We start from the raw sequence: 72,089 nt of genomic DNA on the forward strand, positions 1-72,089 counted from the left end.
TTTGAGTCTTATGATATTGCTTGTGGTACTGTTATAACCAACCAGTTGAAAAGAAATCTCATCACCAAGTTTCAATTCGAAAGTGACTTGGAGTCATACAATTCGAATTGTGTAATGCATAAGAATATTGTTCATTAAAAAAAATTATGACTAAATTCATTGTTCACATGCTTATATGAGGCAAGTGAAATATTAATAGATCTAGTAAAGGATGATATGGACAATTCAGATCTACCACAAAGAACGATAACTCTATTCGTTATGATTTACTGATGCTTTAGTAAATTTGTTTTTTTATAAGATTAAACAAAATTCTAATACTTTGAAAAGATTCAAAGAGTAGTAGAACGAATAGCAGAATATGTTATGCAAAAAGATAAAAGTTTCTCTAAGAGAAAGGAAAGGAGAAACCTTTACTATCATGTTTTATGATCATCTTAGTGATTGTGGAATTATATAATAATTGATCCTTGAGAGCATCTTAGTTCCATTGTATGACTAAGAAGATTAATCGAATATTGTTGGAAATAGTTTGATCAAGAGAATATTCATACTTTATTCCAAATCAACTTTTAGAGTCATGCTCTAGTAACTATGAATCATATCTTGAAACTCATTTCAAACATAGAACGTCCAGATGTAACATCCATAAAATTCATGAAAAATTTAAACATTTAAAACAACCTATAAATCATTATTGTTCACAAATAGTTTTCAAAACAGGTTTAATATCAGAGTTTTCCCAAAATCATAAAATCAAAACTTTGAGGTGCACAATCACGACTTCACCTTCCCACGATCCTCTGAGGTACCTAAAACATAATCCAAACGTAAGCCCAAAGCTTAGTGAGTTCCCCCAAAATACCAATACACAAACAAATCACACAAATTTAATAACAGAATGCAATGGTTCCACAACTAAGTTACTGGACTACCCCTGAGCCCACAACATAAGTCTGGCTTGCCCTTGGCCCACAACTTATGTCTGGCTTGCTCCCCGACCTGATCAGTCCTGAGACTGAATACCACTAAGCCCTCGGTACGAGTTTGGCATGCCCTTCCCGAACCTCAGCTCGTATCTGGAATGCTGATGAGCCCTCAGTACGAGTCTGACATGCCCTCCCCGACCCGCTGCTTATATCTGGTTTTCTCCAAGGTTTCTTAGCTACCGCACGAAGCAGTACGACCTCAACCTAACCCTCACAATTGATGGGTTTTGGTCATAAGAACATCCTATGTGCTCATACAAACCCTAATGCTTGGATCTAGGTTTCTCTATTGTACATGCAATTTATCCAAGACTATAAACCCTAGATCTAGCATATGATAATCAATATAACATATAATTACGGTTTAGATCATACCTTGATTGTTATGTAGCAATAACAATCTCAAATCCTTCTTGTATTGACTTTAGAAAGCTTAGAGTCACAAATGTCACTCCTCTAATGGTTCACAAACACCAAGAGCAAGAGGATGAAGAAGAGAAGAGAAGGAGGCTGCCCAAAACGTGTGGAAACCCTAGAAGGAAGCTTGTCCACGTTTTTGAGGCATAAGGGCTCCTTAAATAGTGAGGCTATTAGGGTTATCTAACAAGGAAACCCTAATGTGGATGCTTAAGCCCTAAGCAACCCATGGACTCCTTTCCTTAAAGGCCTTGGACGATTTCTAATGGGTTTCCCCATAGAATTCGTCCACCTAATAATATAAGGCAATCCATAGCCCAAATTGCAATTATCTTATAATTACAATTTCAGTCCCTTAAGTTTAATTAATCTCTTTTAGTCACAAAACTAATTACCAATTAATTCTTGACTAATATTAATTAAATAATATGATTTCTCCTTTAATATATTATTCTCATAATATATTAATAAATCATATTTAATCCTTTCTCTTCATAATTCATCCTATCAAGTTGCTTTGGTGAAGGCAACCCAAAAGGACCATGCACCATCGGGTCAAGTACATACCAAAATAGTTATGGACTTAGACACTAATCCAACAGTCTCCCACTTGGATAAGTCTAATATCTATTCTGCGTATGACTTCAGATCCTGATCTACAATCGTAGCTTTCCAAAGCTGTTGTCAACTCTGATCCTATCAGGTACGCATGTCCTTTAGATAAGGGATCATATATTCCTCCATTATAAATATCGTGAGACATGATTTCTAATCATTCTCTCTGTACTATTTCTCGACTTCCGATTTATGACGACTGACTAATTGAACAAATCAAATTAGCCCTAGCCCAGCCAAGCATTTACGTTTGTCATCACTAAATCATTGAGGGGCCCAAAGATATCGCTTTTATTCTACTTTGAATAAAAGGAACGGATAAACTTTGATTAAATGCTCGCTTGCACTTACTCACCGAATCACACACAACAATATGTTTTATAACACCAAATTACTGGTGCGTTTACATATTATCAATGTGCAACCGATTTGCAAGATACAACTCACACATCTCGGTTTCAAGAATATAAGATGTTATCGTCTCACCAATCACTCGTGATACAATTCATAGAGTGATCCAAGTGAGCGTGGGTTTAATCCAATGCTCAAATCATATTCATAAGTACTCATGAACGTTGCAACAAACATTTGCTTATGTCTAATACTCTTTAGACAATCCACACACCAATTCATGACAGTCTTTATTCATACCTACTTCCAACATATGAACGATTGTGGCCCGTTCGAATAATTTGACTGTTCTTAACCAATTAAATTATTCAGGAAGTCAAAACATGCAAAGTGAAACACAAGTATAATACTAATCCCATATGGCCTCAAACCTTTGAGTATAAATAAAACACCTTTTTATTTATCACCATATCGATTACTCATTATTTGTTGTTTCGGGTAATCAACTTCTTACTTAAATTATTACACTTGTCCCATGATCTTATCATGAACATAATGTTTACTTATGGTTCTTACTTTGTGAAATAGATCATACTCATTTCACAACTCCAAATCCTTTTTCATAAGTGGAAGAATATCAAATTCTTGCCACTTATAGAATCTGCTAGATTCTAACATTTTATGCATTGATCCTTTCATAATGTCATAGCACAAAAGTCACAATGACTATTGCCAATGATATTACAAAGTCCTCTATCGGAGATTGTTACAAGACAATTCCTTAGATGTGATGTCTCTCACTCAAAGTACATTCCTTTGAACATCCTTTTGCATAAAAGTTTCTAATCTAGACATAGATTTCCAATATTCAATTCCCAATATGGAAAACTTTCCATACTTTCCATATGACAACTCATTCTTAATAGAATCTTATCTATTCATAATAATGTCGATATGGTCCATCCAATACTATACTTCCAACTACTCACAAGCGACCGATCCTCGGCGAACTTTAGATTGTCCTTTGATAGTTGTTTAATTATCTTAGTCAAAACCGATTCTCGTCCTTTTTCCCTCTAAATGCGCTATACATTTGGAAAATTTTAGAATGGTCAAATATTATAGCATTTGCAATCAATCCTATACCCGAAGCATATGGGACACGATGCATAATGTCTTACATGAAGATTCGATACTTTATCAATCTTCTGCCATAATATTTTATGTGCTACGTTCTCAAAATTCGAACTATGAAGAGGAATGCCATAATCATAATCGAAATTTGAGAACACGCTATGTATCCTTGACTAAATTATTAACATTCCACAACCTAAGCCTTTAGATTTGAAATGAAGCGTAATATTCTCTCCCTTAATTATAGCAAAACAACTTTTAAACTCTTGCAACTTTGCAAAGTATGACTATTGTTTTCTATAATTAATATTGCTAACTTGCAATACTTTCCATAATAATCATACATTCATAACATTTATGCTCCCACTATCATGATTATTATTATAAAACATAACACTTATGTTCCCACTAGCTTTGACATGTATTCAGAAACCAGCTTAACTTCTAGAAAAACAATACTTATTGAATTTCTTAATTTCATGTTTCTAATACCTAATGCTTTGATAATCCTTTATCTAAGCTTATACACTTTTCCTTTAGATAGCTCATATGTGTGTCTAAACAATTTAGACTAATTGCCAAATCTCACAATTCGAATTATGGAAAGGGATAGCGTAACCATAATCGACTTCGAGAATTCAATTTCACAATCACTATTTTCTTAAAACTTTTCTTAGTGAAAGCATTTCCTCACAGTCATTTTCATGAAGGAGGGAATCTTATGACACTTAGATTTTAATGGTGTATGTGTTCCTATTCATGTGAATTTTTCAAAACCAAAGTTTACGACAAATTCAAACTCATATGGACCGAACTTTCTTAATCTTGATTTCTTGCCTTCTGGTAACACAGCTGCCCACCATGTCTTCCAAGTAGTTAAGCAGCTCACTTTTTCCTATCAATGTACTTTTCATTGATCAAGGTCCTTGCCTTTTATGCATTCAAATGAGAACTCATAGGGCTCACATGCATAATTAACTCAATTGGAACGGCACAAAAACAATATAGTGTCAACACGATAGGTTGTAAACCTCAACTCGTGTGCTAGTGATGATCAATAAGGTCTATTTTGATTTGTTCTTGAAACCTTTCAAGACCATTAAGACTCCCACTGACTCCTTGACATATAAGATTCTTTTGCAATTAAACATTTCTTGACAAACAAATATTCAAGAGTTAGTCTAGTTTTTATTAAAACACTTCATAAATGGGTCCTAGTTGGTCTTTGTCTTATCCAAGACATCACAACTTTCCTCATTTGATGAATGTTATAAACCTTCTTAATAGTTGTCACTCATTGCCACAATCTTAACTCTAAGACTTGTTTGGAACGAAGTATGATTGACTTCTTGATTTTAACCATTTCTTCCATTCTTGATTCTTCTTCTTAGACATACAATTGTACTAAGACTCCCTTAGAGGATCAATTGAGATATGGTTCTTAATCATTAAGACCTATCATAAAGCATAAAAGGTACTCTCCCTTCTTTCTAGAATGGAGAAACTTTTATCTTTCTGTCTACTTGATTCTTCTTATTCGTTCTGCTATTGATTTAAACCTTTTCAATCAATTTAGAATTACACTTAATCTTATAAGTATAATCATATTTACTAAACCTTTAGTAAATCATGATGAATGTCTTTGTTACTCTTGTGGTGGACTTGATCAACACACAACTTTGTGTACTCGATCTCCTAGCCCTTCACTTGACACTTTGTCAACGAATTAGTCTAATTTCCAAATATGAAATTTCTCATTCATCGTTCAACCAAGTAGCATGATTCCAAGTTGATGTCCAATTGAAACTTGGCCGATGAGAAACTCTCCCTATTTGGTAAATTCTCGACATTTCCACAAACAACATAACTAAGAATCAAATCCATTATTGCTAATATTAGAAACCTTCAAACATCAATTTTCATGCATGCCATTGCAAGGATAAATAAATAATATAAAATCAAAATTTATTTTATTGCGGAAAAATTTGTCCTTACAATGCAATTCATTGAAAAACTATGCTAATACATATTTCTTAGCAATCTAATTCTTACTCTAAGTAGTAGCTCAAGAATCTAATCTTCAAGTAATGCGATCGAAATCCATTTCTTCACGGTTAGATTCTGCTTACTTCTTCCCTTAAGCTTCCTCTCTTTTCTTCGATCCTACAAAACATCAATCGTAATCTTATCACATTATGTATTAAGAATCTAGAATATGAGCTTAAAAGAGTTAGTCAATGGATTTTACCTAAAGCAGAGCCATATTTTTTGACTCTCCCATCTCTTAGATCTCTTAGGTAAATAGGGCAGCTTCGTCTCCAATGCCCCTTCTCTTGGCAATAAAAGCAAATTGACTCTTTTGGAACAGGACATGGAACTACTTCAGACATTGTCATTCTCTTATGATCAAACTTTTCGATCATAGCATGTCTTTTGTTGCCATTGTCTATATCCATAGAGGTCTTGAAGGCAGATTCACCAATCAACTTTGTTTTTCTATTGTGCCAAACCATTGCTGATTCAGCAGCAATAAGCATATAGGTGAGATCTATAAGGGTCACGTCGCGGTTCATCATATAGTACTCTCTTACGAACTCACTATATGAGTTAGGGAGTGACTGAAGAACCCAATCAACAGCCATCTCCTCACAGACAACGGATCCCAACATTCTTAACCTATCAATGTGTGACTTCATCCCTAGGACGTGTGCACACACCGACTTTCCTTCTTTATGTTTACTTGCCAAAAGGGCTTGAGTGAGCTTGAACCTTTCAAGCCTTCGAACTTGTGGGTTAGGGAGAATAATTGGAGGAGGTGGAGGAAGAGAATCATGATCTCTTGTTCCTCGATCGAATCGTGGAATATCATCTTCATGCGGAATGCTTGTTCCACGGAATTTGGGAAAACCATAGTTGTCATACTTTGACATCTACAAAACAGGAGAAAACGAAATCAAGTTAGTTGATTGATTGAGTCCTTAGTAAATCACCCAAATGAGATACTAAGGCTAGGACCCAACACAATACGCTACAACCTAGAAAAGGGATGTCGTAATCTAGTTGCAGAATATTTGAAGGTAAGTGAATGACGATTCACTAATTTCCACCACGAAAAACGAAAATGAAATTTAAGTTTTAAATCTATGAAAACTCCTAGATCCTTTGAGATTCATTGAACGTTTCAATGGAATGTTTAAATCTCGATATGCCCCTCGAGTTTGTGACTGGGATGCCGAGGATCACAAAGCGGGTGTGAATAACCATACAAACTTACATGGTTCCCTCACATGTTACAGTCACCTATTTGATGTGCCGGTAAACCACACACGCTTCACCGAACTATGACAAACATTGAGTCACCCTTTGCTACCTTTGCTTAGAACCATTTAGTGTGCCGGTAAACCACACACGCTCCACTAACGTCTTCGCAAGGGTTCAAAGTGTAATTTCATGGAATTGCATCAGTTCACTTTTGCCTAAGTAACTAAGATTGGGAATTTGTAAAACATTTAGTTACTTTTTACTTCATTATACTTATAGTGGAAGGTTTTGTCCTATCTTACCCGTTCGGCTAACGACCCTCCACTAGTCAAGAGTGTGGTGGGTAAGAGTGGATACCCATTCAATCGCCATTTTATAGGCAATTTCCTTAAACACCCCTTATAGACCAGCTTCGTGAATGAGGCCTACTAACGGTAAAACTGACTTTTACTCATACATATATATAATGTTAGACTTTTAACGTTATATATATATATATATATATATATATATATATATATATATATATATATATATATATATATATATTATAGGGGGTATTTTACATTTTTAGAATACTAGGAGGTCAAATTTAACAATTATACTTTTAATTCAATTAAATTGTAAACCTAAACTTTTATGGATTTATTAAACCTCTTTTAATTATACACCTTAATTAATTAATAAAACCATAAGGGTGTGATTTGAACTTTTCAAACAATACTAGGGTTTTAGAATTTAACATTCCTAAATTAAACTTTTAATCAACTTTTAAATTCCAAAACTTGAGGGCAAGTTTTGAAACATTTTAAAACATTAGGGTTTCAACTATTTAAATTTCAAAACTAAACTTTTAAGTTCAAATTTAAACTATAAAACCTAAAGGGGAAAATTGAAATTTTTTATAACACAAGGATCAAATAACAAATAATCTAAATTAACATTTAATCACATAATTATCCATATTTGATTTATTTAATGATTTCTTGCAAAACAATTTACCAATTTAATCAAAATAATTAATCAATTATCATATAAGGAAACAAATATTTTATTAATTGATAAATATCTTCAATTAGATCAAGAATATACTCATATATATATATATATATATATATATATATATATATATATATATATATATATATATCATAAAATCGGATTTATATTGATCTAATATGATAAAGGCAAGTATCTCAAAGATAAACAGCAAGAAATCCCGAAATCCCCTCTTTCTGACGCATGAACTCGCCGAGTACCCATATGGACTCGCCGAGTCCATCATGCAGAACCACAAAAATCGAATTTTTTCAACACACAAGGCATCAATACAATAGAAACCAACCTGGCTCTGATACCACTAATGGGTTTTGGTCATAAGAACATCCTATGTGCTCCTACAAACCCTAATGCTTGGATCTAGGTTTCTCTATGTACATGCAATTTATCCAAGACTATAAACCCTAGATCTAGCATATGATAATCAATATAACATATAATTAGGGTTTAGATCATACCTTGATTGTTATGTAGCAATAACAATCTCAAATCCTTCTTGTATTGACTTTAGAAAGCTTAGAGTCACAAATGTCACTCCTCTAATGGTTCACAAACACCAAGAGCAAGAGGATGAAGAAGAGAAGAGAAGGAGGCTGCCCAAAACGTGTGGAAACCCTAGAAGGAAGCTTGTCCACGTTTTTGAGGCATAAGGGCTCCTTAAATAGTGAGGCTATTAGGGTTATCTAACAAGGAAACCCTAATGTGGATGCTTAAGCCCTAAGCAACCCATGGACTCCTTTCCTTAAAGGCCTTGGACAATTTCTAATGGGTTTCCCCATAGAATTCGTCCACCTAATAATATAAGGCAATCCATAGCCCAAATTGCAATTATCTTATAATTATAATTCCAGTCCCTTAAGTTTAATTAATCTCTTTTAGTCACAAAACTAATTACCAGTTAATTCTTGACTAATATTAATTAAATAATATGATTTCTCCTTTAATATATTATTCTCATAATATATTAATAAATCATATTTAATCCTTTCTCTTCATAATTCATCCTATCAAGTTGCTTTGGTGAAGGCAACCCAAAAGGACCATGCACCATTGGGTCAAGTACATACCAAAATAGTTATGGACTTAGACACTAATCCAACAACAATATGTTGACATATAATAGATAACATCATAAACAAATAAACATAAAATATCACAGGTAGTCCTACAGATCTACCAAACTAGCATATCAAGACTAGCATGCATATCTATTCCATACTCAACATATCAACAATAACAGGTTATCAACCAATGGGTGTGCCTTGGTGCCTTCGACCCGAAAGTATAGTGAGGAAAACTCACCTCACAAGCTGAATAGAACTGATAAGGCCCGACTCCGAATCTCAACTCTCAACTCAAATGCCTACAACCACCAAGTGACCAATTACATCAAAATCCCAACAATACTCTAAATACCCTCAAAAGTCAAACTTGGTCAAACATGGTTAATCCTAAAGTCAACTAGTCAAAGTCCATAAACCCAATCGAGTTAACTCAATGTTGGCTGACCCAAGCGAGTGCATAGGGCATACTCGGGAGGTACGCTCAGCGTACACACATCTTCGCAGAGAACCACCATCGGGGTGGCAAGCCGGGTACACGGGGTGTACACTAGGCTACGCGGGGTGTACCCTCGCAGGCCCAACTTCTTCATTAAGTGCTTAATGGCTTTAGCACTTGAGCTTATACTTCATATCCAAGGTCTAGAGGCAGACTACGGTCATAAAGTCCCCAAATATATGACTTTTCTCATCCAAAAATCCTTAATGCAAGGTCTTAATCCGTTATGACCTTCTAAAAGAAGCATGGAGCTAAACTAGCTAAAGGGGCCTCATTTTTATGGCTTAGGACCCTTACTAGGGTCTGAAAGGACAACCCAAAACGTCCAAAACCAAACATGCATTTAAATGGGACTTTGAGACAAAAAAAACAACATAAAGCTACCAAAAATGAGATCCAAGCAAACAAAGCATCAAGGAGAAGACTTTTTACCCCTAGAGCTTCCCAAGAAGGTGATGATCCAAGATCCACAAGCTTGCTTCACCTTCTAAGCTCCTTGATGCAACTCCTTCTTCTTTATGCACACAAAGGATACACTTTTAGCTCAAAATACACTCTTATGGGGTTAGGGTTATCCAAAAACGACTCAAGGGATTAGAGGCTGAAAAGATGGAGGTAAATGATACATAAAGATGCTTAAATACCCCCACAAACCCTAAAAATTAGGGTTTCACTCGGACATTAGTACGCCCAACATACATATGTGTACGCCCAGTGTACTGGCGTATGCCCTAGTACGCTTAGCGTACTCACGTGTATGCTTAGTGTACTCCTTCCGCATCCAAATTACAAACTTGCCATTAGGGCTTCCTATGGCTACTTCCTTCCAATCTGAGGACCAAAATTACATAATTAATACCAAGGGATGAATTTGAAAATACCTGATAACCAGGGTGTTATAACTCTCCTCCACTTGAACTAGAATTAGTCCTCGAAGTCCGATGTCGCGAACAAGTTCAGATAATGCTCCCACATCTCAGCCTCTGGATCCCAGGTCTACTCGGAGCCCCCCTGATGTTGCCATCGTACCTTTACCAAAGGTACTTCCTTGCTACGCAAAACCTTTACTTTCCTCTCCAGAATAGCTAATGGCCTCTCAACATAGTTTAGATGCTCATCAACCTGAATATCGTCTAAGGAAACCACCACATCCTCATCCAACACGCACTTTCACAGCTGTGAAACATGGAATGTGTTGTGAATCTGACTAACCACCTTAGGAAGATCCAATATGTAAGCAACCTTGCCAACCATGGAAATAATCCAAAATGGCCCAATAAATCGGGGACCCAATTTCCCTTCTTCCTAAAGCGAATTACACCTTTCCAAGGTGAGACTTTCAGTAACACCATGTCGCCGACCTGAAACTCCAACTCGAATTGCATCGGTCGGTATAGATCTTCTGCCGACTCTGAGCATTTTGCAATATCTTCCTGATATGCTGAATCATCTCCATCATGTGAAGGACCACCTCGGTCAGCCTCATAACCCTGTGACTAACCTTGCCCCAGCAAACCGGGGTACGAAATCTCTACCCATATAGGAGCTTAAAAAGCAGAGCACCAATGATGGAGTGAAATCTGTTGTTGTAGGAGAACTCCGCAAGAGGTAGGCAATAGTCCCAACTCCCACCAAAATTAATGACACATGCCCGCAACATATCCTCAAGGGTCTGTATCATCCACTCACTCTGGTTGTCGATCGATGGATGATAAGTCGTACTGAAGTGCAACCTCATGCCCAGTTCTTCATGGAACGTCTACCAAAAAAACGGAGGTGAACCGAACATCATGGTCTGAAACAATGGAGACCGGAACCCCATGGCGAGCAATGATCTTGCAAATATACACATCAGCCAACTTCTCGGCCGAAGAACTCTCCCGAATCGCCAGAAAGTGGGCACTCTTGGTCAATTGATCCACGATGACCCAAATAGCATCAAAACCCTTTGCCGTCTTCGGTAACTTGGTGATGAAATCCATCAAAATCTAATCCCATTTCCACATGGGAACCTCCATAGGATGCAGCTTACAATGCGTTTTTGGTGCTCAGCCTTGACCATCCTACAAGTCATGCACCTCTCCAAGTACCAGGCGATCTCCCTCTTCATAAACGGCCACCAATAGCTTAATCTCATATACTGATACATCTTGGTGGCCCCGAATGGATAAAAAACGAGACTTATGAGCCTCCTCCAACACAATCTGTCTGATCCCACCAGACATAGGAACCTATACCCTAGCACAACAGGTCAACAATCCACGACTATCCGGAACAAATCGGGCGATCTCACCCCTGATCCTCTTTATCTTCCGGTTCTCTTCCCGAAAACCCTCTTCCTGAGCCTCCCCAAATAATCCCAAAAGCATAGAATCCATTGATATCCTTATACATGATACCCCAATTGAACACCCAGCCGACTTGTGGCTCAAAGCATCCGCCACCACATTCGCTTTACCCGGATGGTAAAGGATCTCGCAATCATAATCCATGATTACGTCCAGCCACTTGCGATGTCTCATGTTCATGTTCGGTTGATCCATAATATGTCTCAAACTCTTTTGGTCCATGTAAATAGTACATCAGACCCTATAAAGATAATGCCTCCAAATCTTGAGGGAAAAAACCACTGCCCCCAACTCTAGATCATGTGTGGGATACCTCGTCTCGTGCGGCTTCAGCTGCCGCAAAGCATATGCTATCACTTGTCCTCTCTGCATGAGGACCGCTCCTAAACCATTGATGGAAGCATCATAGAATACCACAAAATCCTCAATGCCCTCTGGGAGGGTCAAAACTGGGGCCTCACGTAATCTCTGCCAAAGGGTCTCAAATGCCGATTGTTGCTTAGGGTCCCACCCGAAATCCACCCTCTTCCTCGTCAGACTAGTGAGGGGTACTACAATCTTGGAGAAATCCTCAATGAATCTCTGATAGTACCTTACCAAACCCAAGAAACTCCAGATATCCGAAGGAGATTTAAGAATCTCCAACTGCATCACCGCCTCGATCTTGGCCGCATCGACCAATATCATATCCTGATTAACGAGGTGTCCAAGGAACTGAACCTCTCGTAACCAAAACTCACACTTCAAGAACTTAGCATAAAGTCATTCTCACTTCAAAACCCCCAGAAGCTCACGAAGATGCTCCTCATGCTACTCCCTGGTCTTGAAATATACCAAGATATCATCAATAAATACGATAACTGAACGATCGAGCATCGACCTACATACTCGATTCATCAGATCCATAAATACCACAGGCGCACTGATGAGCCCAAATGGCATCACCACGAACTCGTAATGCCCATAACAAGTACGGAACACGGTCTTCTCCACGTCTTCCTCTCCAACCCTGACCTAATTATATCCAGACCTCAGATCTATCTTGGAGAACCAAGATGCACCCTACAACTGATCAAAGAGGTCACCAATCTGTGGAAAGGGATAACGGTTCTTCATAATTAGCTTGTTCATCTTTCGGTAATCAATACACATTCGATGTGAACCATCCTTCTTCTTGACGAAAAAAATCGGCGCTCCCCACGGAGAACTACTCGGTCTAATGAACTACTTGCCCAGCAGCTCCTGCAGCTGAGATGACAACTCCTACATCTCAGGAGGTGCTAAGAGATACAACACCTTAGCAATCAGGGTCGCACTTGGCACAAGGACAATCATGAACTCAACTTGTATCTCAGGAGGCACACCGGGCAACTCCTCCGAAAACTCATCGGCAAACTCCGTGACAATCAGGACCTCTGAAATTGAAACCTGATCCCCAACATGCGTATCCACCACATAAGCCAAATAAACTGCACACTCATATTGAATATACTATTGAGCTCTAACTGTAGAACAAAACCTTGAACCCATCCTGGTGCCTTCTCCATAGATAATTAGTTCTCCCCCACTTGGGGTTCGAACTACTATGCGTTGGCCCTCACATTCAATCATAGCACCAAAATAGCTCATCCAATCAATGCCCACAATCACGCAGACAACCCCTTAGGGATAGGGATCAAATCGATCAGAAAAGGCACCCTAAAGATTTCTAGAATACAATCTTGATACACTGATGATGCATAAACCCCATGTTCGTTGGCGATAGAAACTGGCAACAAACACTCTAGCTCCCCAATGGGCATATCGAACTCTCTACTGAATGATCGAGACACAAAAGACCGACTCGCACTCGAGTCAAACAACACTAGAGCAGGCAAAGAGTTCACGAGAAACATACCTAGTAGAGGCACACAGATAAGCATAACATAAAACATAATCAATAGAATAATGGATAGAAATATACCATTCACAACATCCGGAGCTGCTCTAGCCTCCTCGGCAGTAAGCTGGAAAGCGCGACCTCAAGCCCTTGGGGGCTCCGCCCTGCTCAGACTCCCATCAATGATCATCAAAGTAGCTGGCACTAGAGCCTGCGTCGACCTAGCAGAAGCGATGGGCAGTTGGCCTTCACATGGCCAACCTAGTTGCAATGATAACACATCCTGGAACTGAGTGTTAGGTCCTGTTGGCGGAAATCCCATGCCATATGGCCCCGCTGGCCATAATTGTGGCATCTAGAAGATGATCGACAAGCACCCTCATGCACCTTGCTGCACTTCACACAAGTGTGGCCCTTCCGGCCCCTAGATCTGACATCAGCAGTCTTAAACCGCTCTGGCGTAGGTTGCGACTACGTCGGGGCCAACCTCTACTCCCTCGTCTGTAAATCAATCTCAATCTCACGCCTCCTGGCGGCCTTCTGCATCTCCAGCAAAGTACGATAGCTCTGGGTGGAAAAAAATTATCTGATCTCCGTCTTGAGCATAAGTCCCTAAAGGGCATTTTTGTAAGGAGAGTGAGGGAGTTCTTGGTTTATGTAACTTGGAGTATACTCAAGTTAAGGTGGAGATTATTAAATAGGACTTGAGAATTGAAGCCATGGAAGACTTGTATAAGCATTTTGAAAAACATTATTGCATTCTAAATGAGGTGGAACGTGATAATGAACAATGGTGCAACTGTACCCCTGGTTACACAAATGTGATCTTACAGAAAAGAAGTGTCCCTGGTTGTGCAAAGATGATATATTGAATAAAGGTGCTCCTATGAAGAGAATGTGATATTAGCAAGATAATGCTAAGTCGAAAAAGTGTTTAGTCTTTTGGGAGATGTGTTGGAGGCATCAAGATGTGCTCTTGGTCATTAGTGTGTACTCTCTCTTCAGAAAAATGTGACACCCTTGATCAATATCCGCAACCCTTGATCAGGATGCACCCTTTTGGAGCAGGATACACCCCATTGGAGTAGGATGCACCCCTTGGAACACGATGCTCCCCCTTCATAGCTAAGTGTGCCCCAATTATTATGTTGGGGCAAGTTATGTGCGGCCCCAGATGTATGGTCAGTGCCTATGCACATTTCCAAGGTGAAAGTCTCAAGAAGTGATTATGTGACATCTTTTAATTTGTTCACATTAGTTTGGCCCTAAGATTAGATGAGTCGATCCCATTAAGATTTTAGGTCCAATCCTGACATATATATATATATATATATATATATATATATATATATATGGAAAAGTTCAATAGAGAACCATAATTATGGGTTCTTTAAGGAACCAAATATTTTTTTCAATTTCTAGATCTTATTATTTATCGAAAAAAATCTAAAAATATCTAAATTTATATATTAACATTGTGAATGTGAAAAATATTTTTCGGATTCACGTTGTGAATTTTCGAAGATTCACATTGTGAATTTGACGTAAAAAAAATTAGAATTTTATATTATTGGAAAAATGATAAAAAAAAATTATGAATTTCTGTATTTTTAGTTTTTTTTTTTGATAAAAAATAAGTTCTGAAAGTTGAAAAAAAAGATTGGTTCATTGGTTAATTATGATTATCTATTGAACCTCACTATATATATATATATATATATATATATATATATATATATATATATATATATATATATATATATATATATATATATATATATATATATATATATATATATATATATAAAAGGTAATCTTTAGGTGATTTTGAAGTATTAAATTGTCATTCTTTATTTGTAACTCTATTTGAGCTTATAAATAAAATTATTTTTTAGGATCGTCATCTTTATCAACCATATTAAATATTATGTCTTTGTGTGTCTGATTTCGTACTTTTATATATATATATATATATATATATATATATATATATATATATATATATATATATATATATATATATATATATATATATATATATATATATAAAAGTTTATACATATTTCAAAAAGATCTATAATACTAGCATTTTTTATTCAAATTGTCAGCATTTATTATCATATCCTAAATAATTTTTTTTAGGCTACTCCTATGCCTATAGTCCTATATATTTGCTTTTATTTATGGAGTTGTGATAAATCAGCTTTAACTTTATGAGCAACTATAAAAAGCTGCTGTCTATTTGTCCCTGTTAGAAAACGTTAAACACCAAACGCTGCTTTAAATAAATATATTTAGTGCCCCACGACATAATAAAGTGGACATTTACATGGGTATACACATATTATCCTTATAAATATTCTATTATTATTATTATTATTATTATTATTATTATTATTATTTTGGAACCATGATTTTATTAAAAACTACAACAAACTAAAAAAATTATTATAATAAAATTGTAGCAGAAATAGAATTATAGCAAAAATAAGATTATGAAGTCAAAAAGCTAACTAAACATTTCTAACGATTCTTTGGCATACTCATTAATACATGACAATAAAACTTTAAAATTACATACGAAAGTGGGATCAAGGTAAAAATCAATAGTTACATAAGCCTTCGAACATTTCAACTAACCATCAAAAGCGACCACCCATTCAAAAAAATAATTATGAAGAACTCAATAAACCAAGCATACAAATTTAGATGATTAAATCATCAAGTAAATTAAAGATTGAACCAATTGGCATCAACGAAGCATATAAATCCATGATACATGTAAGGATAATACAAAACATAGTCAGACATAAACATTTGAACGGACCCGATTAGATCCTTATCAACCAACTTCTAAGTTACGAAAAAACTTGTGTCTTTTTGGAGAGTTTTCCATGAGAAAACTTCAATAATTCCCCACCCTTACCTGTATCTATCTATCTATCTATTTATCTATCTATCTGTCTCTCTCTCTCTCTCTCTCTCTCTCTCTCTCTCTCTCTCTCTCTATATATATATATATATATATATATATATATATATATATATATATATATATATATATATATATATATATATATATATATATCCTTTAGATATAATAAATCATCCCCTTTATTCTTTAACTTGTTGGATTAAGATGTCTAATGTCATAACTAAATTGATATAACTTTATGGAATAAAAACAAATATCTTTTTGGGTTGCCCTCAAGAACTAGAAATAGCTAGAAACAACTTTAGGCGAGTGAGGAAATAGTTTGTTAATTAATTTTTTGGTTAATAACTTAATTGGAAATGGTTTAGAATTAATTGGAAATTAGTTTTTGACTAACTAGAAGTAATTAAAAGCACAATGGTTGAACTGTAAATTTTAATAGTTAAGCAAAGAAGGTAATTCTACAACCCTCCTACCTTAGACGATTTCTATTAGGTTCCAAAAGGGTTCTGGATGCCTCTTATAGCTGATAAGGATAATCAATTTGAATAAGATAAATTTGGAATATTTAGTATTCAATTTAGGGTTTATCCTGGTGACCCACCAACTATAAATAGAGACCCTAGACATCATATTTTCGGCCAAACCTCTTGATAAGAAGAATCTGAAAAATCTACTCCAACATTCTCTCTCCTTTTTGTTTCTAGCATTCTAGGGTTTTGGGTGTGAGCTATCTGATGTATCTACACTATTGGTGCTAGCTTGCCAAGGAAGACTTTAGAATCAAGAAGTGTTATATACGATTATAACACAAGGTATGCATTCCAATCGATGTGATTTTCTAGTATACCTTGTTATTTTATATTTTTCATCGCATGTTGTTATTCTGAGAAAAGACAAATCTCTACGTTTTTCCCATATAACAGTTTTATGATTCTGTTGCATATTTCATTTGTTTTTTAACCTAGAAATCTCATCATTGTTATCATAGCATAGGGTTTTTTTTCTATAATATGCACATTGATGAAAAACTGAAAAAAAAAATCTAAAAAACTAGGTTTATACTGATTTTATCGAAAATTGCTAGCCTCGTAGGGTTTTCAATTTATTTTGTTTATCTCTTGCCTTTTTCTAAAATTATAGATAATTACTAGCCCAATAAACGTGAGAGCAATCCAGTCATAATGTGTGGGCTCAAGGGCAATCCAATCATAAGTTGTGGGATTATCTGAAGTACCTCGAAATATTTAAATCCACAACTATAAGCCAAAGGTTAGTGACTTCTCCTAAAATAACCCACACAATAATACATATACAATGCATGCATGCTAGGCCCACAACATAAGACTGGATTGCCCCTACCAAAACCCACAACTTATTACTGGATTGCCCCCGAGCCCACAACTTATGACTAGATTGCCCTCGAACCCACACATTAAGAATAGATTACTCCTGGGTTTGTTGGTCTATAACACAAAGCAGTACCCCCTCAACCCGACCGCACTATGTCGACATATGCATAAAACAATAACAAAACAGCAAACGTAATCATAGTAGATCTACCAATCTAACAGATTGCTACTGCATAACAACATCATATACATAAGAACACATATTTCAGTACAATGTATAGTGAGAAAACTCACCTTGCAGTCTACCAAATAACCTCACAACTTTCACAAATCTAAAAACCAGTACTACATGTCACCTAATCAACAGTCTGGGACCAATCCCTAAATTACAACTCAAAACCCTTAAATTCACCTAAAGTCGAACTTGGTCAAAATGTTAACGGTCAAAGTCTCCCATCCGGCCACTAAGTCATGACTGATGTTCTGTCATGTCGTGGTGGCTTCGAGACAAAACAATTGCGAACACTACCTTTTCTCACGTCGTGAAGGCCAATTCTTCATGTCGTGGGAATTGTTATGACCTACTTAATATAATAAGCTCCTAATCGCTAAGGCCACTCATCCACACTTTTCAGAAGGATTTCATACACCAAAATACACCAGAAAAATCCTTGCTTTATGACCATGCATGTATAATATATGTCCTTCCCAAACCTAGGTCAAAAAGGGATAATAAATGGGTCAAAATCCCATGCATGACATCAAAACTACTATTGTGAGTCCATATCTGAACATACAATGCTCTTGGGACCTTAGAGAGTAATACAATTGCTAACTTTTTCCCAACTCTAACTCAAAACTCATCAAAATGGACCAAAACACCAAATACACATAGATCCAAAGATGAAATGTAATAAAGTTGGGAACTTTATAACTTACAAAGGTCTAGAAGTTAGATGAAAGTTGAGATATTCAATTGCAAAGCTTCAAGGATCAATATTGCATGAAAGCGTTACTCCAAAACCACCCAAAAAAATCCAAAATGGATGAAAGAGGAGAGGGAGGCTCAAAGTGGTGAAAATGATGCTAGGGTTTCTCTCAAGAGACATTAGATATGATGGAGGATTGGAAAATACCCAAATAACACGAAACCACCCTTTAAATACTTAGAAAACCCTAAAAATTCATGAACTTGGGCTGCCCAGCACTCACCTCGTGATGACTCATCACATCGTGAGAAAATGCTCTTCGCCTCGTGACAATGGGTTTTCACCCAATTCATCTCCAACTATAAACAATCATAACTTCTCCGTTTCAACTCGACTTTCGGTGATCTTTATATGCACGAAAAGGTATTGACAAGCCCCATAACCCTATTTAATTACTTTTGATTTAATACATGTAGAACTAAAACCATAATCCATGAAAGAAGCCTGAAATATTATTTTCACATTTTACTATTTTGCTTCAAAGCACAATTCAAGGGATTAATTAATTAATCTGACATTATCAACATCCGATTGGGTCTAAACTATGTTACCTTGAAGCCCAAAATCCTTACTCGATCCATTTACGGCCCGCTATCCCAATATTAAAAACATCATAAAACTAGGTGATATAGTTCTCCACCACTTAAACTGGATTTCGTCCTCAAAGTTTGACTCAATTTAGAATATTTGGAAAGTGTACTAACATAATCTATATGTTCCCACCAACCAATTCATATAATCAATACATTTATATTAAACTCGAGAGACCATTTAGAACCCAACTGATTGCAACAAACAACCAAGTCATTTGAATTACTCAACCACAACAATGTCCTTTCTCTCCAAAGTCTAACACCCAACATATAGAAAAATCCACCCAAACAGGAACTCCCAACAGTCTAAACTCTATAGACATACATGATGGCTAACGATCATCCACTCATCATACTTATCCCATATCTCTTACTAGGAACACCACTAAACAGTGCATAACAATGCTCAAAACAGTTCGATCAAGAATTTCAATCCATCCCAAATTCAGAAATCGCCTGAAAGTTATCAAATACAAACTTTGCTTCTAGACAAATCATCATTATCCCATCATTCACAAGAGTGTAATAGTGGTCAATCCGTAAGAAAATTTTAGAAGACATCCACATTCCCATACGCTCAGGGGTTCAAGTATTTAACAAATTATCCAGGATTCCTACAACGAACTTCATCACTGGCAAGTCAACTCACTCAGAACTGTTCTCGCAACCACGGATAAAGATTCACTAAGAAAACTCCACGAGGAACTGATGATAATAATCGTGACTTTTACAACAAGTAAGACTCCTAGAAAACTCAACCCTAACCTGTCGGCTACTGACCATCATTAGTATTTCCATGATGCTCAAAATACCCAACTATATGACAGACCAACAGACCAAACACATAAATCTCTATGAAACAACTGTCGGCCCAACACATAAGTGAAATCTACGATGGTTCATGACATGTCATGACACAATCCAACTGTTGGAATGAGAAGCTTACAATTCCTCACCGTCTTCCCATCACCTAACCACAGCCATGAAGACTCCCAACCAGCACCCGGTGGGTCTATAGGGACATGACCATCGTCCCACCGACCTACATGAACTCATTCAATATCCTACTTATAGCTACCAACAACCTTAGAAGCCATACCGTTCTATAACATGCAACCCTACCACAGTCTAAATTGTTACCGACACACCATCAGACAAAACAGGCTCACATGTAACCTAGAAATAAGATAAACTGTCGAATACTTACCCCAACTCGAAAGCAATAAATCAAATAAGAACTATTTCATAAGGTCAGAAAGAGTTTTCTATAGCTATTACACTTAATCCCCTTACGTTCCATAAGACCTTATTTGTTGGACTGGCAAAATTTCACACTTCCTAAGAGAAAATACAACGCTCCTCAGGCCAACTGTCTTCCTTCTTAAACGTATCCTTACACAATGGGTGAAGCACTACTGGATCGAACAAAATGTCAAACCTGAACTATTAAAAGAAACATTCCCCAAACAGCCAAAACGAGATCCCGCGCCTTAGATGAAGCTGAATAGATCCTTCCATTGTACCATTAGACTAATAGAACTTCCAAATTCAGATAAGAATTAAAAAAATAATGCAGAAAATTTGCCGATCCCCTAGTTGAATAAATCCTAATACTAACCCATTCAATGCGACCTGCCAAAACTAGATGTTGCATAGACCACAAACACGCCTGAAAACTGAACAACATTGCTCCGACATCCGAACTCCTAATAAACAAGGACAACTGCCAACTCAAGCCTACTAAGAAGAATAGTTCTACAACTAAATAGTCACGAATACATACACTGAGACCAAGATATAAATCTCACAAAACTTGACATGGCTCATCAATTGCATCTTCAACTAGTACTGCCTAGAGGGCCTTGAATAACAACTAGATACTAATGAGAAGGGAAATGACCAATCGATCGAAAATGGATCAAAAACTAAATCTAATGATCCCCTACACTATTTACCATATCCCACGTGACAAGACACATACCAAACTCTAAAGTTGGTCAACAAATAAACAATTGTCCACCCATGACCTAAATAACAAACCCATACTGTGAGCCAACCTTTTACTTTTTATCGAATGCCCAACCTGAGCGACTGAATCACTTATTTCTCAAGATCTCTGGTATTTCTAGAAGTAAATATTGACCACAACAACTTCCTTACCCATCAGCTTTCTGTTGTGGGGACAACACATGCGTCCTAGAATACATAAACCTGGCGACAACTTGCTTTGTACTCGATCTAAGAAATCTCTGAATTCTTCCCGGCCAGTAGTGATTCCATCGGACCCTCAAGAAACTATTGAAAATACTTCCTAACCACAAGGTTTTTAATGGTAACCTACCTTCCTTATTTCCTACAACAATAACACTGCACCAAAAACCTTGCCAACTTGAATTGTAGATTCCCTTGATCCATTTTGGTGAAACCATAAAATCGCACTGCCCGATGATCCTCCAAGAAAAACACCCAGTTCTTCCCCACCTAGAGATCGAACCATCATTTTCTGCGATATTCAACATCAAAGCCACAAATCGGATCAACTAGATACATACCAACCGTGACTCTCAAAATTCATAACACGAAACAAGATGATCCATCGAATTACAATTAACCAAGCTTAAGGAAACTCTAAATCTCATATGGAGACGTGAGAAACTTCCCACATAATTGCCACCTGAATTTTAGTGAAATTGATCAGAATACCAATGGATTTACAAGGCACTTGACAAACCGAACTTCATGTAGCCAAAACTTGCTTCTAAAGTACTTAATTGCATCCTTATTCTCCTTTGAAGCTTCAAGAATTCCTTATAGATGCTAAAACTCTGACAACTCGGCATATAATAATATTCTCCTTTTCGATTCAGGAATACCTCGAACCTACTCGGATACACCCGATCTTCTCAAAACCGTGTCACATATCCGACTTGCGACATAGCCTTCACCTAGGCCACTAGACCAAAAGAACATTTGAGCGATGAATATTCTCTTTTGGTAAGACAAAAACGATTCATGTTCCTTGGTAGAAAATAAAAAACTAAAATATATAGAAATACAATCTTTTTGGGTTTTTTTATGAATGTGTAAAAATAAAAAGGAAAAATATTTTTTTGAATTTTTGGATTTTTATATGCAAATGCAATGCAGAAAATAAAATACAAAAAAGGAAAATAAAATTTGAAATTTTTTACTAAAAACTAAAAAAAAATTAACAAAAAAGGCAAGTTTTGACATTAACCCCTACCCAAGCTTAAAACGATGCATTGTCCTCAATGCTTAGAGATGAATGAACAGTTCAATGCATATAAGAGCAAAATGGTTGCAGCTAGGAAAGAATATACCATATAAGTTTGTAGAAAATTCTGATTTTGACGATGTTGTTGGCGAAAAATCTAAATTTTAGCAACTTTGAAGATCCTTTGATTTCCCCGAGCTTGCTTGGAACTACACCTGATTGGGTTGCCTCCCAAAAAGCTGCCCATTTTTAAATTAGTTGCCTTGACTTTGTCCAACCAGATTCACTAACTGATGTGGTTGGGACTTATTTGAAGCTCAGCTCTTTTCCATGTTACTCTAGATCCGTTCAGGTATGGTAGAATTTGTGAATCTTGAACTTGTGCACCAAGATAGAAAGACTTCATACGTTTATCAAATAAGTTTTTCTTTAAATTTTTAAACTTATTTATTTTTTCGGTCATTTTCTTTCCATAAATCTTCTCAATCTTCTCTTCAGATTTTCTTCTTTTCAGATTTTTCTCTAATGTTTCCTTTGTAGAAATCAACTTATTTTCTAGTACCTTCTCAAACCCAATCTTATCTCCTTCTACAACTTAATATCAGCCCTTTTAGTAGAAACAATATATTCCCTCACGTCCCTAAGCTTATTTCTGTTTAGCTCCATTAATCTATCATCATCTGATTTCCTGTCAAAAAATACGTTGCACAAAATCGTTAGAAAACTCACAACAGTCCTCAGATAAAGGATTGTTGGTACCCAGATAATTAAAAAAAATATTATCAGAAGTAAAATCAGCATCATTAATTTTAAAATTTACCACATCCCCAACAAATTCCATAGAGAGCGTACCAGCAAAAACATCAATTTTTGTTTTAGTAGTTTTTAGAAAAGGTCTTCCTAAAATAATTGAGTTTTTATCTGATATGTCTAAATCGCCCATGTCCAGACTATAAATGTAACACTCGATTCTTGGTATGAAATTCTTTTCGAATGAGTAGGATATTTTCTTTCAAAGGCCACAATGTGGTGAAGCGTCAATACGACATGGCGATAAGCTTTTGGCAGCGAGGGTTTAATGACCCCCCACGACGTTGTGATTCTTGCCACGACATGGTGGCGAATGTTGGAGAAAACTCTAAAATTCAAGGGTTGAGCCTTATTTAAACTCCTTAACCTCTCTTAGCCTCCATCCCCTCAGTCGCTATCTCTCCAAATCATCCCTTGCAAACCCAAGATCCCTTGTGTGAGCTTTTAGCCTTAAGTGTGGGTGTTTGGTGCTTGTGAAGGAAGAAGGTCGTGGAAGATCTTATTGGGAGTCCAAAGAAATGTAGATATAGGAGTTTATCTTCCTCAAGCATCTCAATGAGGTATAAAGTCTTCATCTTGATGAGTTAGTTGTTAGATCTTTCTTTATACCTTGTTGCTTTGGAAGTTTGAACTTCATAAAGATTGCAACTTCATGATTCTCTAGGCCATTCGGAGTATTTGACTCTTTAGGTCTAAATTAGATTTCATTTTTGAGGCCATGCATGGAATCTTGGCCTTTTTACCTTGTTTTGGCCTAATAAGAGTTCAAGACATGCATTGGACATGCTTTTCTGAAAAGCGCCAATTTTTATGATGTGTTTGGTTTCGGAGAATCTTTTAAAGCTTTTGATCAAGTAACCTTATGGATTGAGTGCTTATTGCTTAAGCCATGTAGTTTTTTGGCCCTTAAAGTTGAGATCTATACACTTTGGAGGGTTCTATTGGATAAAGCATCTAGACCCTATTATGGACCAAATCTGAGTTGGAGACCCTTTAGAATAGAAGAAAATGATTGAATGTGTTAAGCTGCTGAAAACCCTATTACCATGGCGTGGAAAGCCCACCAGGACGTGGTGGCAGGGTTGGTCGCGACTATCTTGTCGTTTTCGACACCACGGCATGGTAAAGGGCTACCACGATGAAGTGGCCAGCTGAGTTGCCTCTTCTTGAATTTTTGACCATTTGACCTAGTTTGACCCATGGGGATATTTTAGGTATTCTAGATTATGTTTTAGAATTGGTCTTTTTGATGGCCAGGCATCGGTTAGAGCTGAGATTCAGATTTGAGACCTCATCATTCAGATTCATTGGTGGCTTTCCTTACTATGTTTAGCGGGTTGAAGGCATCAAATGCCGGCCCATGGTTTATTATGTAGGATGCTAGATGTCTGCGTGACTCTTGCATGTAGCGGGGCTCGATGCTGGGCAAGGCCCGATGACTGTATTTTATGCTATTAACATAGTGATTATCATATGTGTTAGTATGATTACACGTTTATATGTTTATATGTGTATCGGACGGGGTCTGATGTCAGGCGGGGCCTGGTGATTGACAGATCTGTACACCAAATGGGGCTAGATGCTAGGTGGGACACGATATCGGGCGGGGCCCGATGAAGGTTGGGGGCCTAATATGTGTTTATTATGTATGGTATGTGGTATTTTGAGAAACTCAGTAAGCATTGTGTTTACGGTTTTCAGTTTATGTTTCAGGTACTTCTGGTTCGAAGGGGAAGAGCCCGGGATGATTGCAGAGAACACACCACTTTATTACGTGTTTTGAGATTTACTATGACATTTTATGATGTAATGAAACTATGATGTACTTTAGAGTGATCTGCCAACTAAATGAGTGTCCCGGTCTTTTGTAAGTTTCCAATTTTAAATTTTCAAAAACTTAAAAGGGAAGGACATTGACTGATACACCTAAGTCAAACATGGCATTTGAAAAAGTATGGTTTCCCAATTTACAAGGAATCGAGAAAATTCCTGAATCCTTGTACTTTGGAGGTAAACCTTTTTGTAAGATGACAGAAATATTTTCGCTAGCTTTGATAGTTTCATTAGTTCTCAATTTTTTCTTAGAGACACATAAATTTTTCAGAAACTTGGCATAACAAGGGATGTGTCTGATAACATCTGAAAGTGGAAGATTAACTCAACCTTACAAAAAAATTCTCATGATGTCTTCATCCTCTCGCTCTCGCTTTGTACTTCTCAATCGCGATGGAAATGGTACAGCTGGTTTGTACTCGTTCTGATTCGGCTTGGCTGGTTTTGGGGTTTCTATTCTTTCATTTTTTTTAGCATCTTTGCCAACCAAAACTTGTTCATATTCTTCTTCAGCTTCTTTTTCATTATCTTTTTCATCATCTTCTTCAACCATAACTTCTTCTTATTCTTCTTTAGCTTCTTTTTCTAGTTCAGATACGCTTGGACCTTCATATCTTTTCCTACTTATCAAGGAAATAGCACTCACATTGTGCTTTGGATTATTTTCAGTGTGTCCCGCTAACTTCCATTGAGATTCCAGACGACCCACAAAAGTGGCAACTTGAGACACCTGTTGTTCTTGATTCTTGATACTAGCTCTGGTTTCATTCTGGAAGGCTTGGGTGCGCGTGGCAAGACTCACATTCGAGCTAACGGTTTCATATTTATGGTTTCAGGTACCTTATGTTCGAAAGGTAAGGGTATGGCGCGACTGCACAGCATCCTCTAGAGTTTTTCACATTGACAATTAATGATATTACTCTAAAGTTTAAATAACATATTCACTTTGAGCGGTTTTGGATCAACTCGTTTGTATCATTTTTTTTGTTTTAAAAATGTAAAATTTATCTTGGATTTTCGGGACGGTACAATTTGACAAAGAGTGCTCACTTTCTGGCTGTTTGTGAGAGGTCTTCTATTGAGAAACTGGATGAGATCTATGTTTAGGTGGTGGTTGCTCTTCATAGTGTGCCTATTTCTATCATTTCAACCCCAGATGTTTGTTTCACATCCAGATTTTGGAAGAGGGTCAATGAGGAGTTGGGTACCCGATCGCATTTCAATATTGCTTATTATCCACAGACGAACGATCAGAGTGAGCGGACCATCAAGACACTCGAGGATATGTTGATGGCTTGCATCATAGATTTCGGTGGGAGATGGGACTCCTATTTTCCTCTGGATGATTTTTCTTACAATAACAGCTATCATGCCATCATTAGTATGCTTCCCTGGAGGCTTGGAAATTTCGAACCCCTATTTGTGGGGGAGAGGTTGGACGGAGAGTTATGGGGATCATAGATATAGTGCTCAAGATGACAGAACTTATACAACATGTTAGACATATATTATTGATGACCTAAAGTCGTCAAAAGAGTTATGCAGACCGACGTCGTTCTGATTTGGAGTTTCAGGTTGGGGATATGGTACTAAATGTGTCGCCTTGGAAATGCGTTATCCGATTCAGGAAGTGGGCAAGTTGGGCCCCAAGTTTATTGGTCCTTTTAGAGCTATAGCTTGGGTAGGTAGCGTGGCCTACCGGTTAGACTTGCCAGAGGAGCTTGGTCATATTCATGGTACCTTTCATGTTTACCAATTGAGGAAGTTTGTGACCGTTGAGACAACGATAGTAAATTTGGATGACATTCAGGTTGATAACTTCCTGAATTACATCGAGCGACCAGTATTGATTATCGACATGAAGACGAAGACCTTGCGTAACAAGGTGGTAGGCTTAGTGAAGGTGCAGCGGCAACACCAGAAGGGTTCTGAGTGGACTTAGGAACCGGAGGAGAAGATGCGTACCCACTACACTGATTTTTTTACTACAGAGAATTTTAGGATCGCAATCTATTTCAAGTAGGAGAGAATTGTGACATCCTCTTTCCAGGAGATGTGTTTCAGTGACACTCGATTGATGAGAAACACGCATCCGCAATTGGCCATAATGTAGTGTTATGTTTACGACGGCATAGTAGCCGTTTGGGCCTAAAACCCTAATTTTGGGATTGGTTTCGTATTTAAGGCACTAACTCCTAGGGTCGCCTCATTTGGCAACCTCCACCCTCTAAAAGTGTACACCATCCAACCCTTAGCCTCTTTTTGTATCTTATAAGTTCTTGAACTCCATTCATGTTAAGGTTGAATGAAGAAGGAGCTCTTGGTGTTACTTGTGAGTGTGGTTGTAGCTTAGATCCATCATCTTAATCTCATTTCTGACTCATTGGAGGTATAAAGTCTCTAGCTTGTTCATTATTTCTCTAGATCTAGTTCAAGGTCATTTTATGAGCTTTTGGTCCTAAATCTTTTTGCTCTTGGAGTTTGAGTGAACTCCAAAACCCTTGAGTGCATTTGTTAGCTTCTGGACCTTGGGATTGAGTCCATGCCTTGGTGTTGTCCTTAAGAACTTACAGTTTGTGATCTTGTCCTAATTGGATGTCCTAATGGATAAAGTTGGAAACTTTATCCATCACAACCTCCACGGGATCCTGATATGAGCTTTAGAGCTTTTGGGATTGAGGAAAAACTACTTAATCCATTAAGTTGTTAGTGCCTAGTGTCAATTACGTAGCTACCAGTTGCCACGACATGGTCACCAGTGCTTTTGCGAACATTTCATTTGGACATAGCCACGACATGGCCAATGGTGGCCACAGCATGGGAATCGACTAATTGCATGACTGTTTTTTATTGGAGTGCCCATGACGTGGCATATGGGTGGCTACAATGTGGATACTTTTCAAATTTGATTATGACCGTTAACATTGATCGTTGACTTTTGACCATGGTTAACTTTAGTCAAATTAGAGGAGGTTAAGGAGTGTACACCGAGTGGTTACTTCCTTATTATTGAACAGGTGATTCATAGTACAAGTCTTCATCGTCTAAGAGTTTTTATGTTTTAGTTTCTATCTACGAGGTGAGTCCTCTCACTATACTATAGGACACTAGGTGTCATTTGTGCATGTGACTATGTGACTATTACCGGTATGATTATATGTTGTATGCATGGAGCCGATATGGGCTAAGAGTCACTACCGACTCAGGGTTGATAGGTACCTAATGGATCCGATCTAGGATCGGAGTCATTATAGACTCAGCTTGATACGGGCCCAGGGTTGTTGCAAACCCGATACAACTATGTGTTTTTGTAATGCACTGTTTTGAATTGTTTCCCATTGCGGGCTGGTGATCAAGTAGTGGGTATTATCAGACTTAGAACCCTTGAAGAATTGATTTTGGGCTTAGTTGTATGTGGATGATGTAGTTTGGATGATCCGGGTTTTCGGTTTGTGCTTTGGATCCCATGGGTATCGGTAAAGGCGTTGGTTCGGGCCTTTTATAAAATTTGTAATTTAGTTTGGTTGATATTCAGGATAAATAAAGTTGTTAGAAGTGTAGGGCTTTTCGCCACCTTTCCTTGGATATAAAGAACGTCGAAAACAGATACGGGATTCAAAAGTTATGATCATTTTAAGTTAGAAGGGTTTGGACCGAACCAGGTACGCATGGCGTACTAGGTAGGAATGCATGGTGTTCAAAAAGGAATTTAGATGCGGGAGTATTTGGGAACGCCCTTCATTCCCTAAGGGAACGTGTTGCGTTCTTCAGGTCAGACGGAAACCCTAATTTAGGGACTTGGACCCTATTTAAACACCTTAACTCACCTTCAACCCTCATTTCCTTTAGCCTCCATCCTCTCCAACCCTAGGAACGAAACCCTAGCCCCCATTTGAGTGATTCTCGAGCTTCAAAGTGATTTATGAGTATTTTGGTGCTTGAGGAGGAAGAAGGAACTTCTTGAAGAGTCATTGCTTGACTTAGAGCTTTTGGATCCTGGCCTTGTGCACCTAGATCTATCTTATGGAGGTATAAAGTCTCAACCTTACCAACTCTTTCATGTAGATCTATCCAAGTGGTATTTTTTATGGTTTTTTTCCCTTTGAGGTGGTTCTTGTGAGTAGAAGTTACTCCAGAACCTTTGAGCTTCATATTTGGTCCTAGTTGAGGTTTTGGAGTCATAAAGTTTGGATCTTGATGGGTATAGACTTTCCATGAATGATTTGGTAGTCATTTGATGAAGTTTGGGACCTAGGGTTTTGATTTGGGTCCCATTGAGTTATGCTGAGTTATAAACTTTGAAACGTTATGACTTGAGAAGTCCCTTTGAATCAGATATGGAAATTTAGACTAAGGTCTTAAGGCACAAGCTTGCATCTTGGCCTTTTTATGGAGTTAGAATGCTTGAAATCTTGATCGGGTCCTTTTGGACCATGCAAAGGTGCCAAGTTGACAACTTTATTGATTAGGTCACTGACATGAAGCTATTTTGAGGGTTTGAATGTTGGTCGTAAGGTATTAAGACGTTTGGGTTAATTTTTGGACAATGGTCGGAAACACCGTGCGTTCATCTCACGAATGTGGCGTGTTCATGCAAAGGGTCCCGATCAGTGGTCTAGCAACGAATGCCTTGCGCTCCACAAGGGAACTCGGTGCGTTCGGTTCATCAGTGGGCTTTTTGGGCTTTTGGTCATGGACTTGTTTTGGGGTTCGAGCTTTTGATCAGACCAGCAGCTACTTCGAGGTGAGTTACCTTCCAGTAGTGGTGGGTCTACGGCCACAATGTCAGCCCACCAGTAGGAGTTGTATGTGGATGATTGTCTCCGTGATATTCATCTAGGGTTACTACTACCTGTTCCATGCTTATGTGCTAGCATGATGTGATGCTATGTGTTAGTGGTAGTAGGGGAGATAGTCCCTAAGATATCCGGTCGATAGGGTCGAAGGGGTAGTTATACCCAGCCATGCTTGATAGATTCTGATACTGTGGTACATGTCATGTGGTAGTAGTAGAGGGGAGAAGTAGTCTCCAGTACCCGGTTGAGAGGACCGAAGGGGAGGCCAGCACCCAGATATGCTAGGCAGTATTCGGTCGAGAGGACCGAAGGGGAGGCCAGCACCCAGGTATGCTAGGCAATATCCGATCGAGAGGACCGAAGGGGTAGGTCGGGCACCCAGATATGCCTGACGATAGATGTATGTTATGTGATTACTATGGTATGTGGTACAGTGGGGGAACTCACTAAGCTTTGTGCTTACGTTTTTCAGTTGTTGTTTCAGGTACCTCTTCAGCCAAGGGGAAGGAGCAGGCTCGGTAGCAGCATATCACACACACTTTTGTTTCCGTAGTTATGAGTTTATTCTGGGATTGACACTCTGATATTTTGGTTGTTTAAATGTTGTGGATTTCAATTTGGTTTTCGATGTGAAATGGTTTAATTATACAATGTTTTAATTATTAATGATTTCCAAGTAATGATTTATAAACAAAATTTTTGGACGTGAAAATTGGGTCGTTACACCACTTTTAGATGTTATTAAAAAAGTTCCTCATTACGCTAAATTTTTAAAAGACTTATGTGTTTCTAAGAAAAAATTGAAAATAAACGAAACAATAAAAGTTGGCGAAAACAATAAAAGCTTGATTCATTGTAACTTGAGAAACCTTACTTTTCCAAAATCCATGCTAGACTTAGGTGCTTCAGTCAATGTCCTCCCACTTTCTGTTTTTTTTTTAAAATTAAAATTGAGATCTTTACAAAAGACCAGGACAATCATTCAGTTGGCTGATCACTCGACAATACTCCCAAAAGGTGTATTGGAGGATGTTCTTGTCCAAGTGAATGAATTAATTTTTCCCACTTATTTTTATATTTTGGACATGGGTGATGTGATATATTTAATAAAAACTCAATCATTTTAGGAAGGTCATTCATGAAAAATGCAAAAACAAAAATTGATGTTCTTAATGACACACTTTCAATGAAGTTTGAACGGGATGTGGTTAATTTAAAAATAAATGATGTTGATATTTCTGATAATGTTTATGTTAGTTATCTGAGTACCAGCAGTCCTTTGAATGAGGACTTCTGTGAGTTTTCTAATGATTTTGTGCAAGATTTATTTTTAGACATGAAATTATCTGATGATGCATCGGAAGAGCTTAAAAGAAATAAGTTAGGGGTAAAGGATGATATAAGAGCTATAAAGAAGCTGATAGAAAAAAGACTAGCATGGGGAAAAAGAGGAGAAGGTGAATTCTGACAAAAAGCTGAAAAGGAAAAAACCTAAGGAAAAATAGAAGATTTTCGGACAGAAAATTAGAACACAAAAGAAAAACAGAAAAACTTCATATTTTTATCAGAATACTCTATTTCCATAGTATTTATGTTCCGCTACACAACTACCAGATCCACCGATTATGTCGCATATGAAGGGATCTTGAGTGAGGAAGAAAAGAGTTGAGCTATAGAGAAGTCCTAACCACACCAGTTGAAAATATGGTTGGACACAGTCGAGCCAGCGACTTTAAAAATGAGCGGATGTACGGGAGGCAACCTGATGAGATGTTTATTTTTTTGCATTCAATAAAGGTATGGCCGCAGTTCCTTGCAATCTTGCGGAAATCAAAGGATCTTTAAAGTTTCTAAAATTCGGATTTTTTGCCAACATTTTCATCAAAATCATATTTTCTACAACTTATCGGGTACATTCTTTCCTAGCTGTAACTTTTTCTTTTATATGTTTTATTAAGTTGTTCATTCCTCTCTGAACATTAATGACAATGCATCATTTTAAGCTTGGGGAATGAGTCAATGTCAAAACTTTGCATTTTTTGTTAAAAGATTTTAAATGTTTCAGTTTTTCAGTTAAAATTTTCAATTTTACTTTCTGCATTGCATGTGCATATAAAAAATTCAAAAAGACAAAAATCTTTTTATATTATGTATTTCAACATTATAAAAAAATCTGGGAAAAAAACACAAAAAATATTTTATTTTTAGTTTTTAGTTTATTTTATGCATCAAAAAATGGAAAAAGTTACATAATATGATGACATTACTTGCATTCGATAGTTCTGTAAAGATGGAAAATGAGAGTCTAAAGCGACCGGATCGATAGTGGTAAGTTCAGTAATAGTTCTCATAACTAGGGGTAACAAAACACTGTGAGCTGAGACGCTGGTTGTAGAAAATAAAAAGAATTATATACTGAAACACTACGTGAGCTGGGATAAAACAAGTTCAGAACTAATTTATTTTGAATATTTAACAAGAAACTTGTTTGACAAGTCTGGATCCATAGAACACGGACCTATTTGTTGACACGTATTACCTTCACGGTAACAAAGAGCCTTATATCAGATCCATGCAGTCAAAAAGAAAAGAAGGGTACGAAATGTCATATCCGATACCCAAGTCAAAGTTCAAACACTTAATCAAAGAAACCTCAAGAAAATCAAAAAGACAAATGAAGAATTCAAAACCGAAGGAAAAGATACAAAGAATCAAGTGCAGTCAGTTTGGAAGTCATCTCAAAGTTAAATACCCGAATGAAAAATTGTGTGACATGATATTTGTCATTCTCATAAAAGCGAAAGCATAGGAACTGGGCCCCTACGGGTGAGCACACTACTTCGGTTAAAGATGATGTGACATGATGTGTTCTTAAGGATAAGTCGAGTCTGGTTCTTAATTATTTAGTCTTAAGGACATAAAATTCTGAAACATGCTATCCATGCGAGCAAGGTTAATTAAGGTATAAAGTTTAAATAAATGTAACAATTGATTTATTGGTTTACACCATCGAGCTTTTTCCTGAATTTGGGAGTCTGTGAAAGATGGAAGCTATTGAGATGGTTACTTTGGCAGTAACTGCATTGGAGCTTTCCTCGGTGTAAAGTCTGATCATGTGAAAAAAAAAAGTGAAGTTTTTTCTGTTACAAGTTATTTAGTTTTTACTCTAAGTACTTTTTATGTCATCTACATCTTTCCATTTCAGTTATAATTTTTAATATTTTTATTACTTGAGTGAAAACAAGGTTTAAGCTTGTAGAGATTTGATAGACACAAGAGGAGGAGTTTACCCATTTGATAGAAAATATGGGTCTTGGAGGAGTCAACAGGATTTCATCGCCTATGTGGGCAATGGCGGCGTGAGGTTGCTTTATGGATTCTAAAGGACTAGGCACATCTACAGAAAAAGAGTAAGACTTCCACACTTTAGGTTATGTATGCCTTGATGTTCATAGAGCCAACCAGAGTTTGTAAGATTGACACAATGAGGTTGAATTTTAGGAATGGTCACACAGTTACCTTTCATAATGTGTTGCATGTTCCTAGGATTTTGAGTAGACAAGTTTGAAAAGATTGGATACAAATCGGTAATCGAGAATGGTCGTGTGGAGTGTTTAGGGAAAAGTGCAAACAATATCATAACAAATTCAGAATTATAAAAACCAATCATTCACATTTTAATAATCAAATATATGTTAATTTATAACACTTGTTTAGTATAAAAGCATCTATCCTAATAAATGAAGATCATTTTTCCAAATGTCATATCCTCATTAAATTTGCCACATATAATTTTGTAAATTTTTTGATTAAGTTTAAATCCACATGTCATTTTGTGTTTTTTTTTTGAATTAAATCAATTAATATGACACATAATACTAAATTTATATATGTAAAGTATTAAATATATTGTGATAATAAATGCAAAGAATCTTAAAAAAATATATATGATATATTAAAATACATTGAATATGATAACAAATTTAATGAATATGACAAAACAATCATTGATATTATGAATGATCTTTTTAATAGTAGTTCTATTATTCATTAGAATATGTCTATTTATTTTAAAAAATTCTTAATATTTAAACTTTGATATATTTTTTTAATCAACCGTGTAATACACAGGTTTCACACATAGTATCAAAATAAATAAGTTCTCGATCTCTAACAATATGATATCAACATCAAAATTAAGACAAAAAAAAAATAATATAAAAATATTCACAATTATTTAAAAATTGAGATTATTAAAATATGTAGTGAAAATCAAAATTTGTTTTTATGTTGATATTGAATTTTAATTTCTAAATATAAAAAACAGCTAATTTTAATATACTTAGTTAAATAATAAATAAAAAAATTAAAAAAATTAAAATAGATTTTTAAACTCTAAATAAACGATTTTAATTTGTTTTTTCATGGTTATTTCAATGGTTCCCAAGTCTTAAATAGACCACATATAACTAAACAAAAGGATTATAAGAAGATATTTTAAATTTTAACTTGGAAGAAAATCTTCCATATTAATAAAAGAATAGTTTTGTTTGAATAAACATATGCATTTAATTTTTGCCATGTGTCAATATATCAAAATTCATTAAAAGTTTGTCATATGTCAATATATTTAATGCAATAGTTTAATATAAAATCATTTAATTTAATAAGGTATTGAATTAGCATTATATCTTTCGTTCATACCATAATTACCTACAACTGTATTTTACTATTTAGTTTACGATTTACACAATCCTTGAATATTAGGCATATTATTAGTTCAAATATAATATTAAATTTAAAAAATTAAACATATTTACGTCACAAATGTATGTTTATCGTTCTTTTTTAAATCACCGTTCTTATTTTCTGTGCAATTATATCACGTAAATAAGGAGATTTTGATTTCAATTCCATTTTTTATCTCGTTAAATATGGAGCTTTTTATCTCTACAATAATGTAAACCATCAAAGACTGAATTTTTTTCTTTCATTTTACATCTCAAGTTTTATTCTTTCCAATCGGCGATAACTTCTGCAAGTGATTCATAAATATAGGTACATGCCTTAGTATATTCTTTTCTTCTTCTTTAATCTTTAAAATCATTAATCCACTATTTCTTATTGTATATGTAAGCAAATAAGCGTTTTTTAGTTTAAATCAACCGGATGAAAATATGTTTTAAAAAACTAGCAACACATAGCAGTCAAAACTAGTATACTCATTTGAGAATAAAATAAGGTAATTATTTTCTGTGTAACTAAATCTCATTAAATCCAAATCAGGTAATAATTTTCGAAATATGCTGAAAAGTTCATTGGTATTACTTTATCATATATTTTCCTCAATCGACGTTTTATGAACATTACAAATATTATATTTCACATATTTATTTTAATCAACGATTATAATTTTACATAAACAAAAAACATAAATCTCTTAATCAATAATTTATTGAAAGTAATTAATTAATAATTCTGAGATATTACTATAAAAATTTAATTATTTTTGTAACCGTAATTCACACGGGCTATAACCTTCTGTTATTATAAGATTAAAGCTCAATGTGCTATATAACTCATCTAATGAATAGAGACAGAATTTGAATTTATATACTTGCCATGTTTTTGGTAGGCATGTATGTGTTGATTGAGTATATGCATTGAAACTTGTGCCGAATAGCAATGGAATTATAACCAACAAGATCTTCGTAATTCATAAACATTAAAAATGAATATTCAAGATCAAGTAATATAACTTAATTGTTGATTACATAAGTTAATAAAAACAAGGAAAACTTTAGGTTAAAAATGTTTATCTTAGAATTCTTACTAACATGCAATTTGCATTGTGTTGATGCATGCATACAAATGTACAAAATAAAGCCTAAAGTAATTTCCTTGTAGATTATAATCCTTTATTTCATTCAACTTGTTGGACATGAGTTATTAAACGAATGTAGTTTTTAATTATAGTTTCTTCATCTTGTTGGATATAACCAATGTATTTTATTGGATTTAACTGTGTTGGATATAATCGATGTATAGACAGCTGTTATGCTTGTGGTTGTGGTCTAGATTATTACTCTTCCGTCTGCCACCTTAAAATCCATGTCTACTGTATAGAAACACACTTCTACAGTAATATATGGGTTAATGACCTATTTATCCAATAAATACTTATATATTTGATCAAATTTACTAATTTAGGAAAGCATGGATATTAGTATATATACATATCTATTGTACCTTAGTGTTTGGTTTATGTAAGCCCATTTATATAAACGGCCCAACCCACAGTTAGTATATTGTTGAGGAATGTGAAATTGTGAATGAATATCATTTATGAGAAAATACATTGCATGGTATCAGAACTGTAATTAATTTGTTCTATTTTCTTTTTTAATCATCGATCATGTTTCTCTCTCCTATCTTCATCTTTCTCACCTGAATTCTTCCCCCCTCATTGTACAACCTTAGCAGACCATACATCCATGACGACTTTCTAGGATTACTATGAAAAAACAATGGAATTAGTTAGCATGAAATCATACGTCCTTTATGTTAGATATGGGCTAACTATTGTGGTGCGTGGCTCAAGCTATTTTAGACCCACTGTTTTTTTTTTGATGTCTTCAACTATGGGCCTCAAAGAAGCCTACTATCAAATATAGGAAAATATGCATGGTTACTATTAGATAGATATAAAAATCATTTTGTTTCATTAATTGGTACAATAGATCAAAAAAATCCACATGGGCGCATATAGTGATTATAAAAAAAAATCCACATCGTTGTATATTAGGTATAAATTGAAACAACATATATATTTATTATTATAATAATTATACTTCAAATATACCAAAAATTCTTGGTTCTCTCTAAGATCCACAACTTTGCCTATATATGTAGATGTCAAAACATTTGTTTTGACTGTGTCTATATATAGAAACGAACTTATATTATGATGATATAATCAATGAGTTAATGATTTATTTATGGAATGAACTTACATATTTTTATAAAATTACTCATCCAAATGGATTTATTTCAACTTACATAATCCATCTTCTAATTTGTCACCAGATTTTTACAATTTTTTTAATGCACGAATTTATAAAAAATAAAAAATAAAAACATTTTGATTTACAAATTGAATTGTATCATAGCGACATAAATAAATCCATTTCATTAATTAAATGAAAACATGTACTTCATTTACATATAAATATAATAAATCTATAACTTATCCTGGATATTTTACTATAATTATATTTTTCTTACACTTCAAAAGTACCTAAACGAGATCTCGTTTTTTAGACTAACCGGTATACGTAGCACGAGCTGGACCGTGGTCTAGTTGGCCACGAACCACGGCCGTGCACACCACCCCGGTGGTTCGTGGTGGGTCGTGGTCGTGGCCTTCCGTGTCCCGGACAACGGGCGTAAACGACCAATGAGCTCCGATGCAAGAATTTGACCGTTTGTTTCGTTTCTTTTTTGTGTAGCCGTTCAACAACGGCTAGATTTATAAAAAAAAATAATAATAATAAAATAAACAATTTATTTACCTATAAATACCATATTTTTACTCCTTATTTTTTACACCATTCTTTTCTTTCTCTATACACAAACTACACACTACATCTTCACAACCAAAATTCATGGATCCCAACCAAAATACCCCTCCAAACTACCAAAATCGCAAACCCGATAACGCTTTTGCGTTAGATATAACACCTCAACAATTCCCGACTATGGAGTCACCTCAAGGTGGTTTTATCAATCTACTTCAAAGTGGTTCCCCTATCCAACAAACACCACTTTTCTAACAACAATATCAACCTTTTCCGGCTTTCCAACAACAATAAATGAACAACAATACCAACAATTTCAACAATTCCAACAACTACAACAACTCCAACAACAATCGTCACAACAACAACAACCACCAATTTCACAACCACCAAGCTCACAACCACCACTTTCGCCGGATTTTGTTCTGGAAACGCAACCTTCACCACCACCTCAACCAAAAAAGAAAAAAGGAAAAAAAAAAAACGGCCCGACCCACTACCAACCAAGAAAGGGTCCCATGGACAAAAGAAGAAGAAGAAAAGTTAGCGGAGGCATGGGTGACGGCTTCCGAAGATCCAATTGTAGGAGATAGCCAGACTTACGGAAGTTTTTGGGAAAAAGTCCGAGCCATTTTTTACGAGTTAATGGAAAGTCAAACTCGAAATGCCGATCAAATTACGTCGAAATGGCGAGATATTCGACTAAAATGCACCGATTTTGGAGGAATCTACAACAATCTCCTAAACATACGCAAAAGCTGCTCGAACGATTTTGATGTATTCAAGGCGGCCATGGACCAATATGAAAAAACAACGCCTACACGAAAAGCTTTTCCGTATATGAAACCGTGGCTAAAATTGAAAGACTCCCCAAAATGGAAAGAACAAACGGAAGGAAGTTCCCAATCTTCCGGTTCAAAGCGTTCGAGAAACTCCGATGAAACTTCTCAACAATCGGACGGCCGAACACACATCGACATCAACGACGATCCGATAGATCTTGAAACCGACCAACCTCTTCCTCGGCCCGTTGGAAGAAATAAAACAAAAAAAGCGGCGTCAACATCTTCGAATTCTAGTGTTATGGATATGTTCGGCGATAAATTTGATCGATATGTGCAGCTTCAAGAAACGAAGGCCGAGGTGATGACTCGGATGGAACAAAAAATGATCGAAGCACAAACATCATTTCAAGAGGCACAAGAGACACTCCAAACAAGAACCGATATGGAAACCTTGAAAATGAAAACAGACGACCTTGAGAGCGAAGACTTTGAACTTTTCCAAGCAATGAAAGAGTCGGTTCGAGCCCGACGTAAGCATAGGGGGTAGTTTATTTTATGTATGGTTGGAATTTTTAGTTTTTTTAATGTTTTTTTTTTTAATTTTTTTTTAAATTAACTAATGTAATTTTTATTTTGATTGTTATTTTTATTTTATTTTTTAATTTCAATTAATTTAGTTTTTATTTAATGTAATTTGGTATTTTAATTTAATGGAAAAAATAATATTAAAAAAATGTTTTTAATGTATTTTTGAATTAAATTTAAATAAAAAAATGAGGTGGAGTGGTGTGTTTAGTGGTAAGTATCCCATGTATGTGATAGTGGAATGTGGTGCTGATGTGACACCCACCACATATATAGTATGTGGTGGGTATAACAGATGGCCTTAGACTCGCCTTAACGGCTTCTATCCTGCTTTAACGTATGTATCTTCAACCCCGAATTTGTTATATATCTCCACACTCAAGGATATGTCTTAAAATAGTAAAATATGATCACAAGTTAAATCTAATTTTTAACTTATATGATATTCTAAATAGCTTAAAAAATAACTTTTATAAATTACTTTGTAAAGTACTACTAACTAACTAACCTATAAATTAGCTTTACTAGCTTATAAAGTAGCCTATGCACCCCCAATCACATTGTTACTCATTTTTCGAAATTAGAAATTTGTGAACTGATTTCAAGGATTTTTTGGAGAAACATAAAAATATAAACTTGAATTCTCATTAAAAAAAAAAAAAAAAAAAAAAAAAAAAAAAAAAAAAAAAAACTAAAATGCTAATTTATTAAGATGACATAAGTCACATAACCATTTAAATCATGGTCGAATTAAAGCAGGTTCCACAACCAACCAAAAGCCGATCCTACCACTAATCCAACAACCAAAGACGTTTCCATAGCAATCCCAACAACCTCCGACTCCTCCACCGGAACCGACTTCGGCGCAAGAATCATAAGTACACTCGTTAGATACCCATTGCTCACACCAAGCATCAATGTCAGAACGATCACCGGAACTTCACTACCCATCCATTTTGGTCCATGTATACACCCCATAAACAACGGATAAAACACCACCCTCGCCATACAACACCATATCGCCCCCTTACTCCGCCGTGGCAAATATATCGCCGTCAAACACTTCCCCAAAAAATCACCAACATTAAACGTTGTAATCAGAATTATAGGATACCAATCCTTGAAATAATCGGAACTAACGTTTTCACTCAAGTAACCTGGGAATATCGACAACGAGACTATGTAGATCACAAGCCCCGCCGTCACGAACCACCGGATCTTCTTCACCACCACACAAAAATGTGTCCCGATTGCCATGTGTCCGGTGGCTTCATTCCGGGATTTGTTCCTGTAGTATCGTATCACCGGCAGTTTGTCCAACACGTTGGTGCAGATGACGCAGATGAGTACGATGAGAGCACTGAACACGAAGTAGATCTGTGTGCTTGTTCGGAGTCCCTTTTGAGTGTGGGGAAGTGACGCTTTTGTAATAACCCTCAATATTGAAACCATAAGACCTGAAATAAAATAAAAAAAAAACAACAAAGAATTATATATATAGTGATAATGAAATCGGATAAGGGTGATTTTAGGAATGAGATAGCATACCGGCGGTGGCATTGCCGGCGAAAACAGCTTGCATGTAGCGTCCAGGGAGTTCACCGGTGGCTCCGACTAAACTTCCGCCCACCAGACCGTCGGCTAAGCCGCTGACCATTACCATTGAAACAAGGACCACAAATGCGACATTTGATCCTATTTCGGATTGATTCCCGTGATCGATCCAGTCGGTCACCGGCGCCACCATGAGAGCTGAAATAAACAAAGCCTGACCTACATTCATCCTGGTTCTCACCGACGGCAGCTGAATCCGGCATGATTTGGGCCAACAGAGAAGGGTGAGAAGCACGGTGACGGCGGCGCTCATGTAACCAACGGAGAAAACCTTGTTGATGTGTTTGGTGGGGTAAAGGTACTGGAAGTAGTCGACGGCGGTGATGAAAGCGTTCCATGGAACTAAATAGCCGGCACCAAGAAAGAAATGGATCATGTATGCGATCTGGTAGGTGTCTTTTGGCTCCACGTCGTGTATCTTGTTGGGGTTCATGTCGACCTTTAAGTTTAGACTCTCCATTCCGGCAGGCGGAGATAGGTGCGCCGACCACCGTCTGGACAGGACTGTCGGAGTACGCGAAAATAGAGAGCAGTACTATCCATGACTGGATTTCTTCTGAACTTATAGACTGATTTTGCATGATTTCATGTTCGCCAGAATATGCCACGTGGATATGCTGAAGAAAGACAAATATTCGACCGATTTTTCATTTTGAAACAAATGGCGTAAGGTTTTAAGTGTTCAAGATGTATGCAACTTCTTGTTGCTGCTCACATTTATTTGGGTGAATGATTTTCAAAATCACTTTATGATATCGCATATATAATTAGTGTGAATGTGATAGAATAAATTTTGGATTATAGTATTATTAACATTATATATAGTGATAAAATAATCACGTATTATAGTGTTTAATTATAAAATGACTGAGACATTTTTGTTAAAAAAAAAAATATGAGTCTTCGAGAATTGAAGTGTCTTTGTCATGAGTTTTTGGGAGCTTTTATTATTGTGTTTAAAATAACTAAAAGTAAAGAACAAAATTTGTTACTTAATACAAGTTTTAACTTTTTATTTTAAACAGAAATTTATAATCTAAAAATTACGTAAGTAGTTTGAGCAAAGTTGTCAAGATCGAGATCCTACCTAAAAACGTTTTTGAGTTTGCAAGATCGGGATCCAGGTCCTAAGATCCCACAAAATAAAATATAATTTTAATTTATAATATCTAATCATGAAAAATATTTCGAGCATTTAATTTTTCGTTCAAAAGTTATAAAAACTTCAAAATAGTAGTCATATGTCACAATAAAAAATGATAAATGATAGATTGGTAAAGGATAAAAGACATAAAGGGATAAAAAAAATCTCTTTTGCAAAACAAAAAAAAAACAAGGGAATGTAGGATCGGATCGGATCTCGATCCTACGATCCTACCTACGATCTTGCAATCTTACCAGCGATTCTACCCCAAATACGATCTTTTTTACGATCCGGATCGTTTTTCATACCTAGGATCGTAGGATCGTACGATCCTACGATCAGGATTGCGATTTTGACAACCATGGTTTTGAGAGTTCTTTAGCTTTTATCTTTTCTATTTTATATATTTTTTAAATGACAATTATCTGTGTAGAATACTCTACACAAATAAAAATAAGACAAAACTTCAAAAATGGTCCCTGTGGTTTTCGAAAATATCAAATTTAGTCCTTAAGTTCAAAAAACCTCACAGACGGTCCTTGTGGTTTCAAAACTTTTAACAAATGACCCTTTTCGCTAACTTCGTTAACATTTAGCTGTTAAGTGAAGGACATTTATGTCATTTCACAACCACAACGACCATTTATGAAGTTTTGTCTTAATTTTAAAAAAATAAAAAAATAAATATAATTATTTAATATTAAACACCCTCCCCCCCCCCCCCCCTTCTCTCTCTCTACAAAAAACCTACCCACCCATCGTTGTTACTGAATCCGCTTTTCAAGCCCTCCAATCATTCAAACAAGAACTCATTGACCCAAATGGGTTCTTGAAAAGCCGGAACAATAGCGGATATGGAGCTTGTTCTGGAAGATGGAAAGGAATCAAATGTGCTGAAGGTCAAGTTATCGTGATTCAACTTCCATGGAGAGGATTAGGTGGTCGAATCACACCGAAAATTTGTCAATTTCAAGCTCTCAGAAAGCTTAGCCTCCATCATAACACCATTGAAGGTTCGATTCCGAAGGAATTAGGTTTCCTTCCGAATCTCAAAGGACGTCATTTGTTTAACAACAGTCAACAGGTTCATTGGTTCAATTCCTCCTACATTGGGTTCATGTCCATTGCTTCAAACTATTGATTTGAGTAATGATTCTTTGGTGGGTGTTGATGGGTTTTAGCCATAAGAACATCTTATGTGCTCATACAAACCCTAATGCTTAGATCTAGGTTTCTCTATTGTACATGCAATTCATCCAAGACTATAAACCCTAGATCTAGCATATGATAATCAATATAACATATAAATTAGGGTTTAGATCATACCTTGATTGTTATGCAGCAATAACAATCTCAAATCCTCCTTGTAATGACTTTAGAAAGCTTAGAGTCACAAATGTCACTCCTCTAATGGTTCACAAACACCAAGAGCAAGAGGATGAAAAAGATAAGAGAAGCAGGCTGCCCAAAACGTGTGGAAACCCTAGAAGACAAGTTCACCACGTTTTTGGGGCATAAGGGTGATGGGTTTTGGTCCTAAGAACATCCTATGTGCTCATACAAACCCTAATGCTTGGATCTAGGTTTCTCTATTGTACATGCAAGTTATCCAAGACTATAAACCCTAATTCTAGCATACAAGTAATCATATTAACATGAGAATAGGTTTATAATATTACCTTGATTGTTATGTAGCAATAACAATCCCAAATCTCCTTGTATTGACTTTGGAAGGCTTAGAGTCACAAGTGTCACTCCTCTAATGGTTCACAAACACCATAAGCAAGAGGATGAAGACGAGAGCGGTTAGAGGCTGCCCAAAACCATGTGAAACCCTAGAAGGTTGCTTGTCCATGTTTTTGGTCCTTAAGGGGTCTATATATAGTGAGGCAATTAGGGTTATCTAACAAGAAAACCCTAATTTTGTTGCTTAAGCCCTAAGCAACCCATGGAGCCCTTTCCTTAAAGCCTTGGACGATTTCATATGGGCTTCCCCCATAGAATTCGTCCACCTTATAATAAAAGGCAATCCATGGCCCAAATTGCAATTATCTTATAATTACAATTCCAGTCCCTTAAGTTTAATTAATCTATTTTAGTCACAAAACTAATTACCAATTAATTATTGACTAATATTAATTAAACAATATGATTTCTCCTTTAATATATTACTCTCATAATATATTAATAAATCATATTTAATCATTTCTCTTCATAATTCATCCTATCAAGTTGCTTTGGTGAAGGCAACCCAAAAGGACCATGCACCATCGGGTCAAGTACATACCAAAATAGTTATGGACTTAGACACTAATCCAACAGTCTCCCACTTGGATAAGTCTAATAACTATGCTGCGTATGACTTCAGATCCTGATCTGCAATCGTAGCTTTCCAAAGCCGCTGTCAACTCTGATCCTATCAGATACGCGTGTCCTTTAGATAAGGGATCATATATTCCTCCATTCTAGATATCGTATGAGACATGATTTCAAATCATTCTCTTTGTACTATATCTCGATTTCCGATTTATGACGACTGACTAATTGACCAAATCAAATTAGCCCTAGCCAGGCCGAGCATTTACGTTTGTCATCACTAAATCATCGAGGGGCCCAAAGATATCGCTTTTATCCTACTTTGGATAAAAGGAACGGATAAACTTTGATACAATGCTTGCTTGCACTCACTCACCGAATCACACACAACAATATGTTTTATAATACCAAGTTACTAGTGCGTTTACATATTATCAATGTGCAACCGATTCGCAAGATACAACTCACACATCTCGGTTTCAAGAATATAAGATGTTATTGTCTCACCAATCACTCGTGATACAATTCATAGAGTGATCCAAGTGAGCGTCGGTTTAATCTAATGCTCAAATTCATATTCATAAGCACTCATGAACGTTGCAGCAAACATTTGCTTATGTCTAATACTCTTTTAGACAATCCACACACCAATTCACGACAGTCTTCATTCATATCTACTTCCAACATATGAACGACTGTGGCCCGTTCGAATAATTCGATTATTCTTAATAAATTCAATTATTCTGGAAGTCAAAACATGCAAATGTGAAACACAAGAATAATACTAATCCCATATGGCCTCAAACCTTTGAGTATAAATAAAACTCCTATTATTTATCACCATATCGATTACTCATTATTTGTCATTTTGGGTAATCAACTTCTTACTTGAATTATTACACTTGTCCCATGCTCCTAGCATGCACACGATGTTTACCTATGGTTCTTACTTTGTGAAATAGATCACATTGAACACATTTCCAATCATTCTCATTTCACAACTCCAAATCCTTTTTCATAAGTGTGAGAATATCAAATTCTTGTTACTTATAAAATATGCTAGATTCTAACATTCTATGCAATGATCCTTTTATAATGTCACTGCACCAAAGTCACAAAGACTACTGCCAATGATATTACAAAGTCGTCTATCGTACATTATTACAAGATAATTCCTTAGATATGATGTCTCTCACTCAAAGTACATTCCTTTGAACATCCTTTTGCATAAAAGTTTCTAATCTAGACATAGATTTTCAATATTCAATTCCCAATATGGACACGCTTCCATATTTTCCATATGACAACTCATTCTTAATAGAATCTTATCTATTCGTAATGATGTCGATACGGTCCATCTAATATGGAAACATTTCCATAATTCCCATATGACAACTCATTCTTAATGGAATCTTTTCTATAATAATGTTGATATGGTCCATTCAATACCATGCTTCCAACTACTCACAAGCAACCAATCTTCGTCAAACTTTGGATTGTCCTTTGATAGTTGTTTAATTATTTTAGTCAAAACCGATTCTATTCCCTTTTCCCTCTAAATGCGCTAGACATTTGGAAAATTTTAGAATGGTCAAATATTAAAGCATTTGCAATCGATCCTATACTCGAAGCGTATGGGACACGATGCATAATGTTTTATTAGCTATGTTCTCAAAATTCGAATTACGAAGAGGAATGTCGTAATCATAATCGAAATTTTAAGAACACACTATGTACCTTTGACCAAATTTATTAACATTTCTCAACCTAATCCTCTAGATTTGAAATGAAGCATAATATTCTCTCCCTTAATTATAGCAAAACAACTTTACAACCCTTACGACTTTGCAAGGTATAACTCTTGTTTTCTATAATTAATATTGCCAACTTGCAATACTTTCCATAATAATCATACAATCATAACTCTTATGCTCCCACTATCATGATGATTACTATAAAACATAACACTTATGCTCCCACTAGCTTCGACATGTATTCATAAACATCTTAACTTTCAGAAAAACAATACCTATTGAATTTCTTAAGTCCATGTTTCTAATACTTAATGCTTTGATAATCTTTTATCAAAACTTCTTGAACTTATACACCTTTTCCTTAGATAGTTCATATGTGTGTGTAAACAATTGTCAAACCTCACAATTCAAATTATGGAAAGGGATACCGTAACCATAATCGAATTCGAGAATGCAATTTTACAATCACTATCTTCTTTAAAATCTTTCTTAGTGAAAGCATTTCCTCACAATCATTTTCATGAAGGAGGAAATCTAATGACACTTAGATTTAAACGGTGTATTTGTTCCTATCCATGTGAATTTGTCAAAACCAAAGTTTACGAAAAATTCAAACTCATATGGATCGAACTTTCTTGATCTTGATTTCTTGCCTTCATGGTAGCACAGCTGCCCACCATGTCTTCCAAGTAGTTAAGCAGCTCACCTTTTCCTATCAATGTAATTTCCATTTATCAAGGTCTTTGCCTTTTATGCATTCAAATGAGAACTCATAGGAATCACATGCATAATTAACTCAAGTGGAACCGCACAGAAACAAAATAATGTCAACAAAATAGGTTGTAAACCTCAACTCGTGTGCTAGTGATGATCGATAAGGTCTATTTGATTTGTTCTTGAAGCCTTTCAAGACCAATAAGACTCCCACTGACTCCTTGACATATAAGATTCTCTTGTCAATAACCATTTCTTGACAAACAAATATTCAAGAGTTAGTGTAGCTTTTATCAAAACACTTCATAAATTGGTCCTAGTTGGTCTTTGTCTTATCCAAGACATCACAACTTTCCATATTTGATGAATATTATAAACGTTCTTAATACTTATCACTCAATGTCACAATCTTAACTCTAAGACTTGTTTTGGAACGAAGTATGATTGACTTTCTGATTTAACCATTTCTTCAATTCTTGATTCCTCTTCTTAGACATACAATTGCACTAAGACTCGCGTAGAGGATCAATTGAGATATGGTTCTTAATCATTAAGACTTATCATAAAGCATAAACGGTACTCTCCCTTCTTCTTAGAATTGAGAAACTTTTATCTTTCTGCCTACTTGATTCTTCTTATTCGTTTTGCTATTGATTTAAACTTTTTCAATCAATTCATAATTACACTTAATCTTGTAAGTATAATCATATTTACTAAACCTTTAGTAAATCATGACGAATATCATTGTTACTCTTATGGTGGACTTGATCAACACGCAACTTTGTGTGCTCGATCTCCTAGTCCTTCACTTGACACTTTGTCAATGAATTAGTCTAATTTCCAAAATATGAAAATTTTCATTCATCGTGCAACCGCGTTGCATGATTCCAAGTTTCTATCCAATTGAACCTTGGGCAATGAGAAACTCTCCCTATTTGGTAAACTCTCGACTTTCCATAAATAACATAATAAGAACCAAATCCATTATTGCTAATAATAGAAACATTCAAACATCAATTTTTCATATACGCCATTGTAAGGATAACTAAATAATATAAAATCAAAATTTATTTTATTGCAGAAAAAATTTGTCCTTACAATGCAATTCATTGAAAAACTATGCTAATACATCTTTCTTAGCAATCTAATTCTAACTCTAAGTAGTAGCTTAAGAATCTAATCTTCGAGAAATGCAATCAAAATCCATTCCTTCACGGTTAGATTTTGCTCATTTCTTCCCTTAAGCTTCCTTTCTTTTCTTCGATCCTACAAAACATCAATTGTAATCTTATCACATTATGTATTAAGAATCTAGAATAGAAGCTTAAAAGAGTTAGTCAATGGATTTTACCTAAAGCAAAGCCATACGTTTTGACTCTCCCATCTCTTAGATCTCTTAGGTAAATAGGGCAGCTTCGTCTCCAATGCCCCTTCTCTTGGCAATAAAAGCAAATTGACTCTTTTTGAACATGACATGGAACTACTTCAGACATTGCCTTTCTATTATGATCAAACTTTTCGACCATAGCATGTCTTTCGTTGCCATTGTCTATATCTGTAGAGGTCTTGAAGGCAGATTCACCAATCAACTTTGCTTTTCTATTGCGCCAAACCATTGCTGATTCAGCAGCAATAAGCATATAGGTGAGATCTATAAGGGTCACGTCGCGGTTCATCATATAGTACTCTCTTACGAACTCACTATATGAGTTAGGAAGTGACTGAAGAACCCAATCAACAGCCATTTCCTCATAGACAACTGATCCCAACATTCTTAACCTATCAATGTGTGACTTCATCCCTAGGACGTGTGCACACACCGACTTTCCGTCTTTATGTTTACTTGCCAAAAGGGCTTGAGTCATCTTGAACTTTTCAAGCCTTTGAACTTGTGGGTTAGGGAGAATAATTGGAGGAGGTGGAGGAAGTGAAGCATGATTTCTTGTTCCTTGATCGAATCGTGGAATACCATCTTCATGTGGAATGCTTGTTCCACGGGATTTGGGAAGACCATAGTTGTCGAACTTTGACATCTACAAAACAGGAGAAAACGAATTCAAGTTAGTTGATTGATTGAGTCCTTAGCAAATCACCCAAATGAGATACTAAGGCTAGGACCCAACACAATATTCTACAACTCGGGAGAGGGATGCCGTAACCCTAATAGCAGAATATTTGAAGGTAAGTGAATGACGATTCACTAATTTCCACCACGAAAAACGAAAAGAAATTTAAGTTTTAAATCTATGAAAACTCCTAGATCCTTTGAGATTCATTGAACTTTCAATGGCATGTTTAAATCTCGATATGCCCCTCTTGTTTGTGACTGGGATGCTGAGGATCACAAAGCGGGTGTGAATAACCATGCAAACTTACATGGTGCCCTCACATGTTACAGTCACCTATTCGATGTGCCGGTAAACCACACACGCTCCACCGAACTATGACAAACATTGAGTCACCCTTTGCTACCTTTGCGTAGAACCATTTAGTGTGCCGGTAAACCACACACGCTCCACTAACGTCTTTGCAAGGGCACAAAGTGTAATTTCATGGAATTGCATCAATTCACTTTTGCCTAAGTAACTAAGATTGGGAATTTTATGAAAACATTTAGTTACTTTAATAATTCATTATACTTATAATGGAAGGTTTCATCCTATCCTACCCGTTCGACTAACGACCCTCCACTAGTCAAGAGTGCGGTGGGTAAGAGTGGATACCCATTCAATCGCCATTTTATAGGCAATTTCCTTAAACACCCCTTATAGACCAGCTTCGTGAATGAGACCTACTAACGGTAAGACTGACTTTTACTCATACATATATATATATATATATATATATATATATATATATATATATATATATATATATATATATATATATATAATGTTAGACTTTTAATGTTATATATATAGTATAGGGTGTATTTTACACTTTTAAAATATTAGGTGGTCAAATTTAACAATTATACTTTTAATTCAATTAAATTTTAAACCTAAACTTTTATGGATTTATTAAACCTCTTTTAATTATACTCCTTAATTAATTAATAAAACTATAAGGGTGTAATTTGAACTTTTCAAACAATACTAGGGTTTTTAGAATTTAACATTCCTAATTAAACTTTTAATCAACTTTTAAATTCCAAAACTTGAGGGAAAGTTTTGAAACATTTCAAAACATTAGGGTTTAGAATTTAAGTGTACATCAGATTAAACAATTAATCAAAATTTAAATTCCAAAACATGAGGGCAAGTTTTGAAACCTTTTTCAAAACATTAGGGTTTTAACTATTTAAATTTCAAAACAACAAAACCTTTGGGTTCAAATTTAAACTATAAAACCTAAAGGGGAAAACATGAAACTTTTCATAACAACAAGGATCAAATAAAAAATAAGCTAAATTAACATTTAATCACATAATTATCTATATTTGATTTATTTAATGATTTCTTGCAAAACAATTTACCAATTTAATCAAAATAATTAATCAATTATCACATAAGGAAACAAATATTTTATTAATTGATAAATATCTTCAATTAGATCAAGGATATAGTCAAATATATCATAAAATCGGATTTATATTGATCTAATGTGATAATGTAACTATCCCAAAGCAAAAACAACAAGAAATCCCGAGATATGCTCCATCTGACGAGTTGAATCGTCGAGCCAGGCTTGGACTCGTCGAGTCTGCATGGACTCGGCGAGTTCAGCTATGGACTCGGCGAGTCCAGCCTCTAGAAACCAAAAAATCGAATTTTTTAAACATATCAAGCATCAATACAATAGAAACCGGTCTAGGCTCTGATACCACTGATGAGTTTTGGTCCTAAGAAAATCCTATGTGCTCATACAAACCCTAATGCTTGGATCTAGGTTTCTCTATTGTACATGCAAGTTATCCAAGAATATAAACCCTAATTCTAGCATACAAGTAATCATATTAACATGAGAATAGGTTTATAATATTACCTTGATTGTTATGTAGCAATAACAATCCTAAATCTCCTTGTATTGACTTTAGAAGGCTTAGAGTCACAAGTGTCACTCCTCTAATGGTTCACAAACACCATAAGCAAGAGGATGAAGAGGAGAGAGGTTAGAGGTTGCCCAAAACCATGTGAAACCCTAGAAGGTTGCTTGTCCACGTTTTTGGTCCTTAAGGGGTCTATATATAGTGAGGCAATTAGGGTTATCTAACAAGGAAACCCTAATTTGGTTGCTTAAGCCCTAAGCAACCCATGGAGCCCTTTCCTTAAAGCCTTGGACGATTTCATATGGGCTTCCCCCATAGAATCCGTCCACCTTATAATAAAAGGCAATCCATGGACCAAATTGCAATTATCTTATAATTACAATTCCAGTCCCTTAAGTTTAATTAATCTCTTTTACTCACAAAACTAATTACCAATTAATTATTGACTAATATTAATTAAACAATATGATTTCTCATTTAATATATTATTCTCATAATATATTAATAAATCATATTTAATCCTTTCTCTCCATAATTCATCCTATCAAGTTGCTTTGATGAAGGCAACCCAAAAGGACCATGCACCATCGGGTCAAGTACATACCAAAATAGTTATGGACTTAGACACTAATCCAACAAAGGGTTCATTAAATAGTGAGGCTATTAGGGTTATCTAACAAGGAAACCCTAATTTGGATGCTTAAGCCCTAAGCAACCCATGGGCTCCTTCCTTAAAGGCCTAGGATGATTTCTAATGGGTTTCCCCATAGAATTCATTCACTCCTTTAATATGGAGTCCATTAGCTCAATATTCAAGTATCATACAATTGACAATTTTAGTCCCTTAAGTTTAATTAATCTCTTTTAGTCACAAAACTAATTACCAATTAATTCTTGACTAATATTAATTAAACAATATGATTTCTCCTTTAATATATTATTCTCATAATATATTAATAAATCATATTTAATCCTTTCTCTCCATAATTCATCCTATCAAGTTGCTTTGGTGAAGGCAACCCAAAAGGACCATGCACCATCGGGTCACGTACATACCAAAAAATATTTATGGACTTAGACACTAATCCAACAGGTGTAATCCCAGAAAGTCTTGCTAATTGTTCTAAGCTTTATAAGGTCAATTTGACTTTGAATTCTTTAACCGGTTCAATCTCTGTCCCGATTACAAAACTAAATTCCCTCATGTTTCTTGCTCTACATTTCAATAATTTTTCTGGGGTTCTTCTAGATGATTCTTGGGGGAATGACAAAAATGGCATCAAATCCATGGTCAAATCTTTAATCTTTGACCATAATTTCTGGTAACAGCCTTTCATCTCCAATCACCACGCAATTTTCCAACATCACCACCTTAATTGTTCTTGATCTGAGCTCCAATACATTCTCCGGGGAACTACCATTACAACTCACAAGATTAAACAACTTGCAGAGATTTGTTGGATTAGTGTCTAAGTCCATAACTATTTTGGTATGTACTTGACCCGATGGTGCACGGTCCTTTTAGGTTGCCTTCACCAAAGCAACTTGATTGGATGAATTATGGAGAAAAATGATTAAATATGATTTATTAATATATTATGAGAATAATATATTAAAGGAGAAATCATATTGTTTAATTAATATTAGTCAATAATTAATTGGTAATTAATTTTGTGACTAAAAGAGATTAACTAAACATAAGGGACTGGAATTGTAATTATAAGATAATTGCAATTTGGGCTATGGATTGCCTTATATTAAGGAGTGGACGAATTCTATGGGGAAACCCATGAGAAATCGTCCAAGGCCTTAAGGAAAGGAGTCCATGGGTTGCTTAGGGCTTAAGCATCCAAATTAGGGTTTCCTTGTTAGATAACCCTAATAGCCTCACTATATATAGAACCCTTAAGGCTCAAAAACGTGAACAAGCTTCCTTCTAGGGTTTCCACACGTTTTGGGCAGCCTCCTTTTCTCCTCCTCTTCATCCTCTTGCTTTTGGTGTTTGTGAACCATTAGAGGAGTGACATTTGTGACTCTAAGCTTTCTAAAGTCATTACAAGGAGAATTGTGATTGTTATTGCTACATAACAATCAAGGTAATATCTTAAACCCATTCTTATGTTAATATGATTACTTGTATGCTAGAATTAGGGTTTATAGTCTTGGATAATTTGCATGTACAATAGAGAAACCTAGATCCAAGCATTAGGGTTTGTATGAGCACATAGGATGTTCTTATGACTAAAACCCATCAGTGGTATCAGAGCCTAGATTGGTTTCTATTGTATTGATGCCTTGTATGTTGAAAAAAATTCGATTTTTGTGGTTGTACATGATGAACTCGGCGGGTCCCACTATGGACTCGGCGAGTTGCCCCTACTCGGCGAGTCCATGGGGGTACTCGGCGAGTTCGAGCATCAGATGGAGCTATTTTCGGGATTTCTTGCAGTTTATCTTTGAGATACTTGCCTTTATCATATTAGATCAATATAAATCCGATTTTATGATATATATGACTATATTCTTGATCTAATTGAAGATATTTATCAATTAATAAAATATTTGTTTCCTTATGTGATAATTGATTAATTATTTTGATTAAATTGGTAAATTGTTTTGCAAGAAATCATTAAATAAATCAAATATGGATAATTATGTGATTAAATGTTAATTAAGATTATTTGTTATTTGATCATTGTGTTATGAAAAGTTTCATATTTTCCCCTTTAGGTTTTATAGTTTAAATTTGAACACAAAAGTTTAGTTTTGAAATTTAAATAGGTAAAACTCTAATGTTTTCAAAAAGGTTTCAAAACTTGCCCTCAAGTTTTGGAATTTAAATTTTGATTAAAAGTTTAATTTTGATGTGTATTTAAATTCTAAACCCTAATGTTTTGATATGTTTCAAAACTTGTCCTCAAGTTTTGGAATTTAAAAGTTGATTAAAGGTTTAATTTATGAATGTTAAATTCTAAAACCCTAATATTGTTTTGAAAAGTTCAAATCACACCCTTATGGTTTTATTAATTAATTAAGGTGTATAATTAAAAGAGGTTTAATAAATCCATAAAAGTTTTGGTTTACAATTTAATTGAATTAAAAGTATAATTGTTAAATTAGACCACCTAGTATTTTAAAAAGTATAAAATACACCCTATACTATATATAACATTAAAAGTCTAACATTATATATATGTATGAGTAAAAGTCAGTCTTACCGTTAGTAGGCCTCATTCACGAAGCTGGTCTATGAGGGGTGTTTAAGGAAATTGCCTATAAAATGGCGATTGAATGGGTATCCACTCTTACCCACCGCACTCTTGACTAGTGGAGGGTCGTTAGCCGAACGGGTAGGATAGGACGAAACCTTCCATTATAAGTATAATGAATTACAAAAGTAACTAAATGTTTTACAAATTCCCAATCTTAGTTACTTAGGCAAAAGTGAATTGATGCAATTCCATGAAATTACACTTTGTGCCCTTGCGAAGACGTTAGTGGAGCGTGTGTGGTTTATCGGCACACTAAATGGTTCTAAGCAAAGGTAGCAAAGGGTGACTCAATGTTTGTCATAGTTTGGTGGAGCGTGTGTGGTTTACCGGCACATCGAATAGGTGACTGTAACATGTAGGGGCACCATGTAGTTTGCATGGTTATTCACACCCGCTTTGTGATCCTCGGCATCCCAGTCACAAACAAGAGGGGCATATCGAGATTTAAAAATGCCATTAAAATGTTCAATGAATCTCAAAGGATCTAGGAGTTTTCATAGATTTAAAACTTAAATTTCTTTTTTCGTTTTTCGTGGTGGAAATTAGTGAATCGTCATTCACTTACCTTCAAATGTTCTGCAATTTGGGTTACGGCATCCCTCTCCCGAGTTGTAGAATATTGTGTTGGGTCCTAGCCTTAGTATCTCATTTGGGTGATTTACTAAGGACTCAATCAATCAACTAACTTGAATTCGTTTTCTCCCGTTTTGTAGATGTCAAAGTTCGACAACTATGGTCTTCCCAAATCCCGTGGAACAAGCATTCCACATGATGATGACATTCCGCGATTCGATCGAGGAACAAGAGATCATGCTTCTCTTCCTCCACCTCCTCCAATTATTCTCCCTAACCCACAAGTTCGAAGGCTTGAAAAGTTCAAGATCACTCAAGCCCTTTTGGCAAGTAAACATAAAGAAGGAAAGCCGGTGTGTGCACACGTCCTAGGGATGAAGTCACACATTGATAGGTTAAGAATGTTAGGATCCGTTGTCTGTGAGGAGATTGCTGTTGATTGGGTTCTTCAGTCACTTCCTAACTCATATAATGAGTTCGTAAGAGAGTATTATATGATGAACTGCGATGTGACCCTTATAGATCTCACCTATATGCTTATTGCTGCTGAATCAGCAATGGTTTGGCGCAATAGAGAGGCAAAGTTGATTGGTGAATCTGCCTTCAGGACTTCTATGGACATAGACAATGGCAACAAAAGACATGCCATGATCGAAGATTTTGATCATAAGAGAAATGCAATGTCTGAAGTAGTTCCATGTTCTGTTCCAAAAGAGTCAATTTGCTTTTATTGCCAAGAGAAGGGGCATTGGAGACGAAGCTGCCTTATTTACCTAAGAGATCTAAGAGATGGGAGAGTCAAAACGTATGGCTCTGCTTTAGGTAAAATCCATTGACTAACTCTTTTAAGCTTCTATTCTAGATTCTTAATACATAATGTGATAAGATTACAATTGATGTTTTGTAGGATCGAAGAAAAGAAAGGAAGCTTAAGGGAAGAAGTGAGCAAAATCTAACCGGGAAGGAATGGATTTCAATTGCATTACATGAAGATTAGATTCTTGAGCTGCTACTTAGAGTTAGAATTAGATTGATACGAAAGATGTATTAGCATAGCTTTTCAATGAATTGCATTGTAAGGACGAATTTTTCCACAATAAAATAAATTTTAATTTTATATTATTTATTTATCCTTGCAATGGCGTATATGAAAAATTTATGTTTGAATGTTTCTATTATTAGCAATAATGGATTTGGTTCTTATTATGTTATTTATGGAAAGTCGAGAGTTTACCAAATAGGGAGAGTTTCTCATCGCCCAAGGTTCAATTGGATAGAAACTTGGAATTATGCAACTTGGTTGCACGATGAATGAAAAAATTCATATTTTGGAAATTAGACTAATTCATTGACAAAGTGTCAAGTGAAGGACTAGGAGATCGAGCACACAAAGTTGCGTGTTGATCAAGTCCACCATAAGAGTAACAATGATATTCGTCATGATTTACTAAAGGTTTAGTAAATATGATTATACTTACAAGATTAAGTGTAATTATGAATTGATTGAAAAAGTTTAAATCAATAGCAAAAAGAATAAGAAGAATCAAGTAGGCAGAAAGATAAAAGTTTCTCCATTCTAAGAAGAAGGGAGAGTACCGTTTATGCTTTATGATAAGTCTTAATGATTAAGAACCATATCTCAATTGATCCTCTACGCGAGTCTTAGTGCAATTGTATGTCTAAGAAGAGGAATCAAGAATTGAAGAAATGGTTAAATCAGAAAGTCAATCATACTTCGTTCCAAAACAAGTCTTAGAGTTAAGATTGTGACATTGAGTGATAAGTATTAAGAACGTTTATAATATTCATCAAATATGGAAAGTTGTGATGTCTTGGATAAGACAAAGACCAACTAGGACCAATTTATGAAGTGTTTTGATAAAAGCTACACTAACTCTTGAATATTTGTTTGTCAAGAAATGGTTATTGACAAGAGAATCTTATATGTCAAGGAGTCAGTGAGAGTCTTAATGGTCTTGAAAGGTTTCAAGAACAAATCAAATAAACCTTATCGATCAACACTAGCACACGAGTTGAGGTTTGCAACCTATCGTGTTGACTCTATTTTGTTTCTGTGCCATTCCAATTGAGTTAATGATGCATGCGAGTTCCATGAGTTCTCATTTGAACGCTTAAAAGGCAAACATCTTGATTAATGAAAAGTACATTGATAGGAAAATGTGAGTTGCTTAACTACTTGGAAGACATGGTGGGAAGTTGTGCTAACATAAGGCAAGAAATCAAGATTAAGAAAGTTCGGTCCATATGAGTTTGAATTTGTCGTGAACTTTGGTTTTGACAAATTCACATGGAGAGGAACACATACACCATTAAAATCTAAGTGTCATAAGATTTTCTCCTTCATGAAAATGACTGTGAGGAAATACTTTCACTAAGAAAGATTTTTAGAAGATAGTAATTGTGAAATTGTATTCTCGAATTCGATTATGGTATCCCTCTCCATAATTTGAATTGTGAGATTTGACAATTAGTCTTAATTGTTTAGACACACATATGAGCTATCTAAGGGAAAGGTGTATAAGCTTAGATAAAGAAATATCAAAGTATTAGGTATTAGAAACAAGAACTTAAGAAATTCAATGAGTATTGTTTTTCTGGAAGTTAAGTTGGTTTCTAAATACATGTCAAAGCTAGTGGGAGCATAAGCGTTATGTTTATAATAATCATCATGATAGTGGGAGCATAAATGTGATAATTGTATGATTATTAAGAGAAGTATTGCAAGTTGGCAATATTAATTATAGAAAACAAGAGTTATACTTTGCAAAGTCGCAAGAGTTGTAAAGTTGTTTTACTATAATTAAGGGAGAGAATATTATGCTTCATTTCAAATCTAAAGGCTTAGGTTGTGGAATGTTAATAAATTTAGTCAAGGTTACATAGTGTGTTCTTAAAATTTAGATTATGATTACGACATTCCTCTTTACAATTCGAATTTTGAGAACATAACAAATAAAATATTATGGCAGAAGATTGATGAAGTATCAAATCTTTATGTAAGACATTATGCATTGTGTCCCATACGCTTTGGGTATAGGATCGATTACATAGGCTATAATATTTGACCATTCTAAAATTTTCCAAATGTCTAGCGCATTTAGAGGGAAAAGGGACAAGAATCAGTTTTGACTAAGATAATTAAACAACTATCAAAGGAAAATCCAAAGTTCGCCGATGATTGGTCGCTTGTGAGTAGTTGGAAGTATGATATTGGATGGACCATATCGACATTATTATGAATAGATAAGATTCTATTAAGAATGAGTTGTCATATGGAAAATATGGAAACGTGTCCAAACTGGGAATTGAATATTAAAAATCTATGTGTAGATTAGAAACTTTTATGCAAAAGGATGTTCAATGGAATGTTCTTTGAGTGAGAGACATCATATCTAAGAAATTGTATTGTAACAATCTCCGATAGATAACTTTGTAATATCATTGGCAATAGTCTTTGTGACTTTGGTGCAGTGATATTACGAAAGGATCATTGCATAAAATGTTAGAATCTAGCATATTCTATAAGTGGCAAGAATTTGATATTCTTTCACTTGTGAAAAAGGATTTGGAGTTGTGAAATGAGTATGATTGGAAATGTGTTCAATGTGATCTATTTCACAAAGTAAGAACCATAGGTAAACACTGTGTGCATGCTAGGAGCATGGGACAAGATTACCCGAAATGACAAATAATGAGTAATCGATATGGTGATAAATAAAAGGTGTTTTATTTATGCTCAAAGGTTTGAGGCCTTATGGGATTAGTATTATTCTTGTGTTTCAGTTTGCATGTTTTGACTTCCTGAATAATTTAATTGGTTAAGAACAGTCAAATTATTCGAACGGGCCACAGTCGTTCATATGTTGGAAGTAGGTATGAATGAAGACTGTCATGAATTGGTGTGTGGAATGTCTAAAAGAGTATTAGACATAAGCAAATGTTTGCTGCAACATTCATGAGTGCTTATGAATATGAATTTGAGCATTGGATTAAACCCACGCTCACTTGGATCACTCCATGGATTGTGTCATGAGCGATTGGTGAGACGATAACATTTTATATTCTTGAAACCGAGATGTGTGAGTTGTATCTTGAAAATCGGTTGCACATTAATAATATGTAAACGCACCAGTAACTTGGTGTTATAAAACATATTGTTGTGTGTAATTCGGTGAGTGAGTGCAAGCAAGCATTGTATCAAAGTTTATCCGTTCCTTTTATCCAAAGTAGGATAAAAGTGATATCTTTGGGCCCCTCGATGATTTAGTGATGACAAACGTAAATGCTCGGCCGGGCTAGGGCTAATTTGATTTGTTCAATTAGTCAGTGGTCATAAATCGGAAGTCGAGAAATAGTACAAAGAGAATGATTTGAAATCATGTCTTATACGATATCTAGAATGGAGGAATATATGATCCCTTATCTAAAGGACACGCGTATCTGATAGGATCAGAGTTGACAACGGCTTTGGAAAGCTATGATTGCAGATCAGGATCTGAAGTCATACGCATAATAGTTATTAGACTTATCCAAGTGGGAGACTGTTGGATTAGTGTCTAAGTCCACACTACAAGAAATTAGGGTATTTACCTACACATAAATTACCTACACATTATAAATGTAGCTAAATACCTACACATCTTATTTATATGTGTAGGTAATTCCCAAAAATATTTTTCAAAAACATCAACATTTAATATGTGTGGGTAAGACCCTTTTGTAACACATTATTTTTGGTAGGAAATTTTCGTCCAAATTTTATGATTAATAGTGCATTTATTTACCTACACATGTGACAACTTTTCTTAAAGTGTAAATATATACCTACACATATGCAAAATTTTTACTTATGTGTAGGTAATAACTCAAGTTTTTTCAACACATACTGCTAATTTAAAACGTGTAGGTAAATTTATTACAATTTTTTTAATAAAAAACTGACCTGGCAAGTTTGTTTCCACACTTATATAAAATAAAAACAAATAATATATGTATAGATAGTTTGAAGATTTTTTTAAAACACCGTAAAAAGATCACTTTTTGGCTCCTTTAGGCCAAAACTTAAAATACTTCAAAATTTTCAGAGATTTTAGATTTCCCTCCGTCTCCAAACTGCGCCCTAAATCCTTAATCTCCATCGCTCAAGACACTAGCCTCCTCAACATCAAAATCAAACACGTTTTTTTCTCTTCCCTCTCATCCAATGACGCCCACACACCGACGACACACATAGCATATGACGACGCTCACACAATGACCCCCACTGCAGACGACGACGGCGCACACAATAGACGTCGACGCACACAACTGGTAAGAAAAAAAGCCGCCTCAAGTTCTTTCTGATTCTTGGCCTCTTAGGTACGTTTTTTGATTTCTGATGTCCAGCAAGAACACAGCCCATGGTTATATTTTGAACCGTTCTGATTTCCGTGATAACTAAGCTTATTTCTGATTTTTTGTTCATATTTTCACATAGCATTCAATTTGATCCTTTTTTTTCTCTGTTCTTCAAATATAAGGGTGTGTAAAACATCCTTGTAGGAGACATAAAAGGGTGTCTGGTTTTCACTTCTTATAGAGAAAGAGATAAATACAAGTGTGTGTTTCAAAGAGAAGAAGAGAAAACAGCGATGTAGGAGCTAAGTCAATCAATGGTAACTCATCTTCTTTAACACACACTCTGAAGCTTTTGAATTATGAATATTCACAGTGGGTTTATGTTGTTTTTTAGAGGATCTTGCCTAGAAACTACCCTCTTTCCAAGTAAAATTTTCTATTTAATTACTTAATAGAAATTAACTTAAAATACCCAAATCTCACCCACAAAAACATATTAAATTATGAAATTGTGTTTTAATGTTCTTACATATTTTTTGGTAAATTATAGATGGGATACTCAAGGTGGAGCATATGACCGGTCAAGAGGGAACATAAGAAATTGGTACATTAATTTTTATTATGAAGAAATATATTTTGTTTATTAACTATCTCACTAATTTAATCCAACTTAATTAATTTCATCATATTTTTGTATAAAGTTGTGTTTAATTTCTTTTAATTGTCAATTGATTATCATTTGCAAGTTTTTTAACCGATATTCGATTTCTTAATTTGAAACAAATAAGATACTAGCATGGGATGATGGTTTTTGTAAATTCGCAGCCTAAACTCTAGTTGAGACAAACTCTGGTGAAGGGTATTTTTTGACTTTTGCAATCTACTGCTTTTTCTTCATTTTTCTTGTTCTATTCCTAATAGTTATTTAAGTATGTGTATGCTAATTATTGTAAATAGTATTAATAATCATGTATATATAATTAAGGAGGTGACATTTTATATTTTTTCAATATTTTATCAGGTTAATTGGGGAAGTAGAATCAGATTACAATCATAAGTGGATTTTTGAAGAGCCAACTGATCAAGGAATTAATTTCTTGTCTACTCGGAACAAGTCAGAGGACTCGGTAAGTAGAGATTCGTAGTTTCTTATTAATTGGTTGTTTACTCAAACACCAAAACTGTCACAAAATTATTTGGGACCAAAACTGTAATTTCTGAACAAACAGAGACCTTCTTGTCTATGCAAAATCAACGTTTTATCAAAAAATGTAGGCTCGAAAGAATATGCACACATATTCTTCATCGGGTTATATTGGGGCTCGGCTTCTTACATCACGTGGGATCTAATGATACGGATGCAAAATATATAAGTTTTGTTGCTCATTTCTAATAAACTTACTCATATGTGACACTATTTCTAACATTGAATATGAATAATTTGGTATATAATGGACTTGTTGTACTCGTCTTATTTCCTGCACTAACAGGAAGAAATGAAAAAGATGTGAAATGAGCATTATATGGAATCAATGAGTGACAAGTTTATTCAAGAGAAGGTACTTGGAGAAGCTCTGATCGTTTGTTCGGAATGGGACATGATCATGTTGTATTTGGTAACACTGCGAATGAATTAAAACATTGAAAATAAAATATGCAGCTTTGAACCAATGTTGATTGAGAAAAACATCATGCCTCCTCTAAGCACATCATCAGGATGATCTCTTGGTGATACATCCATACTCATTCGGGACAGTCATGATGAATGTGGCGAAAATGTTCATAGGTATATGATATGGAATGAACGTTAAAGAATTTTTAGTATTTTCAAGTAGCTACTTATGACTAGTTGATATTATGTTAGTTTAAGTATTTCAAGTTTTGTGATTTGTAATTTTATTGTGGTTTGAATTATTATGTTGAATAATTTTTAATTTATAATGATTTTTGCATGCATATGTTTCTATTTATACAAATGTAAATATTTGAACATTATTACTTTTATATATATATATATATATATATATATATATATATATATATATATATATATTGTTTTTAATACCAGAAATACATATATATTTTACCAACATATATCAAAGTAAATACCTACACATATACTAATATTACCTACACATAAAAACAATATCACCCACACATTTTTATGACACGTGTAGTCCATGTCATCTATGTAGGCTATGTCAGTGTTCACATCAACATCCATGTCAGCAGCCACGTCCACATCCATGTCATCGACATACCAAACAAATCAACATACCTCTACCCACACATACTTACCACTTTTAGCTACACATACATGTGTAGGTATAGATTACTCTTTATCTACATATAAACCATGTGTCGTTAATGATCTATTTCAACAGGCATGAGCCAACACATAGTGACACTTAACTTATGTGTAGGTAAAGCTGAATAACAACACATATTATGCTTTTACCAACACATAACATGTGTGGGTAAAGGCCTTTTACCAACACATAACATGTGTGGGTAAAGGCTTTGATTTCTTGTAGTGCCATAACTATTTTGGTATGTACTTGACCCGATGGTGCACGGTCCTTTTAGGTTGCCTTCACCAAAGCAACTTGATAGGATGAATTATGGAGAAAAATGATTAAATATGATTTATTAATATATTATGAGAATAATATATTAAAGGAGAAATTATATTGTTTAATTAATATTAGTCAATAATTAATTGGTGATTAATTTTGTGACTAAAAGAGATTAATTAAACATAAGGGACTGGAATTGTAATTATAAGATAATTGCAATTTGGGCTATGGATTGCCTTATATTAAGGAGTGGACGAATTCTATGGGGAAACCCATGAGAAATCGTCCAAGGCCTTAAGGAAAGGAGTCCATGGGTTGCTTAGGGCTTAAGCATCCAAATTAGGGTTTCCTTGTTAGATAACCCTAATAGCCTCACTATATATAGAACCCTTAAGGCTAAAAAACGTGAACAAGCTTCCTTCTAGGGTTTCCACACGTTTTGGGCAGCCTCCTTTTCTCCTCCTCTTCATCATCTTGCTTTTAGTGTTTGTGAACCATTAGAGGAGTGACATTTGTGACTCTAAGCTTTTTAAAGTCATTACAAGGAGAATTGTGATTGTTATTGCTACATAACAATCAAGGTAATATATTAAACCCATTCTTATGTTAATATGATTACTTGTATGCTAGAATTAGGGTTTATAGTCTTGGATAATTTGCATGTACAATAGAGAAACCTAGATCCAAGCATTATGGTTTGTATGAGCACATAAGATGTTCTTATGACTAAAACCCATCAAGATTATCACTCGGGAACAATTTGCTTCCGGGTAACTTATCAAACAATTTGCTTTCACTTCCTAGTTTGATTTTCCTCGTTGTTTCCGATAATAATTTCACAGGTGTAGAGATTGTTATTGGAAGAAATTGAGAAGAGGAGAAAATTAAGATCTTGAAGATGGAGCGACCAAGGAGCCAAAAGACAAGAAAATCCCCAAAATCCATCTGGGTATCTTCAACGACCTGCTTCCATCCATTGGCAAAGCAGTAGTTATCACCATATTTTTTTTTATCTTCAATCTCCAGGAATAACCTTCATTTACAGATTAGAGTGTTGCGTTCTCAGGGATTTTGTTCTCCAAGTGCTTGTGAGGGAAGGGAGCCGACAAGGGCGAGAGGCTATTTCATTCGATTGATGAAGCTCGAAGACAGAATAAAAATTGAAGTTGAAGAGAGAGAGAGAGAGAGAGAGAGAGAGAGAGGACACTTTAATATTAAATAATCATATATATATTTTTTTAAATAAGGAAAAACTTCATAAATGGTCCCTATGGTTGTGAAATGACATAAATTCCCTTAACTTAACGGCCAAATGTTAACGGAGTTAGCGAAAAGGATCATTTGTTAAAAATTTTGAAACCACAGGGACCATCTGTGAGGTTTTTTGAACTTAGGGACTAAACTTGATATTTTCGAAAATCACAGGGACCATTTTTGAAGTTTTGCCTAAAAATAAAGATTTTCAATAGAAAATTTTGAATTTTCTATCACCAGCTAGTTATACATTATTGTCACAAGTGATTATCACTTCGCCGAGTGCATCTCTTATACATTATTTGATTTGTAATTATCATGTTAATTGACAAAGAAACGATATTGTGGAATATGGATCTATGAATTCTACTCATGTATCTATGTTTACAATATAAATTATACATAAAAGGCAAATTCTGATAAAAACATAAAAAATACAAATATAGTAAACAACTCATACACAAAACGTGTAAAGTCTATAATTAAATAAGAAAGAATGAAACATGTGAAAGATGACTAAAAAGATAGAATTACACGTATCTAATACAACAAATTTTAGAAACACCGATAAATTTTAAATAAAATTCTATTCACTATATCCATATCTAAACTTTTGAAATATATAAATTTTATTTATTTATGCTCTGTTCTGAGAATTCTGGATTTCTTGTAATCTGTCAACCACTTAGCATTTTAAGTAATTATTATACATGATAAAGTTTGACTGCTAGAATTTAATATATTAAAAAGTTGCTATCAACCAATTAGGATTTCAAGTAATGGGATTCAAAAATTTACGAAATAAAATCAAAACATTGCATTCAATGCATTATCACCAACTCATTAACGTTAAAAAAGTTCCCAATTAGTGTGATGATATATATATAATTTTTTTAACGAACAAATAATTATCTATCTTCTCTCTTTGAAATTGAACTAGAACTTCATAGTTACTAGTTAGATAAGAACCTTCAAGTTAACCAAGTGGACTAACACTAACTTACAGTATCATGATATGCTTCATCGAAATATGTTACTAGAATAATTAATTTCCTATATGGATATATCCTTCGGATGCCACTGTGCCACATAAATTTTGATGGATAATATTTTAGCAATCCGTTGCTAATCCAATACATTTTGTTTACCAACCAAATAGCAACAAATTCATCTAGGATAGTGATAGATATTTAGCGATAGAACATAGACAATAGCTTGTATCAGTAGATTATCAACGCTCACATTTACCACAGATTAGTACTGCAAGGCTCAGGGATTATCGATGGATTAGCGACAAACTATTGTGATAGAAGGCCGTCAATAATCAAGTATTTTCAAAAATAAACTTTAGAACTACAAATAATCAAGTATTTGTAAGGAAAATCAAATTATAAAAAACACACAAATCCAAAATCCAAATATAACCAAAGAAAATAAACATAAATTTAGAATGATTCCAATAATAAATTTTAGAAACAACAAAACTACTAGTACGAGTCAGGTGGGTTGCCTCCCACGCCATCTGGATGAATTTTCAAAAAATAAATATATGTGTGCATTTAAACACGGGCTTAAGACTCCTTACGTTCTTCTTGTGTTTGTCGCTGAAGACATTCCTACATCTCATATATGGTTACGTCTTCTCCTCTTGAAGTTTGGTCTCCAAAACTTGTACCTACAAAAAAAAAATAGTATTTAAATTAGCAATGTGCAATTAAGCATACTTGTTTTATAAAAAAAAAATAGGGTTTTTCATTATTGGTCATCTAACTTTTGGTTTGTGTTCATTTGGTCATTTAACTTTTTCTAAGTTTTAAAAGGCCATTGAATTTTTGGTTTTGTGTTTATTTAGAGGGTGTTTGGATTACTTTTGAGCATCAAAAGTCCTTCTTGTAAAAAGATTTTTTTGTAAAATGTTTTTTTTTTTTGCAAAAGAAGGTCTTTAAAATGTGTTTAGATTGACAAAAAAAAACTTTTGATTTAACTTTTATAGGTAAAATAACAAAAAGTCATGGTTTTGTGACTTTTAGAAGTTCTTTATTTTCTCCTTGCCGAAAGTCATTTCCAAAAAATCTTTTGAACTATCCAACCACCTTTTGACTTTTTTTTTTTTAACTTTTTGGAAAAGTTAAAAGCTAAAAGTTTTTTTAAAAGCAACCTCAAACACCCTCTTAGGCTGTGCGAAGTGGACCGCGGTTTTGCCAGCTAGACCGCGCACACCGCCTCCTAGGTGCGGTTTCCTGCGGTTTTGGCCGCAGTGTAGCGAGTGATGGCTGCATCTTGTGATTGGCTGCTACTTCTTCCTCCTCTGCGCAGGAAATTTTCTTTTTTTTTCTTTTTTTTTTTAGTTTTTAAATTTACCATATATATACTTACCCTTAATTATAAAATTTTCACAATAATTTCCTTTCTTTTTACTATCACTTCCTCAATTTGTTTTTCAAAAATGAAATATTATCTTTTTAAAATTATGTTTTTTATTAAAAAAAGACTTTTATTAAATTAAAATAGTTTAAAAAAACAAAAAAATAAATAAATAAAAATGTGGCACCACTCCCTTGGTTTGGCAAAAAACCACACTTGTGTGTTAAAAAGTGACGTGACGCTTATGTGGCGGTGAAGGGAGTGCGGTTTCGGTGGCACGACTCCCTCCAGCCTTAGTCATCTAACTTTTGGTTTCGTCACTTAAATTTTGATTTTCTACTCATTTAATCATCTAACTTATAATTTTACTCATTTAGTCACTAAACTTTTAAAATAAAACTATAAAATTGAGCACAATTTTAAAAGTTAGATGACTAAATGAGCACAAATCCAAATATTAAGTGACCAAACCAAAAGTTAGGTGACTAAATGAGTACAAAGTCAAAAGTTCATTGACCTTTTAAAACTTAAAAAGAGTTAAGTGACCGAATGAGCACAAAATCAAAAGTTAAGTGACCAAAAATGACCTAAACCCAAAAAATAATAAAAGACACACACACACACTCTCTCTCTCCCTATATATATATATATATATATATATATATATATATATATATATATATATATATATGTGTGTGTGTGTGTGTGTGTGTGCGTGTGTTTGTATGTGTGTTTTTATATGTATGTATGTATGTATATATGTATATACGTATGTATCAAAGTTGTAAAAATCAATAGGGGATAGTCGGTCAACCAAGTTAAAGATTAATCTGTATATATGGTGAATAATTTGTGATCCTAAATTATAAACTAAATTTATTCAAAAATAAATAAATATCATCAAATAGCAAAGTATAAGTTATTGCATGCTCACTCATATACATATCAAGATTACCATAGAAGTAAAAGTTACAAAATAAAAAAGTTTTATTCATTTTTGCATAGATACAATGGAAATGACATAACATGGACAGAAAAACATAGAGTTATTGACATAGAAACACAATAATGTTTTTCATTTGGTTTTGAAATGTCATTCAATTAATTTCTGTACCTCCGACCCCACTAAAGTAACAAATTACCTGCAAAAATAAGGTTTTCTTCATTTTTTACCGGCTACCCGGTCGGTCAGCGAAAGTCAAATTTGACGTGGTCTGTGTTATCCAGTTGGTGTCCATTCGGCTACTACATTACCTCTGCAAGGGTTCAATAGAACAACATTCACTATTTCCTTACCCTCCGACGAACACCAACCCCTTTCGACCACATCTTCCTCCTCCGAATCCTATAACACCGTCGCCGACATTTCCAAAACACTATAAGAATATGTTATGGAACATGAAACTTAGGATTGACGACCTTTTGGTTAGGAATGGTCAAGTTGTTGAGCTGGAGAATAAGGTGGAGAAGCATAACCTTCTTAGGAAAGCTCGGAAGGAACTTTGTCACACCCCAAAACCAAGAACGGCGGAAACGTTCCGGGGTGGAGGACGTCATGTACAGTATCACAACAGTGTAAAATAGTAAACAAGCAACAACATCATCCATTTCATTATAAGTAAAGTTTTAATACATGTGTATTCTTTCATGGTAATAAGACACCAAAAATATACAATCAAAATAAAAGATGAGACTTGTCTGCTCCGTCTTCTCAAAACCTAGCCACCGCACCTGTCTACTGATGACCTGAGAATACAAGTTATTTTGAAAGAGAGTATCAGCTTAAAGCTGGTGAATTCATAAGTATTTAAGTGTCATTGTCTTGCTTTGAAAAGCTGTTATGAATGCCATAAAAACCTTTAAATGAAAATGTTGATATAAGTATGAAAAGCCCTAGAAAATCCCTTGTTTTCTATTATTATGAAATGTAGTCTTCAACCAAGACCCGAATGTTTTTGTAAGTAAAATGATAGTTTTTTCCTTTCTATTGACTAGTACTAAAAGTACTTAGTCTAACTCCTCGTTTATGTGAATGTATCACAAAATAAAGTAAATAGGAAAATGTACTAATGTAAGTGTTATCCTTGGGTACCAGGACTAACACGACATCGCAGTAAGCGAAATGTGTATCCTATCAGAAAATAAAGTAAATAGGAAAAGTACTAATGTAAGTGTTATCCTTGGGTACCAGGACTAACACGACATCACAGTAAGCAAAATGTGTATCCTATCACAAAATAAAGTAAATAGGAAAAGTACTAATGTAAGTGTTATCCTTGGGTACTAGGATTAACACAACATCACAATAAGCGAAAAGTATAACCTAATGAACATCCGAAGATTGTCCACTTATCCTCTGTAGCAGCAGCAGGTGGCAGGAAGGGTTAGTCTCGTAATCGATCTACCTAGTATAAGTATTAACCGTAGACCTTCGTAGATGGTCATCAACCACTGGTGCTAATCAGCTGGGATTCGGAATGGTTAGTCCTGCCTAGTTATCCCGGGTACTGGGATAGGCCGGACAATTTACACAGAAGGTACTAATAAATCATCCTCGCAAACCGAGATACAAGTATTCATGTAAGCGTGTTCATGTATCATGTAAGCATATGTAAACGTACTCATGTATCAGGTAAGTATATGTATATGTACTCATGTATCAGGTAATGTACTGGTATAGACTCATGAATGAATTGACTCTTGTGTGATTGCTTGTAATAGGAATAATGTTTGATATCTTCTAACTATCCCTATGATAGTTAACTGAGAGGTAATTGGTTGTTCAAGTGGGTTTATACACCCTTGCTACACAAGAGTGTGGGAAACTGAATGAAGGATGAAAACTATAATCTCAAAACATTTATATGAACATAAGTGTATAAGTATAGTTTTGTTTCAAGAAGGTAAAAATAATGGTTTTGTAAGATATCTAAGAGTTTTGAACAATAATTAACAATGACTTGATGTCATTATAATAAACATTTCAAAAGTAATACATTTGATAACAAAGTACTTTTAAGATAGAAAACCATTTCATGCATCACATTTTGTAGTATGTGAAATCTGCTGAATGAAAACACAGTTATAAAATACATATGGATGATTTAATAACATGTTGTTTTCTACTTGTATTCCCCCCCCCCCCCCCCCATTAAAGCATTTAAAATCATTTAAAACATTGATTAAGGGGTATGAACTCACCTGTAGATGGTGGTTTGGATGAACTGATCGGTGTAGGATTGTTAGGCGTCAAGTGAGGACTTGTACACACACTACGATCCTAATGAACATATAATCACACATATATGCACTCAATTAGTCTTAAATTACTAATTGATAATGTTAAGACATCCTATAACATAATAAACACTTTATATAAGTGTTATAAGCCCTAAGGATTGCATCTAAGTTGTTGTGGGACAAGGCACTTGGGTTTAGGGTTCCAAAGGACCTCATACTTGAGTTTACTCTCCATATAACCCCACACAAGGAGTTTATGGTCGTAAACTCTTGAGTTTACGGCCGTGAACTCCTAGGCTTAATGTCCTTTGTTGTTTTGACGTTCTAAATGATCCCTAGAAGCATTCCAACTTGGTGGGTTAATTCATGGAAGGGTTTAGGGCATAGATACACTCCTTTGAGGAGTTTACGGCCCCAAGGCCAATTCCTTTGGAGTTTACTGCCGTAAACTCACATGGAAGGGTGTTTTTGATGCTTTCTAGTCTCATACACATGTAGGATAGGTTCTAGACTTTTACCTAAAGCAAATGAAGGCCTTAGGCACACTTTGGTGCCCTAGTTTGATGTTCACGGCCCAAGCACAATCTTAGGGCCGTAATCTCCCAAAAAGAGGGGTTTTTGATGTGTTAAAGTCCTTGATTTAAGTGGAAGTAATTCTATGTAAATGTCCAAGGCTTTAGGTGCCTTAAAAACATACTTTGGTCCATGGTTTTGGAGTTAACGGTCCAAGATCTTCTTGGGTTGTGAACACCCAAACTTTGGTGTTTCTTTGTTGTTTTCTTGTCCCAATTACACCTATTTACAAGCCTAAGGTAGTAACATATCACGGGGGAAAGGCTAGGCATCATTTCGGGAGTTTACCGCCCAAGAACACCTTGGGGAGTAAACTCCTAAATCTAGTTGTTTAGCTATCTAATATATGTTATAAACACATTAAGAGCTATATAAAACTACTAGAGAGAGGTACTCACGATTTGGGATGAAAACCCGAAGATCCGTGAGAGAGAAAATGGTTTTTCTCTAGTTGAAAATGTGAATAATGAATGAAATTGGTTTAGAATTCTATTTATAGTCCTGAGATTTTTTGGCAGAAAATATTTTATTCCCGAAATGATCTCTAATATAATAGAGTGTTGGAATAACAGTGTTGCACAAAACCCTAGTGCATCCACTCTCCTGATATCTCCTGAAGTGTAAACCCTGAATTACTCAAACTTATACGGAAAAGTCTGAAAATTTACTGTGACTGTTATAACTTCTATTGAAGTGATATTGTTTGTATAGAATAGAATTTCGGGTTGTCACAAACTTGTTGAAGATAGGATCCAAGAACTAATCATTGAGATTGAAAGGCTGAAGAAGATGTTGAAAAGGTTGTTTTGATTGCTCTGGTCTGCTTGTTGTTTGTGGTCATGCACTTTAAGCTGGTCTAGGTGATGTAAGAAGTTGGGTCATGGTGTATAGGTGGTTTTTGGCTTAGGGTGGATATGGGGATGGTCTTTTGGGTGATTAGGTATTTGGAAATCAAGTTAAAATTGTGGTTGTATTTGTAATGAAATCGAGAATAAATTACAAGATCAGAGTAAAGTAAGGATGATGAACACGAGATCTAAATAAAGTCTGTTTGGCTCGATTATGCTTTCAAGAGTAAAGAGAGTTCTTAGACAAAATCACGAAGAGTTCTTATCTATCTCTAGTACACCTCCCTATTTATAGGAAACATGAAAGCACACAAAAAATATAAGGGACATTACATGAAAGTTTCGAAACTAAAAGCGTCCTTATAATAACATTACAAACTAACGAAACTATTCAAAACATTCGACACCTTACAATATAATTCGACATCTACATTCTCCCCCTTTGTGAGAAGTGTCGAATCTAAGATGACAACAAAGGAGCACCTTGGTGTATCATTCTTCGAACTTCTGCATACCAGTTGATCACCTTTCGAATTTCACTTTTATCCTTTTCATTGTTCTTGTCACAGTTATTCATGCGAATCATGAGATTTGTATAATGAGAAGTAGAGTACCTCTCAACATTACATACTTGAAACAAGAATTATATGTTGTTACCCTTCTTATTATTGCCAACAAACACAATTCCTAAAGGTTTCAAGCAAATTTCTCCGTCTTCATAATCTTTCAAGCTAGCCTTACTCTTTAAAATGGACTGAGGAACAATGATTTCTTTACCCAAGGCTAAGGCTAACTCTACATCAGTTAATGCTGTCACACCCCCAAACCAAGGATGGCAGAAACGTCTGGGAGTGGAGGACTTCATGTAGAGTATCGCAACAACGAGTATAATAGTGCTCAGAGTAAATACAACCATCATAAATATAATTGAAAAAGTTACACCAAAGTATATGTTTACATGATTCGAATCAATTACATTATGATACAAAATGAACTGTTTGACGATTTATCGTCCCATCCTCAAAACGTTGTTGATTTCCTGTTTTCACTGAATTCCTGAGAATACAAGTAGTTTTGAAAAGTGTCAACACAAAGGTTGGTGAGTTCATAAGCTTTTGACAGTAAGAGTTTGAAAATCGATCTTTGTAATGAGATGTATGTTACCAAGAAAAATCCAATATTTTTCTTATAAAAGTTATGTGGTCCTAAATGCCAGGTCCGAAAATGAACAAGTATTTGTCATACTTAAGGATATAAATGTGGTTTTAAATTGGCGTAAAACCCTTTCTGATTTGAGAAAAATCCTGAAATAAATGATGTGTAGTCTTAAATACCAAAACTGAAAATATAGCATAATATCTGTAATTATTGATATAAAAAGTGATTTTAAATAGACAT

General features: G+C 35.0%; 1 protein-coding gene across 1 annotated transcript; it reads right to left on the reverse strand.

Moving 5' to 3' along the window:
* Positions 1-39,789: 39,789 nt before the first annotated feature.
* Positions 39,790-41,592, reverse strand: LOC111910202 (equilibrative nucleotide transporter 8). Its single transcript, XM_023905987.3, has 2 exons — positions 40,652-41,592; positions 39,790-40,560 (listed from the first exon to the last, which is right to left on the reverse strand). Exons 1-2 carry the CDS (start codon positions 41,175-41,177, stop codon positions 39,854-39,856), a joined length of 1,233 nt encoding a protein of 410 aa, XP_023761755.1. The 5' UTR covers positions 41,178-41,592; the 3' UTR covers positions 39,790-39,853.
* Positions 41,593-72,089: the final 30,497 nt, after the last annotated feature.

Source organism: Lactuca sativa, chromosome 5 (assembly GCF_002870075.4).
Source record: "Lactuca sativa cultivar Salinas chromosome 5, Lsat_Salinas_v11, whole genome shotgun sequence".
NCBI lineage: Eukaryota > Viridiplantae > Streptophyta > Magnoliopsida > Asterales > Asteraceae > Lactuca > Lactuca sativa.

Excerpts from the sequence above, each read along its gene's own strand:
- LOC111910202 (XM_023905987.3), bottom strand. The coding sequence starts at position 41,177 with ATGGAGAGTCTAAACTTAAAGGTCGACATGAACCCCAACAAGATACAC. Across the intron at positions 40,561-40,651 it reads CGCCGGCAATGCCACCGCCG|GTCTTATGGTTTCAATATTG; the intron begins GTATGCTATCTC and ends ATTTTATTTCAG.